General features: G+C 35.5%; 5 protein-coding genes, 1 long non-coding RNA gene and 1 pseudogene across 7 annotated transcripts; 2 read left to right on the top strand and 5 right to left on the bottom strand.

Annotated features, from left to right (window-relative positions):
• Positions 1-6,251: 6,251 nt before the first annotated feature.
• LOC109799901 (AP2-like ethylene-responsive transcription factor AIL6) lies at positions 6,252-11,877 on the top strand. Its single transcript, XM_020360550.3, has 10 exons — positions 6,252-6,797; positions 6,899-7,086; positions 7,173-7,734; positions 8,084-8,166; positions 9,507-9,515; positions 9,630-9,718; positions 10,258-10,331; positions 10,412-10,462; positions 10,538-10,614; positions 11,017-11,877. The coding sequence occupies exons 2-10, from the start codon at positions 6,945-6,947 to the stop codon at positions 11,472-11,474; spliced, it is 1,545 nt and encodes a 514-aa protein (XP_020216139.1). The 5' UTR covers positions 6,252-6,797; positions 6,899-6,944; the 3' UTR covers positions 11,475-11,877.
• Positions 11,878-16,454: 4,577 nt separating this feature from the next.
• On the bottom strand, positions 16,455-21,547 carry LOC109800819 (receptor-like cytosolic serine/threonine-protein kinase RBK1). Its single transcript, XM_083066652.1, has 8 exons — positions 21,308-21,547; positions 20,597-21,076; positions 18,358-18,615; positions 18,118-18,269; positions 17,938-18,017; positions 17,707-17,845; positions 17,038-17,187; positions 16,455-16,935 (listed from the first exon to the last, which is right to left on the bottom strand). The coding sequence occupies exons 2-8, from the start codon at positions 21,030-21,032 to the stop codon at positions 16,777-16,779; spliced, it is 1,374 nt and encodes a 457-aa protein (XP_082922778.1). The 5' UTR covers positions 21,033-21,076; positions 21,308-21,547; the 3' UTR covers positions 16,455-16,776.
• Positions 21,548-29,106: 7,559 nt separating this feature from the next.
• LOC109800590 (7-deoxyloganetic acid glucosyltransferase) lies at positions 29,107-31,026 on the bottom strand. The gene is made up of 2 exons (XM_020361370.3): positions 30,367-31,026; positions 29,107-30,277 (listed from the first exon to the last, which is right to left on the bottom strand). Exons 1-2 carry the CDS (start codon positions 30,869-30,871, stop codon positions 29,346-29,348), a joined length of 1,437 nt encoding a protein of 478 aa, XP_020216959.1. The 5' UTR covers positions 30,872-31,026; the 3' UTR covers positions 29,107-29,345.
• Positions 31,027-31,275: 249 nt separating this feature from the next.
• Positions 31,276-32,211, top strand: LOC145953052 (uncharacterized). The gene is made up of 2 exons (XR_014430591.1): positions 31,276-31,377; positions 31,550-32,211. It is a non-coding gene; the product is annotated as an uncharacterized LOC145953052 (long non-coding RNA).
• A 23,272-nt stretch (positions 32,212-55,483) lies between these two features.
• Positions 55,484-58,099, bottom strand: LOC109800805 (7-deoxyloganetic acid glucosyltransferase-like; annotated as a pseudogene). The gene is made up of 2 exons (XR_014430763.1): positions 56,573-58,099; positions 55,484-56,450 (listed from the first exon to the last, which is right to left on the bottom strand). The product of XR_014430763.1 is annotated as a 7-deoxyloganetic acid glucosyltransferase-like (transcript).
• An 807-nt stretch (positions 58,100-58,906) lies between these two features.
• Positions 58,907-60,867, bottom strand: LOC109800808 (7-deoxyloganetic acid glucosyltransferase-like). Its single transcript, XM_020361686.3, is given in 3 exon segments — positions 58,907-60,001; positions 60,004-60,081; positions 60,207-60,867. Coding segments are annotated over 3 exon segments (1,365 nt in total). The 5' UTR covers positions 60,712-60,867; the 3' UTR covers positions 58,907-59,219.
• Positions 60,868-62,484: 1,617 nt separating this feature from the next.
• LOC109794780 (putative mannitol dehydrogenase) lies at positions 62,485-64,371 on the bottom strand. Its single transcript, XM_083066644.1, has 5 exons — positions 64,227-64,371; positions 63,898-64,011; positions 63,205-63,718; positions 62,968-63,121; positions 62,485-62,864 (listed from the first exon to the last, which is right to left on the bottom strand). Exons 1-5 carry the CDS (start codon positions 64,325-64,327, stop codon positions 62,659-62,661), a joined length of 1,089 nt encoding a protein of 362 aa, XP_082922770.1. The 5' UTR covers positions 64,328-64,371; the 3' UTR covers positions 62,485-62,658.
• Between the last annotated feature and the right edge of the window lie 5,404 nt (positions 64,372-69,775).

Here is a 69,775-nt window from a genome sequence, read left to right on the forward strand (position 1 = left end):
CTCCCTTACCATAGGAGGTCGAGTACGAACCACAGCATCCGGATGCGAGGTCGAATACGAACCTCGCCAAAAACTTCGTTGTATTCGAAAACGAGGTCGGTATGAACCTCGATGTCCCCGCTTAAAAGTCGAGTTCGAACCTTAGCTAAATCATTTTGCTCAAATCTAAGATCAAACCCGAACCCCACCAAAGCCTAAGGTCGGATACGAACCTCGGCATTTTCAAGGTCAAACCCGAACCTTAATAAAATCGGACAAATCCAAACCACAATAAAATCAATCAGTTGCTCAAAATCGAAGTGTAAGGGCGAATACAAGCCTCGACACTCCCAATAAAGGTCGAGTCCAAACCACTAACCTGAGGACGACTTTGAACCCTGGCAAAACACACCCCACTTTTAATACCGGGGTCGAATTCAAACCCCGGCACGACCGACTTAAGGTCGAATTCTGACCTTACCTCCAGTCTAGGGTCATTTATGAACTTTCACAACAATTACTTAGCCAAAATTCGGGGTCAAATATGAATCTTAACACATTCATTTACGGCCGGGTTCGAACTCCCACAAAAAGTCCTACTAAACAAAAACTAAGGCCGACCTCAAATCTCGACTTCACCAACTCAAGGTAGAAGTATCACCATATACAAAAGCATATAACAGACACCAAACATGTGCCTCAAACAGCGCGAACAACCAAAATTGAACGCAAATACGGACAAGATAGAGCAAAATATATATATATATACAAACAAAGTTCTCAAAATTCAGTACATCAACTCAAGCCAAAGAAAAATAAATCTAGCTATTACGAAGGCGGCCTAGGCTGAAGCACCCCCGCTAGAACTGTCGTCGGCATCGTCCTCATTGACTAGCCTCCCAAAGCGGACGACTTTCTCCACATGCATGGAGGAAAAGTCGAATCCGGGAGCAAGAAGCCGAGCCTGACGAGCAGCCTTTTGGAAGCCCCTCTTGTGCTCAACCACAACGGAGCGTTCGACCTCCGCGAGCCTCTTGTTCGTAGCCGCCTTCCCCGCCCCCAGCTCCGCGAGCTCCGCCTTCAAGGTGGCAACTTCGTCCTCACGGCCACCAAGAATGACCTCGCTACGGAGGCGCTCCTCAGCCGCCGCCACCAACTCTCCCTTAAGGGAGGTCACAACGTCCTCCAAAGCCCGCACTTGGCCACGAGAAGAGGTCACCTCATCCTCCAAGGAGTGAGCGCGGCCTCGAGAGAAGGCGACGAGCTCCTGCAGCTCCCCCACCTGAGAGGCATAAGCCTCATTGGATCGCAACACAATCTCAAGAGACTTCTGCACCCGTGCAAGGTCGCCACGCGCAGAGCGAAGCTCAGCCTCGTGCCGCTTCGCCTCATCAAGGGCTGCGCTAAGAGCTTTATTCTCTTCCCTCAGGATCTTGTTTGCCTCCTTCCAGGGTTGAAGCCGGCCCCTCAACTTGGCCAGGCCCTCTTGCTGCTTGACCAAATCCTCCTACTGTTGGCCTCACTTGGGATTCCAATGGCCCAATATGCCCATAACCCTCTGCAGAAGGACCTGGGCCGCATCAAAACTCTTTTCGGGACCGGCCCCGTCTATCAACGAACCCTGAGGATAGAACTTCTCCTCGGTCACCCCCGCGCTCCACAACGAATCCATGTCGGCGGAGGCGCTCACGTGGTCCAGCCGCACTTTGGAAAGACCCTTCCCGAAACGGTGAGTCAGATATCGGCTCCGGGAAGCCTCCTGCGAAGGGCCAAGAGGCGACGCCGAAGCGGCAGCCGCAGACGAAAGAACCTCATGACCAGGGCCTCCTCCACGGGCCTCAGCAGCGACAGAAGTCGGCGTCCCCTGCTCGGCATCCAGAAAGTCCACAATGGGGACCCCCGACCTTGCCTGCGAAAATCAACCCCATGTCAAAAATAAACCAGGTGACATACGGGGAACCACAAAATCAAGCAAACAAACGCTACCTACCTCAGCAACTTGGTCTCCCACCTCGGCAGTGGTCACCCCGACCTGCGAAAGGATACACTCCGCCACAATAAACCAAACAAAGACAGCGCAAAAGACGCGCATAAAGAGAAAGGACACTCACCTCAGCGGCCTGCACAATAGGCTCAGCAGTCTGAGCCACCTCCTCAGAGGCCACCTGGGACGGTGGACTCTCAGTGAGATCCACCGCATCAGCATCAGCGGCCTTGGAGGTCACCTCCTCGGCACCTGGAAGGACCGAGGTTCCCCCGGCCTCTTTCCCCCCCTTTTTCTCTTCCGACTAGCCTTCAGGGGGGTAACATCCTCCTCCAAAGGCTCAGGAACCTCGAGCTCAGCAACGTTGTAGCAGTGCTTAAGCTCGCGCCACAAGTTTTTCCCCATAATGCCTGCAAACAAAAACGGAAACACATCAACAAAAGGAAATTACACGAACCCTAGCAAACCACCAAAACACGAAATACTCACTCTCTAAGCCCCTCTCCCTGTAGGGCGAATTCGCAAGCGACATAACGAGCTTGCAATCCAGCGGGCAAGGGAGCGCGACAAGGTTTTCGATGGCGGCTGCCTCTGAAGCGTCACCTCCAGGTTACCCAAACCATGAAACCTAGACGGTTTGGAACACCAGTAAAAAGGAAACTTCGGCAAGCCGCCGAAGTGGAACACCTCATCCCCCAAGGGGTCAATACCCACAAGGGCAACCCGGAAGAACTCCTGTTTGAAGTTTTTATATAAGTGGGAGTAGAGAGTAAACAAACCCCCATCCCTACTCCCATTCAAAGACAAAATACCATAAAGCGGAGCACCTAGCTTCAGTTGATAAAAATGAAGAAAGACGCGAAGAGACACCTCTATCCCCAGCACTGTACACAGGACTTGAAAAGCCCTCAAAAAAACCCCAGCTATTGGGGTGCAACTGGCAAGGAGCTGAGTTGATGAAGTTCAAAAAATTGCACTCAAATCGGGTGAAAGGAAGGCAGACACCTAAATCCCTAAAAAAGCTTAGGTACATATAGAAATGGGGAGGGTCAGTAGACTTCCCCATGTACACGCCCTCATCGGCTTGACAAGGCTCAAGCCGAACATATGGGAGATAGAAGGGTCACAAACCCTACACGACCTAGAGATCCTGTTAACATCAAGAAAGGTCCAAAAGATGCTTTGGACCCCCGCCATCTCACACTTGACCCATTCATAACCAGGAATGCCTGGCTCCGGGCCCCGGGGCGGATCCCTCTTTTCGGCGGTAGCCTTCCCGACAGCCACCGCCTTAGCACGCGTCTTACCCCGAGAAGGCGCAGAAGAAGCGACACTACTCCCCCCCAACCATGAAAAACAAAAGAAAGACTCGAAGAAAAACTGGGAAGAAGAGAAAAGAAGACAGTAAAAAGAAAGTACCTGGTACTCCTCTTCAGAAAATAACCCTAACAACGAAGGGGTTACCGGAAACGGTGACTGAAACAGAGACGGAGAACGGACGGAAGCGAGAGCAACGGCGTGCACAAGAAGCCATAATAATGGAAAAGAGAAAAGTGGAAAAGGCCAAGAGGCGCGAGTGAAAGAAAAGAAAAAACTCTCCCCCAGAATTTCAAAACGGTCACGACACGTGTCACCCAAGGGACACGCCTGACCACGCATTAAATGAGACCCATTATGACAGAGAAAGCCATCATTGCATAACCGTCACGACCACTAACGCGCTGACCTCGTGTTCCGAAATACGAAACGACTTTTGCACGCGTGGCATCTCGACAGGCGTACATACGCGAATGGTCACTTCCCCCTGACGAGCTCAGTCTTAACTCCTCGACCTACGGTCTTCGGAGCTCGGGGGGCTAGTGTACTGACCGTACCGCGAAGCCGAGCTCCAAGCTCGGCATCACAGTGCAAGATGATCCCGGGCACGCGTCGTGCGACGTGAGCTCGACATTCAGGTGAATCGCAACTGATTCCCGAGGATCTCGCCCATACGAGATCCATTATGTAATCACTAATTACCGAGGATCTCGCCCCAGACGAGATCCGCTATCATATCTTATCTCAGGCCCAGAGCCCAAAGCAAACCTAATTCACTCCAAGGTACGTGCATTACTTATTCGAGACTATTACTCATACAAACCCTAACTTTGGCATCGAAGTCTCTTTTGCAGGTACCTCCCCCATCTTGGAGCACCAATACATCAAGCAAAGGAGGCTAACCGATCTTACTGGACGGATCACCCTTACGGTCAAATTCCGGTAAGAACAAAAACATTATATATTATTTTAATTATAACATAACTTATATATTTTTACTAAAGTTTTAATTATATAAAATTTAAAACTATATTGTATATTGCACAAGATCAAAATTTAGCAAGTAATTGACTAAATTTGTTTAATAATAAAAAGGCTATAGATAATCTTTTAGAGTGTGCTTTACAAAATTAATTTATAAGTTAGTTAAAGTTTGTATATAAATTATAAATTAGGAATTAAAAAATTAGAAACTTATATATTTATTGATTAAATTAAACTATTTGATAAATTTAATTGATGATTTAATAAATATAAAATAATCAATAAAAACATATGTATTTATTTAAAAAAGAATTCAAATATAAAATGATAAAAAAAAGAAGAAAAAAACTAGTAGCTTAAGAGGTAAACTTTTTATAATCTTGTTGATCTGACTTATGAAAATATGTAAGTAACCAGTAACATAAATTTGTGTATCATTTTTTTTTCTTTTCAAATAAACTTATAAACCAATTAAAATATCTTTTAAAAAATTAAAATGTCTTAGAAATGCACTATCGTGAAGGTGATGTTTGATTGCGAGAATAAAAATTAATGATAAAAAAATGATATTATATAATTTTTTAATTTAAATAAAAATAGAAAGAAAACTGTAATTGATATATGTAAACTTAATAATTTATTCTTATGGGGGAGATTTTCCTAATAACATTTTTAATCAATTGAAAAATCAAGGACTAATAAGTGAGTCAAAGCAAAATACAAATAATTGAATAGCTTATGTTAATGAATTGATTCTAGTATTCATCAAAAGTGCTTGTAGCTTAATAATTATAAGTACTAATTTGCGTGTAACTGCATGTTGAATTCAAAATATATATAAAAAAATGCAATCAATTATCTAAATTCTATAGTATACTACATTGTGTGTGTAACTACTTAATTAAAAACAGAGAAAAAAGTGTAGTTAAATGTAATTGATTAACTAAAATTTCAAATTATTACATTGATGTAAATTATTTTTCACATGTGTTACGAGAGAAGGGACAACTTTGTTAACTTTCAAATTTCTTGTGTATTTCCAGACTTATAAGCGAGGAAATAAAACTGGTGTGAGACCTACTCATGAGAAGAAAAAAAAAAAAACTTCAAGACAAACACGTTGGTGCGCCCATATCTCCTTAGGGTATGTTTAAATGTAATATAAATATTTATCTGTTTCCGACATTTTGTAAATTCAGAATTTAGATGTGTATTTGAGACCATGAAAGTCCTTTCTTCATAGTAAGACCACAAAAGTTCTTATTGTTTTTAGAGCACATAAGCGTGAGGCATTTGCTCTCTATAAGACTTTGTTGTGGATTAAAATCTAAAGTCACGATTATCATCATATAATTTTAGGTATCAAAAGACCTCTCAAAAGAATGTATTTAATTTTGGAGTTATTATTGATAAATGTAAACTCCTCTTGCATAGTTTGATAAACCATAAGGTTAGATTTTTTGTTAGACAAACGAACTCAATTGTTCATAGTATGACTAAAGCATTCAAATCCAATACTAGTCTAAACAACCATAATCATATATCCTTATAGTATGAACTTACTAATTATCTTTTTTTCATTTTCACACTTGAGTCCCACCAAACGATCAAATTTATTTTTTATTGCCTGTGTCTATGCTTGGATAATTTTTCGCAACCAAACAGTGTGTATAAGATAAGTATTTGACAAGGTATGCTGTAGATACCGGTGTGAGCAAAATTATAATAAAATTATGGGGTGAAGAAGATTGAATAATGATACATGTTTTAAAGTAGTAATGCAATCTGAAAAGAAATCTGCGGTTCTCCGTTACAAGGACTTTGGAAGTCCAACGTAAAAAAAAAGAGAGAGATTGGTTGGTAGGAAATAGGAATGAGAAAGTGGGGAAACAAGAGTTAGGGATTTGAATTGTGTGACTGGAGCGGAGGCATTTCCGGAACAGCTGCATGTAAGACAAGTGTGCGCAATGCCAATTGCCAAACTCCAATTTAATTTCCCTTGCTTTAAAAAGAAAAGAAACCCCCAGGGGCAGTTGCGTAAATTCCCCAACCATCTCCCAAACGAACCCTATCAAACAAATCCTTCAATTTTCCGCCAGCCCCAGCCCCAGCCCCAGCCCGGATCTTTCGCGGACGTGTTTCAGACAATTTTTCTTCCGCGCAGAGCCAAAAGTCACTTCTCTCCATTTTTTAATTTTCATTTTTATTTTTTAGCCTTCCAACTTGTGTTTTCTCTCTCCCTCTGCCCTTTACGCTGAAACTCTTGCTATTATATAAATCCACTCACCACACTCCCTTTCTCTCTCTCTCTCTCTCTCACACCTCACACCTCACACCACTTCGCTCAAAACTAGCATCCCAGCCTTGCATGCATTCTGCTTCCCCTATTCCCATTTCCCTCACCAACCAAACCAAACCTAAATCGCTTCATATTCTGTTTCCTTTAATTCCACAGTAATAACCATAACCACACTCGCATGGAGAACAAGTAGCAGGTACCTGTTCAAAGAGTAACGCCCTTCCAGAGTCACAGGTTATTATTATTATTATCACAGTTTGGGCTTTAAATACGCACACCAAAGCCTTTTTGTTTGTTTTTGCTTACTAAACTATTGCTCATTTCTGCTCCTTCAGAAACGTTCATTACATCACTTCCATTTTGCACCACTCGTACAGAACAATGGCACGTGCGACTAACTGGCTTTCGTTCTCGCTTTCCCCCATGGAAATGCTCCGAACCTCCGAGCCTCAGTTCGCTCAATACGACGCCGCTTCCGCCACTTCCTCTCATCACTACTACCTCGACAACTTGTACAACAACGGTAACTAAATAACTAAATAAATGAAAATACAACTAGTTCCACTACTTACTAGTTGCACACTGAAACGGTTCGTTTGGTTGGTGCAGCTGCAGGGTGGGGAAACGGGAACCTCAAGTCCCAGGTGCTGATGGAGCAGAATCTGAACCAGAGCGAGGTCAGCTTCGTGGACTCGTCGACGCACTCGCGGGGCGTGAGCCACGCGCCGCCGCCCAAGCTCGAGGACTTTCTCGGCAGCGACTCCTCCGCCGTGATGCGCTACTCCGACAGCCAGACCGAGACGCAGGACTCCTCGTTGACTCACATGTACGACCACCACGGTTCCGCCGCGTACTTCGGCGACCACCAGGATCTCAAGGCCATTGCTGGATTCCAGGCGTTCTCCACCAACTCTGGTTCCGAGGTTGATGACTCGGCCTCCATCGGGAAAGCGCAACCCAGCGAGTTCGGGACTCACTCTATTGAATCCTCGGTGAACGAGTTCAACGCGTTTTCCGCCGCCTCCGGCGGCTGCGGCGGTGCTTCCGGAACTCTGTCGCTCGCTGTGGCGCAGAGCACCGAGAAGGCCGTCGTGGCGGCGGATTCCGATAGCTCGAAGAAGGTCGTGGAAACCTTCGGCCAGCGGACTTCTATTTACAGAGGCGTCACTAGGTATACTAATTTTTCAATTCTCTGTTATTATTTTGCTTAATAAATCAAACACTGTTCTTTTTTTAATTTTATTTAGTATGTGTGTATGTATGGTGCTTGTGCTAAAGAAATGAGAGGTTTCTCTTTTTCTAACCCAAAGGATCTTTTGGCACGTTGGAAGTTGAAAAAAGCTCCTAGCTAACTCCTGTGGTTCCCTTGTCTATTTGTGAAAATATATGGAGATAGTGATTTTAGTTATTTAGATTGTGAGAGCGAGGTCGAGGTCAGAAATTTGGCCTCTACTCACATCTATTTCATGTTAGATTTATTTTATTTTATTTATAAAAAATTTGGTGATGGGTCTCTGCAGGCACCGATGGACAGGTAGATATGAAGCGCATCTATGGGACAACAGTTGCAGAAGGGAGGGTCAAGCCAGGAAAGGGCGTCAAGGTCTTTTTCTCTCTTTATTTTTTTGTTTTTGTTTTGAAGTAAATGAAAATGAAATAATGGGGAAAAAATAAGGAGGAATAGAGGGTATGATCCTACTACACTGAAAAGTGGCTTGCATGCATTGAAGGTGCATTTAATGGATGGAGTGTGGTAGGACACCTGGGTTTCTTTGTAAACAGTATTTTTTATGATTGACTGATGGGGGTATATGCATATACTATGCTGGTAGTACTTGTTACTTCACTGTTCTGCGTTTTTATTTCTATTGATTTGATCCGATGTGCCGCCATTTTGCCTCTTGTGAGTCGGGTGTCTTTGCTTTCTTGTCTGCTCAGACATGTTAATCTCTCATTTCTGTTTTCTCTCTGCATTCTCTATCTGATCCGTACTCCTTTGTTGACGCCTCCATGTCTAGTATCTTGTCTATCCGTCCTTCTTCTTTCTCATTAGTCATAAATCATAACTGATAGTGTTGTGTTAGGGCTTTATCTTTTGCTTTTTCTTTCCCACTTGCCAGGAAAAGCTGTGTTTGACCACATCACCCATCACTCCCATGTTGAAATTTGTACTTGCTTACAATGAGGAGGTGGAGCGTCCACTGTTGCCTGAAAGGTTCATGACAGTGGGTCTGCCCCCTCTCTCTCAGAATAATGTCCTCTTGGGTCTGAAACAAACTCACGGGATTTCTTAGATCTTATGTTGCAAGGACAAATAAACTTGTAGATATTTTTTAACGAGTCACTTTATTGTAATAAAGAAGGGAAAGAAGCGGCAAAAAAGCGATCTGTCTAAATCGTTCGAATGAGAAATAGGCAATTCGGCATTTCTTTTTTCGGTCTGTTTTAAATGCCGGGATATGTCTTTGACTATGAGCTACCTAGTGGGGTTATTGAAATTTTTATCAACAGAAATAGAAAAATTGAAAACTTAACTACTTTGCGCAGATACTATCAATTTTTATCTTTAAATTAATGTTGTTTATAGTTTGAACTTTTTGGTATACCTAAAATTCGACGAGTCCTTGTACAAGAAAAAGAGAATGGGGTCGATGTATGCAATCCAATGTACAGTTGTTTTCTATCCTATGTAGCAGCCATAAAGGGCGTGAGAGAAAAAAATAAAGGAAAAAAAAGGTTTCTTGTGCGCATGCACCATGGCAATTGGCAAGCATATGATCACTTTTCTTTCGGCCATTTGCATTTTTGGGTTAGAAAAGTAATTTTTGGCAGATAATTTTGACTATTCCGTTTGCTGATGTTTGATATTTTGGCTTTTCCTTTGCATGGAACTGGACTTTGGTGCATTTCTGGCTGTCATTTAACTTTTTGACTCCTCTACAGTTTATTTGGGTAAGCAGTATTTTTCATTTAGATTTGTTTCAAGAATGCTTATCAACCTTTCTTAACGTTTTTCTGTTGTCTGGGAGATGGTTTTGTGACATAGTAAATTGTCGTGGTTATCAGGTGGATATGATAAGGAAGACAAGGCCGCGAGAGCTTATGATTTGGCAGCTCTAAAGTACTGGGGTCCCACCGCTACCACCAACTTTCCTGTAATGCAGTCACTTCTTTCTTGTATTCAGTTTTGATAGATCTTAGTTGCATGAAATCCTACGCATATACCAGGACTAAAATCTTGAAGTAGGTCCAAAGAAGGAGAGATTCTACGAAAGGAATAATGTCTAGTATTTATATTTAAATACACGAGTATATACAGAAAATTTGCTTAAATGGAACGTGGTTAATGGATGGTGTGGAGGAAATATGCTTTACTTGGTACGCGAAAAGTAGAGGCTAAGGTGCCAAGAATGGGAATATAGGATTTTCAGACGAACGTGGCAAGAATGAAAAGAGGGAGGAGGCGGTGGGGGGATATATAGCTATTGTATATATAGCTAGCTTCTGTTTTTTTCTTTTTCTTTTATTATTTTTAGGTTAACGTATATGTAACTTCTGAAGTAGTTAATATGTCAAATAGCATCGTGGAATCGTGAGTGTATTGTAAATATATACAATAAGAACTGAGATTCTACATGCATGGATCAGTATTGGAACTAACATCACTCACCTTATTTCTATCCTCTTTTTCCAGGTTTCCAATTATTCAAAGGAAGTGGAGGAGATGAAACATGTAACAAAGCAAGAATTTATTGCATCATTGAGAAGGTTTGCTTGAGTTGACCTATTAAAATTTTAGCCCTGTACATGTATGCGGCTACTGAAAATTTGGATTTCCATTCTTGCAGGAAAAGTAGTGGTTTTTCCAGGGGAGCTTCCATATACAGAGGTGTTACAAGGTTTGTAATCTTTAATTATTAAACGTATTGGTGCGCTTGCTCCTATGTTATATACTTATAAGTTGTATGCTCCAGGCATCATCAACAGGGTAGGTGGCAAGCAAGAATTGGCCGCGTAGCTGGAAACAAAGATCTGTACTTAGGAACATTCGGTATATATTTTTTTTTTCTTCTATAGTTTATGGTATAAAAAATGATTTGATTGTTTTAAACTTCTAATGAATTATTGTTAGTGGTCAAGTTTCACAGCATCCCTTTTCCGGGTCAAAAGTACTGAAAGATAATCAGAATAGATAAGATCATAGCACATAAAATAACAGTAAAGGTTAGGAGTAGGACTGACAATCAATAAGAAGCCCAAATGATAATTTGTCCTCATGGAAGACCAGTCCAATCTTTAGACCTTATCTCCAATCTTTGAACTTTATTGTAGTTTAGCTGGCGTGACTGGGAACAGTTATTTTACATTGTTAAATATTTATTTATTATTTATATGAGTTGGAAATAGTATGTTCGATGAATAATCATGGCTAACTCAGCTCACATGTTTACAGCGACTGAAGAGGAAGCAGCAGAGGCGTACGATATTGCAGCAATAAAGTTCAGAGGTGCAAACGCAGTAACCAATTTTGAGATGAATAGATACGATGTGGAAGCTATAATGAAGAGTTCTCTTCCAGTTGGTGGGGCAGCAAAACGCTTGAAGCTTTCCCTTGAATCAGAGCAGAAAGTTGCTGTGAACAGCAATCAACAGAATCCACAATGTGTAAACGTGAGTGGCAACATCAATTTCTCGTCCATTCATCAGCCACTTGCCTCTATCCCTTGTGGAATTCCATTCGACTCTACAACAGCATATTATCATCACAACCTTTTCCAACATTTTCATCCCAACAACGCTGGCACAGCAGCTTCTGCGGTTACTTCTGCCAATGCAACTGCAACCGGACTCACTGCACTGCCACCACCATCTGCAGCTGAGTTCTTTATTTGGCCTCACCAGTCTTATTGATCTAATAAACTAGTCATCTTTTGCTAATTTTCTGGTTATGCTAACAAATCAAAAGCTATAGGCTCTGGCACAGTTAAGCTGACCCGCTTCCGATCCTCTATAATTAACCCTTTAGGCTGCTAAGAAAGAAAAATGAGGTTTTTTGTGTTCGCTAGTCTTAGTTACAATAGGAAGCTGGATATGTAACTAACTACTCAAGAAATGAGAAATATTTCGTGCATAATAATTTTGCACCAGAATTTCTTAAATGCTTCTTAGCTTGCAGCTGTAGTATGCTTTTGTTTAATTACCTATTTGGCTTCATGTTTTAAATTATAGTTTATAGCATGTTTGTGAAACATGAAAGTGGATGGAAGGTAGATGGTGTTCCCTGATCCGAGATTAAAGGGATGATTCATTAATAACATTATGCGGAAGCTTTTTCGAAATATAATTCATCTGAAAACTCAGTAATCGCGGGGGGCTGGTTTTACTCGGTCTTAAGCAAGGTCCCAATTCTAGTATTGTGACTTCTGAATAAAGAGGACGAGCTTGAAGTTGTGGCCCAATATGGTATTGCATGTTGAGACAAATCTTCCTGCTCCACTTCTTTCGAAATAAATCAACAACAAAAAAAAAACGGAGAAAAAAAGTGGATCGAATTTGAAAATCGGGTTACACAATGCTTTTTCTTGTCTTCGTTGACAGGTGAAAACGATTGCACTTACGGTGGTTTTCCTCGTCTATATTAAACTAAAGTATTATTTTACCACACTTAATTTAGATATGTAATAAAATAAGATTAAAATTTTATTTAAATTTAAAAATAATTTAAGTAATGTTTGAATGACTTATTTTTTCTTATTTATTTTTGTTCTATTTCATTCACAAAATATATTTGTGAGGCATGCAACTCATTTTTATGAAATAAGGATTTAAGATATTTTTAAAGATAAATATCACTTAAAAGTGGTAGAGTAGTAAAGGATAAGTAATTTTTATTTTTATTTCTTAAGTTTTTGGTTGTTCATAAAACTCTCAATACTCTCGGTTATGTTTCCATCGTAATAAAGAGCAATATTATCACTAAGTTTTTTCTCATTTGAAGTAAAGGAGTTTTGCAAATCAAATATAGTATAAATACCCATATTTGATTGACATGTTCTTGTTTAAAATATTTTAGAATTGTTACTCATTTTACTAAACTCAAAATTCAATAAATTAGGGTTTACAATCTTAAACATGTAGTCAAAATAGACGAAGAAATTAAAGATGACTGAAACAAAAAAAAATCTAACTATAAGAAACACTACGAAACTCAACAATATTTCATTTTAACTAAAGCACCCATGACTAATATATTTAAACATGATAGTATTGTTGCCGATTAAAAATACCAAAATCTTTGTTATGAGAATAAGTGCCAACCTAACATTTAACATTTAAGTGTTGATTGTTTAAGAAAATAATAGTTAATAACTAAATATAACATGATGATTAACTTGTATAATGGAATTAAAATTTTGAGACTCAAATACGACAAAAAATCTTTCATAAACTTATTGGTTACCACCTCTACTATATTTTAGAGATCAAATTGAATCTTTATTGATTATCGTATCTTAATTTTATTATTATCTTGCATTAACAATTTTTTTTAAGAGATCCTAAATTATTTATTACTTCAAACATTACTATTTGTTTTATACTTCAATGGTTGAAAATATTTTATTTTAAAATACATTAAATATAAAGTAGAAGTCATTTGTTATACACGTTTTCTTTTAATACATTTTATTAAATGTTATTTGAGTATAACCTAGAAATCTTCCTCTTGTGTTCGAGTACAATGGTGTTACTAGGCTGACTCTAGTATATTAGAAGTCAATGAGCATATTACTTAAAGTTTATGCCCTTTATGAATATCATTTAAACCACTTTATCATTAGATTGACTCCAATAAATTAGAAGTCTTACCTTTTTATTATTAAGAATATAAATTTAACAAGGTTAGTAAATAATCGTCGGATTCTTTTAAGAGGTTGTCCATGATTCTATTTTTCCACCATGTGGATAAAAAATACTTTATTAGGAGAGACAAAAACCTATTTTAGTAATTTTCACTTTAAATGAAATTGTCCATGAAAAATTCATATGTAAACTATCAATCAGGAATACTCTTGGTATAAAATATGTGAGTGGGGATATTGAGGTTATTATATTTTTTAATGGATTATTTTATTTTTTAATTTATGAAGAGTCTAAAGTTTAGTTCCGAAAATAAAAATATTTAATTGTTAGTTTTTTCATATTTTATAAAGTTATTTTATTTATAATTTTTATTGTAAAAATAATTAATAACATTCTTTTTTATTAAATATTATGTTTTTCTTTATATATTTTTTATTATGAAAATAATTGTATTTTCCTTTTTCTTATACAAAATAATTGTGAATAATTTTCTTTTCTTTTTAATAGAATTTTCCTTTCATAATTTATTTTTACAATTTCAAATATTATAAATGACTTCATTTTCATCAAAATTATTTTATTACATTTCTTCTTACATGGATTTGATTAAAAAAATGATTTGGTAATTGAAATTTATTTATCAATTTTTATTAATTAAATAAATTTATTAACAACTGTAAAAGAGGTTAATGTCTTAAACTTTGACATCCTACACTAATACTCTCTCATTTTTTGTTATCACCATTTTTTTTTCAATATCCTTTTGTGTTTCTCATTTCATATTAATCAGATGACACAATATTTTTCTTTTCCTATTGTTTAATACTAAAGCTAATTTATTGTTCAAAGGTTAACTATTGTTGTCACAAAAGATAATTTAGTGAGTAACATAATTTATTTCAATTTTGTAATTTTTTATTGCATAATTAATAGGATTTTTTATTATTAAAATTAGGATCAAATTATTATATATTGATGAGTTCTTAGTAACACATGAAACTAATGATTGAACTTATAATCTAAAGTCTTTAAAATTATATATTATGATTTGTTTTAGATATTTTTTTCTTTTATACATTCTTAGATTATTTTTAAAATATGCATAATTATAAATATTTCATATAAAATTTATGCCTATATATTTATTAAAAAATATTTTTATTTTGGTCCTTACTGTGATTTTGATTCCACAATAAGGCGTACACCCAAAGATAGGGAATGTTAATTTAATTAATCCCTATATATCAAACACAATTCATTTTTTTGACAAAATATTTATAGAAGTTTTTCTTTGAAAAGGGAGTTTGTAGAAATTTTGTTTAATTTCTTATTAAATTCAGTTTTTTTTATTTATCTCAATTTATCTAATATAAATTAAATCCTAACAATTTTAATCCCGCTTCTCCTTCCCTGCCTTATACTCATATAATTAAATACCTTTCATATTTTATATATTATATATTTTATTTTTATTTAACTGACCCACTGATGCAACATCTTTTTTTAAATAGATTACAGATTTTCAATTAAACTTTTGCGCCTGATCGATTTGAACCGATTTTTAAAATATATATCTTAATAAACAGCATCAATAAAAATATTTTAATAAATTTAATTTAATAATCTGTTAACTTATTTTAAAGAAAAATAAAGTAAAAGCCTAATGACATCACCTTTTAAAAATATGTTAGAAAAAATTACACCTTTATAAATGCTTTAACATGTTTAATGGATATCTTCTAAAATAGGCAATTTACTTCAAAGAGTACATTAACAAATCTCAATTGTTGAAGAGTAAATTAACGGTTAACAATTTGACATTATTAATACATGTATAACAAATTATTGATGTGTTAAAATTTCAACATTTGATTTATTTTTTCATCTATCATTAAAATTTTTTATTTTACTATAAAAAAAATGAGTTACTCACTTTTTAAGGCCAAATAATATTGAAAATTGAGGAATAATAACACATACAATTGAGGTACACAATTCTAGCATTCCTTTTGGGTAATAGATACACCAATTTTTTTGAAGTTGCCAACGATATGCGGTGTATTTGACATGAAGAATTTTGAAAGTATGTTTTTAGTCCAAAAACTTTCGAGGTTTTGAGAACAGTCTTAGTTCTCCAAGCCCACGTCAGAAGCCCACTAGATTAATAATCTCAATAGCTCAAAGGCCCACTAGAATACGTCTCTCAATCTTATTTCCTTTACAATGAGAAAAAAAAAAAAAAAAAAGGCATTCCCTCCGAATATGATTATTAAAAATTATGTATAATTATTAAAGATAAAATGGAAAAGATAAAAATGAACACTAAAATAAGAATTTTTATTATTATCAATATAGGTATAGATTAAGAACATTTCTCCACCACGGTTGAAAATTAATCTCTTTCAATTTTGAAATTTAGAGATAGCCGAAGTGAATACAACCTCTCATAATAAACACTTTTCATTCACTCGGTCACGAATCAAACCCCACAAATCTGAGCCTTCGTAAAAAAAAGTTAACCTAATTCTCTTCATAAGATTTTCATGTGTAGAATATGGTGCTTGTTCAGAATTATAGGCAAGTAAGACGGCCCATTTGCCAAGTGTTTAAATTTAAAATGACATTTTACATCCTGAATAATAAATTTAAAAGATATAATTAATAAATTTAAAAGATATGATTGATTGTCGATGTCCAAAAAGAGTTAGGTACATAGTTCTATCATAATTTAATCTGATATGATTTTGAGCAACCTACACATTCTTTACTATCGATTAAATCTCACTTGAAGCTACAAAATCATGAGTAACCTCTTTATATGAGTAAAACCTATAAAATTATATATTTTTTTTAATAAATTGAAGTAATAATAAGAAGTGTTTTTTTTTTAAAAAAAAATGTACTAGAGAATGCTGTTTGCATTTTCCTATAATTTTATGCTGTTAAGGTTTCTATGCGTACAGCAGTAATAAATTGTCGATTTTTTTTGTTTTTTTGCAACCATTTTTCATAACTTGACAGCATAGGGAATTGGAAACAAGGCGCATATTTACGTGTCGATGAAACATGTCTAAATGGCACAGCAGAGTCAAAAATTACTCTGCTGCATCATTTCTACAGTACATAGTTGCATGAGAAACTATTGTTCTCAGGCATTAACCCAAAGCCAAAAGGCCCAAAAAACTATGATTTGTTTCTTGAGTAAAACTCCCTAAAAGTTCATGCTAAATAACAAGCACACTTGGCTTGAGACTTTGGATTTGGCCACACACTGCTACAAATATCATTCCATCCACAAAACAAATATACATTACATAGGGGAAACAAGAAATCCCACTAATGATGAAGAACATCACTCCATGATTAGTTGCCTATGACGATTGAGGTCTGTCAAGTAATTTGAACAAGTATAATCCTCTAGGTCACATGCCTCTAACATGAGAGATTTTTGTGCAACTAAACTTTTCTTTGATTCAACAATTGCCTCTTCACCCTTTAGTATCTGCACAGCCTATAGTCAACAAAGATACATGTTAACTTCCTAGGAAACAAAAAGTTATAACAATGTTTCGATCAAACTAAGCTGAAAAGGAAAATATGATAATCTTCTAACCTGATTCATAAATGGCCGCTTGGAGGATGCGTGATGGACACACATGGAAGCTATCACCATGGCACGCTTCATTTCAATAGGATCATAGTCATCTCCTAACCTGGGGTCTGCTATACCCTTCACATTGTTTGCGTCCAGCAGTGGCTTGGCCTGACAAATAGTACATCATGGTAATCTTTATCCTTATCAAATTAATTGTTTCAAAGCATAAACAAAATTTCACCAGCTATTATATATTTATATGAGTAAACTATCAATTTGATCCCCTTTTCTGTAAGCCCCTATCATATAAGTCACTGACATTAAATTAAAAACATAACAAATGAATCTCTCACGGTTCATTTCGTTAGTTATTTTAGTCTTTGTCGTACTCTACATATGATAGTAAATTATATAAGTTAAGGACTATTATGACAATAAGTTATACAAGTTAGGAACAATAATGAAAGTGGGAGATTTATTTGCTAATTTTTTTTTTAATGTCAGAAGCTACTATAACAATGTTCTACAAAGTCAAAGACCAAAATGGTAATTTAGTCTTATTTTATATATATACATCTTGAATTCTTGATTGCCAAATCCTCAAGTGTTCAATTAAGGACTCACTAATCTGTGTTATCACAGAAGGCTATTACACTCCATGAGGTATAAGGGGTTATGAAGACATACCCAGATGACAAGACTTTCCCTACTAGCATCATCCACAGCACGGCGACCTGTTATGAGCTCCAGCAGCAAAACTCCAAAGGCAAATACATCAGTTTTCTCATCCACAATTCCATGCATGAAGTACTCTGGAGCCAAATATCTGCAGCCAACCATTTCGTGCATGCAGTGTTTTAACTTTAAGAAAATGGTAACAATGGGAAATATGTGAGTCAATGAAGCTACAATACTAACCCAAATGTGCCTTCTATTGGGAAGACAACGTGGTTGGCCCACTTACTTGGGAGCCACTTTGCAAGTCCAAAATCTGAAATCTGAAGTTCATTGCACCACAATTATTTTCCTTGCCTAGCATGGTAGAAAGAGTATAATATGAAATATCAAAGTTTATATCATAAGCTCTTAGCATAGTACCTCAGCTTCATAATCTTTGTTAAGCAGTATGTTGGAAGCCTTGATATCCCTATGAATGATTCGTCTTGGGCACTCTTTATGGAGATAATGCAGTCCCTCTGCCACTCCAATAGCTACCTTGTATCTTATCTTCCACTCCAAGCCTTTGGCACCTGACATGTTGAACATCTTTGTTAGCCATGCACAATAGAATAAGCAATTAAGAGGAGAAGGAAGTCATGAATAGAGAAGCAACCGCACCAAAAAGCAAAGAAGAAAGACTGCCATGTGGAGCATATTGTAGAACAAAGTAGAGGCCACGATCAATTCCAAAGCCGACAAGACGTGTAGCATTTTGGTGGCTTATGTGTGCAATAATACCAAGCTCTGTCAAGAAATCACCTGCTCTATCTGCAGCATCCTTTTCATTCTTCATTATCCTCTTTACAGCTATAACTTGACCATCGGGTAATTGGCCTTTGTACACTTCAGCATGACCACCTTTCCCAATCATGTTCTCTGTAGAGCCACAAATAACAAAATTAAAAAAAATGAAAAGTCAAAGTATGTGGATAACTGTTATTGACCTTATTAGTAATGTGTAGCATCTGAATTCTGGCTCAAAGACTCTTGATGTGAAAGACCAAAAGGAAATATTCAATTTACTTTAATAGGACCAAAGGGGTAATCTCAAAGGCTCACCAACATCCCATGGACTTTAGACTTTGACCCAGAAGCATAATTTGGCAACTATCTGCTATTAAGTTGGATAGTATTGGACTTGGTAAATTGCATAGGACAACGTCAAGTTGAAATTAACTCTAATGTGGTAACCTTATTTGACTGGCTTCTTACTGAAACTACTTGTCAATGGGTTTCATTAAAGTTATTTGAATCATTGACTAATGGTAGAGTCTTTAGAATTAATTTTTTTTTTTTATCAATTTAGTATTGGTGGAATGCTGCTTTCACAACTGTTGCTACATCTGCATTTTACATTATAAAATTTGTATGAACATTTCAAACTCGATAACTTTCTTAAATTAATTATGAATTGTATCAAGTGGCTTTTTTTTTCTGTAAGAAATGATTTCCAATATTCTTAGTCAAATAAATATCATTAGATTAAATGAATATTTATCTATAGGAGATAGAAAAAAGCACACAACACAATGCATCATAAATCTTGATTACTACACTTACCAAGTAACCCCAACACCAGTTACTGTACTATAAAAGAATGTCCCCACCAGTTTCAAACATGTGACATATACCAACCATAATTGACACCATTAATAAACATCTTTGGGAAGATGTTATATGTCTACTAAACCCAAGCCGTGCCCTTGACAAATTTAAAATAACCAATTTATTAGCTTGGCTCATGCATGTGCTATCTATGAAAAAAAGTGAGAAGTGTCTTTATTGTAGATTATAGACACACTGATTTATCTTTTCAAGGGACACACTTTCCAATCCCAATGGCTGAAGGGTGGGACACTGCCCGATGTGGCTGACAAGTGAAAACCAAAGCACCAACCAATAGCACGCCTGTGTATTTTCAAGAAAAATGTCCTTAAAGTAACTTTGTCTTTTGTGCAAAATACATAAGTTACACATAAATAATACTAGCCCTCTTAAATTTCAATGATTAAAATTAAAATCATAATACTCTTTAGATTAAAACAAAATAAATCTAGTTTTTCTGCTATATTTTAAATACAAGCAAACCTTATTCATACTGTATTTTCATGGTGTCAGGCTTTAGTAATGTGAGGCCCCCATAAATTATCTGTCCTTGTCTGTGGACATGCAGAAACAGGAACCCTATGTCATGGTCAAAAAGGTCGTCTACTCTACAGTTTCCAAGGGAAAGTTTGGCTCTAACCAACTCCCAAGTTAATAGCGGCAATTACCGCCAAGTCATTATCAACCATCAACCATAATATACAGCAATGAACCATGTTATATAAAATAATTGAAACCTAAACACAGTTCTCCTCAATAATATCTATTAAAAGCACATTTTTCAATAGTAAACATCTTACACAGTTTAAGACCAACCATTTTGTACCATCCCACGAGAGATGTCTCAAGTAGAAGAATACAAGTCTTGCAATTAAGTAAATTCATATTCATTCATTTGACAAATAAAACAAATATAAATTCTCTCTACATTTATTTTCCCATTAAGAAAATAAAACTATTCTGTGCCATTTAAAAAAGGTTAATGCGAAAACGATACATCATCTAAAAACATATAGAGTCTACGCTAGTACTGTAATAAAATGAACGTAACGTGATTAATTATTAATTACTATAAAAGAGACACCAAAAGAGGAAATTAATCAGATTCACGTTTCCTTTCTCCCGCTAATGGTGACCGATTAATTAATACCAAACAAGTTGCAAACCAAAATCTAGATTAAAAAAAAAAAAAGACTGAAATTCTTCACCAAATAATAAATAAAAAAACAAAAACAGAGGAATTAGTTCATACCAGTGCAAAAATCACCAGTAGCAGTTGCAAGTTCTTCGTAATCGAAGTTCCTCCAAGAGGGTTTGGTGGGAATAGCCCCAATATCAATACCCTCTTCAGCACTTCGAATACGAGCGAGTTTTTTGTTGAAGCCCTTTCGAGAGATGTCATTGGTCACAGCGAGCAGAGGAAAGGCCGATAACTTTCGCACATTCTTGAACTTGAAAACGTCGATCATAGACTTCCACTGCTGCATGCTTTCCCAGGGAATCGCTTTTCCGATCACCGACTGCGATTTATCCGGCGAACCGAAACCGAAACCGAAACCGAAGCTGCCGCTGCCGCTGCCGCTATTGTCGGACTCTGTTCCCGAAACAGGGGTTTCCAGAATCGTCCTCGGCGATGCATCGTCGTCGCTGCTGGGAATCTCTTTAGCGTGATCAAAAGTTGATGCCATTTCTGGATTTTCCTTCTCTTCTATTTTTCCCTCTTCCCCACACACTGCACAAACAACAGAAACAGGGGAAACAGGGGAAGTTGCAGAGGAATCAGGGGAGAGACAAAAACATTACTACAAGCTTTCATTTTTCCCCCCTGTCTAAACAGATAAAATAAACATTGGAAAAAAAATAAAATCCAACATGTTTTTCTTTTCTGGGTGACTTAATTTCTTAATTATGGGTTGTGTGCATCTGAGAGAAACAGGGGTGGTTATTTAAAATGAAATGTTACCTTAAATTTGCATTCCTTTTGAGGATGGTGCGTATGGTGGGAGTGTTTGTTCGAAAGCCAAACAACTCGTGCCCACACCTAAACTCTAAAGGAAGGAGTCCTTCTTTTCATTCGGTGAGGGCATGAGAGATAGAAAGGGAAGGAAGGCAGAATGGAAGCAGAGGAATAACAGAGAATAAAGGTTTCAAAATTGGTATGTGTTTGAGCGGTGCTTAGAGGAGACAGGAGCATGCAAAATACAGCTTTGTTTTTGCTATATTTATACAACCACTCTTCTGCTTTTTTTCATTTCTTTTCTTTTCAATTATGTTATTTTTAACTTCTTAATCCTTATTATTGTTAATATAACTTGTAAGGACACAATTAATTATTCTCTCTAAATACACTTTTTTTTTTTATTACATGTTTAGTAGCCCCTGCATGTTGGTTGAATGTCAATCAATTACTCAATTTGGTCAATAAAATTATTATTATTTTTCTTTACTTTTGTGTGTTGATGGATTAGGAAGCCAAAGATGACGCTATTGCGATTAAAGGAATTTTAAACACGAAGTATTTAAAAAAAAAAAAAAAAAAAGAGCATATTTTTAAGTATTTTATGTGCATAAATAATTTTTAAATATTCTGTAATTTATTTACTACAAAATTAGTTTAAAAACCAACGTTTTATACAAACAAGATAATCATATGACTAATATTCTCTCTCTAATGAATATTGTCCTAGATTATTTTAGAGATACCAAGATGATTTAATTAATAAAAGATAATAGTAATTTTATAATTAAATTTGTTTATTAAACATGATGTCACCCAATAACTATCTTTTAAAGAATATCATGAGAGTATAAATGAAAAATGATCATTAATATAATAATATTAAATTGAAAAGTGAATATGATTCTTATTTTTTTACTTAATTTATTTCTTAAATGTGACATTTATTATGAAATAAATAAGAAAGAAAATAAAAAATGATTTTATTGAGAAACTAAGTGTTGGTCGTGACTTTTGCCGTAACTAACGCACAAACAAAAGCACCTGCGAAATGGGAACTTGCGTGGCCATATAAGGGTCAAATTTTTAACAAATTTTGATGTTTTGTGACATCTCAAATTTTTAGAAAAAACATTATATTAACATGTACGAGAATGTTTTCATTCAGTAAAACATTTAAACATGTAAGAAAAATATTAAATAATTGAAGAAATTTAAAATGAAAATAGCAACTTTTGAAGAGAGCGAAAAGATGACGAATGAATATTTTAATCGGAGAGGATGATATCTATATTCTATAGAGAGATTAACCATCGCTAATAATATTTATATATGTTTTCACGAGTAGGCATGTTTTCCAAAGAAACATTACCATCTTTCGACGAATAAACATATTTTTACACCGTTTACTAGACATTGATATATAATTACTAAAAGAAGAATGTTAAAAGTAACTTCAATATATTAGACAAAAATTAAAAATAATTTTAATAAAATAAATTGATATATTTTTTATCACATTTTAATATAATTATATTATTTTTTATTTTTTATTTTATTAATTTGAATAAGCACATTTAAGATATTTATTGTTTTACATATTTAAGATACAAAAATATGAATGGTAGGCACGCCAGGTTCAAACGTTCAACTAGAATCTTTTGTCACCTCATCTATATAATTATCCTCGTATATAGGCATGAATATTATTAAATAGATATCTGTAAAAATTCAAAAAAAAAAAAATATATATATATATATATATAATTATTTATAAATGTACTATTTATTTCGATCTAGTTAGTTGAATATAAATTTGTTCATATTAATCGTCTAATATGTCAATGTCATATGATGTAATTTTAAAAATTTATACCAAATCTTATACATTTAGTATCTTTTTGTATTATGCAAATTTAATTAATTTAATTGTTGAATCATATGATATATATTATGTTCAATATCATATATATTAAATTTTACATAATTTAAAATTTTTAAAATATTTTATCTAAAAATATATATTTACACAAATTTAAATGTCATATCATACGTTAAGTAAAATAATTTGATGAAATAATAAATAATTTTAAATAATATAAAATTTAATATATAAGATTTTAAATATAATATTTCATGATTTAATTATGAGATAAGTTAAATTTATATTAAAAAATATATTAAAAATATAAGATTTGGTATAAATTTTTAAATTTATATCTCCTGTCAACAAATCCTAACTTATATATATATATATATATATATATATATATATATTCAAACTTTTCAACATTACTTTCATAAAATTATCTTATTCAATTGATTAGAATATTTAATTACTATGTTTCATATATAAAACCTAGCTAGAAAAAAAAATGTATGATAAGATGGTTAATATAATAAAAAAATGATAAAGAAAGTTGGTAGAAAAATGGTGAATAACATAACTCAAACAAGAGGTTAACCAACTTCACAAAAGTCCACGCACATGGGTATGAAAATGATACTGTATTATTAATTACCTGTGATTAATGTTGCAAGCAGAGGACAAGTTTTTTATTTTAGGTTTGATGATATAGTTTTTATAGTGTACAATTGCTATTATATCACGTGGATTCTAAACGAACCCATTGCAATTCTTTTGATAATAACTTGCATAACCAACCCACATAGGTATCATCCCTTAAGATCTCGTTATCCTCTCACTATCTTTTAGTTGGTGCCCCACTTTGAATTTTGATTAACGAAAACTGTCAAAACTATGCAGTGTATGTGCATATATACTAATCTCGTTCGAGGGAAGAATCGGATATTTAGTTGGTTCAGTTTGAAGTTGCACTTTTGTTTAACCCTTTATAAAATTAAGGGTCCCCACAAATCTTTATGCTTCTTATCAACTCATGCACTTTAAGACGTCAATGGAATTCAGTTAAGCCCACTTCCCTAACTGAAGTGACATGGGGCACTTGGTGAAGTTGTTGGTGCTGGACTTCTTAAATTGGAGATGTATAATATTCAACATTTATATTACAAAACTAAACAATATTTTTTTTAAAATTTTTCTCTAATGTTCTTCGTTACAACATTAGTCTTATTTTATGTTTTTATTTTATTTGCATAATTAAATTGTTGTATTTATTTATTGAATGGGTATAATCTATAATTCCTGTTTAGATTAAAGGCTTTAATTTGTGAATTATAAATATAAGAAAAAACACATGAACGGGTTTAGTTCACCAACTTAACAAAGATATCTAATATGTTAATACTTTGTGTTTGAGGGATAAATATTGAACGTGACATAACAAGGAAAGTTAGTAAAACTCTCCCCTAATCTATTTCAATGCTGGTTTTAGGATTGAACTTGGCTTTTTGACCAAAGTAGGGCTGTATGGAAACTTATTTACGTAAATGAGGCTCTTTAGAAACTATTTACGCCTTTGGGGCTGTTTACAACGGTGTCGCTATAGCCCATAGCGACACCATTGCCACGTGGCTTTTTTTTTTTTGTGTGGGGTGGGCTCGAATGAGCCATACCAGTGTCGCTATGGGCTGAGGCAACACAAATAAAAATGGTGTAGCCCATAGCGATACCATTTAAGAAAAAAAACAAAAAAAAAGTAAAAAAATTTAAATCTAAATTTAAAATAATTAACTGAGTTTACTTATTATATATTTATAAAAATAAAAAATATTTATTTAAAAACATAATTTTTAAAAATATATATAATTATTTTTGCAAGTGGCGTTATGGCCTATAGCGACACTGTGTCGCTATAGGCCACAACGACACTATTTATTTATTTATTTTTAATTATGAACTTAATTTATTTTACAATTTATTTATTTTATATTAGCAGTTAAATAATAATTTGTAATTGTAAAGTTAATTTTTCTGTAATTAGTTTTGTGTATATATATTTTTTTCCTTTATTATTTTATGACGAAATTAAATAATGTATTTTTTTTAAGTGGCGCTATGGTCTATAGCGACACACAACGACACTATTTAATTTTTTTTTTAAATTATTAATTTAATTTATTTTACAATTTGTTTATTTTATATTAGCAGTTAAATAATAATTTGTAATTGTTTAATGAATGTTTTTTTACGTATACGAATCAGAAATACTACATGTTTTAGAAATACTACAAATCAGAAATGTTTTTTAATTATTTAAAATGATTGTGTATGAATTTCAAATGAAAAGGAGAAAGCTGGTTGTGGAATGCATTTGGTAATATATGTCTGAATAAATGAAAAGCATGGTGTATATGACTCCAACAATTAAGCGTAAAATGGTGGCACCTCAAGAGTCGCTATGGCCTATAGGGCCGAAAATTCGCTATAGGCCACAGCGACGTGTTTTTTTTTTTTTTCTTTTCTTTTCAAATTTTATATTATTAATTTATTTAAAATATTAATTTTATATTTTTATTATTATAAAAATTTATTTAATTTTAATAAATTATTTATTTTACTTTATTTTTATTTTTATTTATATTATTAACTTTTTTTAAGTTTTTTTTTTAATTTCTGTTTTATTCCATTTTATTTTTAAATATTTTTTTTTAAAAAATATTTTTTCCTTTTAATAAAAAAAATATAGAAAAGATAAATATATAAATATAAATTTATATAAAATTCATAAAATAAATTAAAAAATGGAAAAAAATAAATTAAGTAAATAATTAAAAGTGGCGCTATGGCCTATAGCGATACTGTGTCGTTATAGGCCATAGCGCCACTTTCACAAATTCGTATTTTTTTTAAAAAAAACTATTTACTTATTTTTTGATATTTTTTTAATATTAAAAATGAGGCGCCGTAAGCTATACCGACTTCATTGAAACCGTTTTGTGTTGCTATGGGCTATAGCGACATTATCTATATGACTTTCATGACTTTTCTGGAGTTTAAAAATTCTACGTGGCATGCCATAGCGACACCGTTGTAAACAGCCCCAAAGACGTAAATACTTTCAAAAGAGCCCCATAAATAAGTTGGTCAACTACCTCACTTTGGTAAAAAAGCCGACTGAACTTTCCTTTGTTTTTTGGCGCGGGATTTGTGGGTGCGATTCAACCAGACAAAGACAACATTGTCGTGAAGTTTATAAAGTTTAAAACAAACATGTCACTGGCTACGAGCAAGAAACGAGAAAAAGATCTTTGGACGGTTTTGTTTTTTTTTAATAATATTCTTAATTTTAGACACTTTTTTTGACGAACAAAACTAACTTACGGGGATGCCAATCTATGTTATTATCAAGAAAAATAAAGTCGAGCAATTTTCATGTGCCCAGTTTATATTAAAAAATGAATTGTTGAATTTTATTTTATTTTTGTCAAAATGGGTTCATCTGATTGGTTTAACCTATTTTATCACTCTTAATTTTAGTGATGATAATAATAAAAATAATAATTATAATATATCTTATTTAAATGTTTATATATTCTTAAGATATAAAATATGTTTATTTTTATTTAGTATCTGTTTAAAGTAGTAAAAAATTTATCAAAAGGTATATGATATATGATATACGATATATCATCACTCCAACAAAAATAGGTAATATATATTAGCTTAAATTATATTTTTGTCTCTCTATAATATTAAATTTATAATTTTAAATATTTTATTTTTAAATTCATAATTTCAATCTCTCAAATTCACAATTTTTGTTTTCTATTTGAATCTTCACTTGTTAATCATTAAAATTAAAATATTAATCATAAATTATATTAAGTAGATAGAAAAAAATTAATATTTAATAATATTTAAACTAAGTTTTATTTTCATTTCATAAAAGTGGTAAAATGAGATAAAATTATAGGAAAATATGAGAAATAAAAAAATTTAATTATAAGGAAATTAAACTTACAAATTTTATAAAATAAAAAAAATAAAATTATATATTTAAAAAAAATAGAGAAACCAAAAGTATGAGATTAATATTATAATTTGAGAAAGATGTAATACAACCTCAATATTAAAATTAATAAAATATCAAAGTTTAAGCTAATTAAGAAGATTGATCAAGTAGTTTAAGATTGGCAGTGTCTAATGTAAAAAAATATAAGAAACACATGGAGGCCCGTTCACCTGCCTATTTCCAATGATGCTGTTCGCCAACAGTTCAGCAGAGGTAACAAACTCAACCACTGCCCTCTGGCCTCTGGTCTCTGGGGTTATATTTTAAATTTTTTTCAATATATATAAAGATAAAATAGAGAAAAAAAAATACTTTCATTAAGTGATGATATAACAGTTACATTGGTCACTACATGCCATATCATTATTTATATAGTATGACAAATGAGTCATATTTTGAAATTGTGTTTTTTTTTATTTTCGTATTTTCACAAAATTCATTTTTTAGTCACTCAACATTTTCTTTTTCAAGTTTAACATGATGTAACTTGGAGTGGGAGGAGGAGAGGGAGGGGATCGGGGACAACGTTATTTATGTATAAAAATAGAACTAATGTAGAAAAAACATTTTTTTTTTTTTACATTAAGAAGATCTATGTTGGTCTACCTAAAATATTCATTTTAGCCAACGTTAATCATCATTCAACATTAACAAATATTTTTTATAGAACTATTGTACACTAACAAATCGTTGTCTTAGTAAAACTGATTTTACTTCTTTAAAGTATAGTCTTATTGTATACCAACTACTATACTATTAATACTTTTATATAGAATTTAGTTTTTATCGATTAAACAATTGAATGATAACAATATATTAAATTAATTATTTGTGTCAAATTTTATAAAAAAAAATAATTAAACCTTTACAATTATATAATTAAAAGTTTTTATTTTATATATTTTAAAAATATATATTATGTTAATATTAATGTACATGACTCATGACTAAAATATTAAATACTTATGTATTAATATAAATTTTTTTACATGTGATAAGAATTTTTAATTTAAAGATAGATTTTAAGAAAATTATTAAATAATGCGGCATAAATCAATCGTTCCTTCTAGAAAATTATTAAAAACATTCCGGATACCAATGAATATTGACTTTCTTTGTATCTCTCTATATATACATATTAATTACAGAATTCATACATGATTTCAATTAAATTTAGTGTATGAAATCTAGACCTATCAAATGGGCTCAGTCCACCCTCCAAAGTCTTAGCCCACAAGGGCCTTGGACAAAAGGTCCATAAAGCCCTTTGGGCTAGATTTAGCCTGTGATCCAATTTTTATTTTTTATTTTGTATAAAATTAATAAATAATTATTAAAAAAATTATCATAGTTCATTATATAAACTATCTTACTCATTAATTAGTTTATTTTATGGATTAACTTCCAATTTTTTATTTTTTAAAAGAATCTTTAAATTAAGATAAATTTATTTTAAAATAAAAATAATATTTTAACTAACATTAATATTTTAACCAAAATTAAGACAAACACATTTTCTATAAAATCAAGATAAAAACATCAACTAACATAGAATAATCATTAATTAATTAATAATTAAAAAAAAATGTGCAAGAACTAAAATTATGTAATTAACTCACTTAACTTACACAAAATTATCATAATTAACTAACATAGCTTATTCGGGTATTAATGCAAACTTTTCTCTTACCAAGGAAAGAATTAACTCCAAGTAAGTTTCCCCATCTCTTTTTACAATAAAAAGATAACTAAATACAAAAGGAAAGTGTAAAAAAATAATCGTATGAATAAGCGTGTTGTATTTTCATAAAATCATTTCTGTAATAATCATTATATATACTAGTTAATAAAAATATTAAAGACAACATATGCATTGCTACATTCAAAACTGTGCATACTGAAAGATTTTTATAGAGAAATGAATTATTGCTTAAAAATTAATAATCAATAATCGTACAGTTAAAATAAAAAAATATTGGTTCTGACATATGGATTTTCTTATATCCGTATGGAAAATGTTGTTGAAACTTGAAACGAATATGATTACATAAAGGAACTGACACGTGAGGTAACTCCTACTCCCAGGTAGAATTGAGCATTTGCTAGTATCAAATAATATCTTGACCAAGTGACTTTATGTAGTGCATCAAGTGGTCCAAATGGGAGTAAGAAGAACCAGCGGGACTCACACTCTGGTTAGCCAACAAAGCCAATGCCTCAGCGGAGTTAAGAAACTCCTCTCTCCGATGACCCATGAGATCATTCACCATCCTCTCTACAATGTCTCTATCACATGCAACATCCTTCATGTCCAACCCAACCTTACAAACCTCACTCACAAACCTACTGTTAACATGCTGGTCTCCAAAGGCAGGCCAACAAATCATAGGCACACCAGCTGCCAAACTCTCCAAAGTTGAGTTCCACCCACTGTGGGTCAAGAACCCACCAACGGCCTTATGGGCCAGAACCTCCTCTTGCGGGGCCCACCCCACAATGAACCCCCTCTCTTTAGTCCCCTCCTCCAGCTCAGCCGGTACCCGGTCACCCCCATCCATGTCATGACGCACCACCCAAAGGAACCGCTTCTTGCTCTTCACCAAACCGTACCAAATCTCCAAGAGCTTCTCCCTTGTCACGGTGGCGATGCTACCGAAGCTCACGTATATCACCGATTTCAACGGCTGCGAGTCGAGCCACGTCACGCAGCTCCTATCCACTTCCCAGACACAGTTCGTGGACGGCGTGGTTTCGGGGTTGGAGTCTTGCCTGGAGTTCAACTGCGCGTGGAGAGGACCGATGGTGAAGACTCTGGGAAAATGAAGGCGTATCTGCGACAACACGGAACCTTCTAGATCCTCGAACGTGTTCAGTATGAGCGCGCGGGCTCGAAGCGTTTCACGCGTCTCGAAGGCCATGGAATTCATAGGAAATACTATGTCGGATTCGGTTCCCCGACAGAAACTCGGAAGGTCCCGACAACGGAACACGTTTTCCATTCCTGGGATACAGGTTATGACGCGATCCATGTCTTCATCACCTTTCACCAGTTTGGATATTCAACCACAATTTTTTAAAAAGCAAAAAATCAGTTTTTAATGTTACAAATTTACAATTGAGTTTGAGTACCTCTGATTGGAAGTTGGTTGGATTGAAAGAGCTTTGGAACGCAGAAGTAGGTCCAGAAGCAGGAAGCACTGATGGTGCGGAAATGAATGATTGGTATTGAAACCTCGTTGGCTACATCTACGGTGAGGGCTCCAAAGACTCCATCGCCAATGAAGCAAGTGAGTGTGGGTTTTGCGGAGAGAACAATGTGTTTGATGTGAGGCTTTGCGTGCAAATTAATGGAATGAAAGAGGTCAACTAGGGATTCACCGGAACGTGGGTGGTTATGTGGGAGGCCATCGGGGAAGGTCTTGAATTGGAGGGTGGGGTGGGTTTGTAAGAGAGCTTGGATATCTCCGAAACGGTGAAGGCGGTGGTGGATGCAGTCAGTGGTTATGAAGGTGATGTGGAAACGATGGAGAGAGAGAAGCTGTGCGAGCTTGAGCATGGTACTCACATGGCCCTGCACTGGACAGGGAAAGATTACCACATGGGTATGGGTATCGGTTGTTTCTTCCGCCTTCATCTTCCTCCTTACTCTTGTTGCCTTTTCTTCTTTCTGCTTTGGTCGTGCATATATAAATATTAAATAATGCAGTGATGACGGTATATTTGGTTAAGAAAGAAAGACCAAGGTAACAGAATGATTAAAAGATTGGGATGAGGATGACTTTCAAAACTGCTGACTAAGAAAGGGTTCAAATAACCTCTTCTCTCTCCTTCTATTTCATGTCCTATGAATCAAAATTTGACACGAATGTCAATTAAAATGACACGAGTTTTGAGTCAAATTCTCCAATTACTCTGAACAGGTTAACGTTGTTACCTTGTTATCCTTCCTTTCCGATTAAGGTTTAATTTATTGCTGTCTTACGTTGTCCTTTATGCTAATCAATTACGTCCATCCATTGCTGCATTTTAGTTCTATACTTACAATTCAGACCACGTCATGATGATGAATTGTTGCTTCTCCATCCCTTACAATTCACATGGGTTCGCAAGTCTGGAAAAAATCTATGATTTGTACCTCGGGTAATTAATATCATGATACTATGTTTTCAGTTTATTTGTTATAATCAGTAGTTAAAATCTACTCCTTTGTCTTCTTATACAGCTGAATATTTTATTTGAAAGAAAATTTAAGTTGTGTTTAACACAGCATATATGTATAATTACTATTGTTCTTACCGGAAATCTGTTGTAGAGCTGATTCGCCGGGTAAGATCGGCGAGTTTCCTTCACTGGTACGCTGGTGCTCCAAGATGAGGGTGATAAATGTTCTTACCGGAAATCTGCTGTAGAGCTGATCCGCCGGGTAAGATCGGCGAGCCTCCTTCACTGGTATGCTGGTACTCCAAGATGGGGGTGATACCTGCAAAAGAGACTCTGATGCTAAAGTTAGTGTTTGTGGGAGTATGAGTCTCGTATAAATAATGCACATACCTTTGTGTGAATTAGGGTTGTCTTGGGCCTTGGGCATGAGATAAGACATGATATGATAAGATATCATATGATATGATATGATATGATATGATGAGATATGATATGATATAATTGGAGGGCGGTTTTGATCTAGGACGAGATCCCCAGGTTCGGGAATGATCTGCCCAAATACCGGGCCCCAAATACCGGGTTGACGTCGCTCAGCGTGTGCCCGGGGTGGCTTTGTATCGCTAATCCGGGCTCGGAGCCCGGGTGCGGAGTACGGTCAGTACACTAGCTCCCCGAGCTCTGAAGGTCGTAGGTCGAGGAGTTAAGACCGAGCTCGTCAAGGAGGACGACGTGGAGGATAGCTCCTGCAAGAATGCCTCTACGTAGGCCAATTTTGTTATAACCTAGTTTAATTTTCCCTTTGCTTTGATTTTCTGTTTTGAATTCAAGCGTTGAACTCTGGGAACTTTGTTTGTATATGCATATTTTTCTTCTGCCTTTATGTGTTTGCGTTTGGTTTTTGCTTTGCACACATTTTGAGACACACGTTCGATGTCTGTTGTACACTCTCATTTTTGGTGAAAGCTCACGCTGAGATCCGAATTCGGCCTTAATTTTAAGTAGTTTCTCGTGAAGGTTCGAACTCGATTTCAATCGAACCAGGATTCGAATTCGATCTTAGATCTAAGTAATTTTTGTGAAGGTTCAAACTTGACCGTAATAAGCCGAGGTTCGAACCTGACCTTAGATTTTCGTGAAGGTTCAAGCTTGATCTTAAGTAGTACTGCCGAGGTTCAGATTTGACCTCGATCATTCCGAGGTTCGGGCTCGACCTCAAGTTCGCGTGTTTAAGGTTCGTATTCAACCTTAAACAAATACGTTAAGGTTCGTATTTGACCTCGAATAAACGTGTTAAGGTTCGTAGTCGACCTCGAATAATCGTGTTAAGGTTCGTGTTTGACCTTAATCGTACTATAGTTCGGATTCGACCTCAATCATACCGAGGTTCAAATTTGATCTCGGATTTCAACCTTAATCATGCTGAGGTTCGAAATCGACCTCAGATTAGCATACTAAGGTTCGTACTCGCCCTCGAATAAACATGTCGAGGTTCGTACTCGACCTTAAATAGACGTGTTAAGGTTCGTATTCGACCTCAAATGAATGTGTTAAGGTTCGTATTCGACCTTAAATGGGCGTGTTAGGGTTCGTACTCGACCTTAAATTTTGAGTAAAATGATTTAATTAAGGTTCGAACTCGACCTTAGGCGAGGGCATCGAGGTTCGTATTCGACCTCGGATGATGAGAGTATTGAGGTTCGTATTCGACCTCAAACCAAAGTTGGATGAACTTTTAACGAGGTTCGAATTCGACCTCGGATGAGAGTATTGAGGTTCGTATTCGACCTCAAACTAAAGTTGGATGAACTTTTAACGAGGTTCGGATTCGACCTCGGATGAGAGTATTGAGGTTCGTATCCGACCTCAACTTCGAGTGAAACGATTGAACTAAGGTTCGAATTCGACCTTGGGTGAGAGTATCGAGGTTCGTATTCGACCTCAAACTGAAGTTGGATGAACTTTTAACGAGGTTCGGATTCGACCTCGGATGAGAGTATTGAGGTTTGTATCCGACCTCAACTTCGAGTGAAACGATTGAACTAAGGTTCGAATTCGACCTTAGGTGAGAGTATCGAGGTTCGTATTCGACCTCAAACTGAAGTTGGATGAACTTTTAACGAGGTTTGGATTCGACCTCGGGTGAGATACTGAGGTGGAGCCTCAAGTTGCTGAGCAGGTCGCTCCAGCTATTGATGTGAGTGGTGTGGCCTGTGGCTTTTTCTATTTGATGTCTGGTTTCTCTGTTTGGTCTTTGTCTGAACTTTAACGAGGTTCGGATTCGACCTCGGATTAGAGTATTGAGGTTCGTATTCGACCTCAAACTAATGTTAGATGAATTTTAACGAGGTTCGGATTCGACCTCGGATGAGAGTATTGAGGTTCATATTCGACCTCAAACTAAAGATGGCTGAACTCTAAACGAGGTTCGGATTCGACCTCGGATGAGAGTATTGAGGTTCGTATCCGACCTCAACTTCGAGTGAAACGATTGAACTAAGGTTCGAATTCGACCTTAGGTGAGAGTATCGAGGTTCGTATTCGACCTCAACTTTAAGTGAAACGATTGAACTAAGGTTCGAATTCGACCTTGGGTGAGAGTATCGAGGTTCGTATTCGACCTCAAACTGAGTGAAACGATTGAACTAAGGTTCGAATTCGACCTTAGGTGAAAGTATCGAGGTTCGTATCCGACCTCAAATTCGAATGGAACGTTTGAACTAAGGTTTGAACTTGAACCTTGGTTAAGAAAATATAGTCTCAAGGTTCTGACTTGACCTTGGCATATCTAGGTTCGAACTCGACCTTGATTAAGAAAGTATAGTCTCAAGGTTCGGACTCGACCTTGGCGTAACACGGTTCGTGTTTGACCTTGGTTAAGAAAATATAGTCTCAAGGTTCGGACTCGACCTTGGCGTAATAAGGTTCGAACTCGACCTTGGAATTTTAACGAGGTTCATTCCCGACCTCGGGTAAGAATATTTAAGGTTCGTGCTCGACCTTATAATTTCAACGAGGTTCGGACTCGACCTCGGATAAGAGTATTTAAGGTTCGTGCTCGACCTTACAATTTCAACGAGGTTCAGACTTGACCTCGGATTATGGGTTAGACGGTTTGGCGAAGTGATGAGCGAAACGGTTTGATTAAGGTTGGAAGTCGATCTTGTGGGGATGTCGAAGTTCGCATTCGACCTCGAATTTGTGATAAACTGGCTAATGAAGGTTTGAATTCGACCTTTAAGTGAGAATGTTGAGGTTCGTAGCCAACCTCAAATTGAGATGGACGAAGGTTCAGACTTAACCTTAGGTGAGAATATTGAGGTTATGAAGGTTCGAATTCGACCTTTGAGTAAGAGTACCGGGGTTCGTGCTCGACCTCGGGTTTACGTGAATGATTTGATTAAGATTCGTATTCGACCTTTAAGGAAAGTACCAGGGTTCGTGCTCGACCTCATGAATGATTTGATTAAGATTCGTATTCGACCTTTAACGAGAGTACCGGGGTTCGTACCCGACCTCGGGGTTTATGTGAATGATTTGATTAAGGTTCGTATTCGACCTTTAAGGACAGTACCGGGGTTCGTGCTCGACCTCGGGTTTACGTGTTTAAGGTTCGTACTCGACCTCAGAATTTTAACGAGGTTCGTTCTCGACCTCGGGTAAGAATGTTTAAGGTTCGTACTCGACCTCAGAATTTTACAAGGTTCGTTCTCGACCTCGGATATGAATGTTTAAGGTTCGTACTCGACCTCAGAATTTTAACAAGGTTCGTTCTCGACCTCGGATAGGAATGTTTAAGGTTCGTACTCGACCTCAGAATTTTAAATGTTTAAATGTTTGTGGCCTGACCTTGGTCTTGCTTTCCTTGTGGTTTTCTGCGATCCTGGTCACGGAAGGCGGAGTGTTCTCCCATCTGGATGTATCCAACAGCACGGGCGCGTAGCTCGTCCATGTCGCGAGGAGCTTCGCGAGTGCCATGAGCATGGCGTGTAGGGCGACCTCGGGATTCAAATTTTGAATTTTCACCGAGATGCTGACAAAGCGTTGCATGAACGTCCGTAGTGGTTCGTCATCGCTCTGTTTGAGGCTAGCCAGAGCAGCTGACGTTATGTGATGAGGCCGACTGGTCGCATACTGCGCTTTGAACCGTCTGACCAGGGTGCCGAAGCTGTCAAACTCGGCGGGTAGCTGGGTATACTAGTTGAGTGCAGCCCCCTTGAGCGAGGTTGGGAAAACCCTGCACAGTATAGCATCCTCATTAGTATAGAGGCTTACCTGGGTGGTGTATAGATTGATATGCTCGTCCGAGTCGGTTGTGTCGTCGTAGCGGTCGAGGTGGAAAGGCTTCCGCCCAAAGGGGAGAGGTGTCTCCATGATACCGTCCACGAAAGGATGGCGGCGGAAGGTCGTCTGATTCCCGTGCCGTGGGCAGGGGCGTTGCTGACGTCGTGCGTCGACCTGTTCGTCGGCGCATGAGACTGATGTGTGGGAGGCTTGGGAGTCGGTGCCCTAGTCGGTGTTGGCGGTTGTGAAACCGAGTGCCCTTCGTCCTTATTCAGGTTACTCTGCGGAGGGGGTTGATCTGAGGGACGCCGAGGGAGTTGGGTGTGAATGCGCTCGTTCTCGGCGCGTAGTGCCGCTAGGTCGGCTTCATTAGCGGTGCGCGTTGCTGCTAGATCAGTTTCGTGCTTGGCTCGCATGCTTTGTAGGACGGCGGCGTGTTGTTTCCGCATCTATTCGACCTGGTCGATCAGCCTCCTCAATGTTGCTGCATCACTATCCATGGTAGTTGAGCGATCTAGGTCGTCTGTTGCGCGTCTGTTATGGCTTCTAGTGAAAACCATAAGAATGGCCGATAAGAGCTGGTCTTGATCGACCCCACGGTGGGCGCCAAATGTTCTTACCGGAAATCTGCTGTAGAGCTGATCCGCCGGGTAAGATCGGCGAGCCTCCTTCACTGGTACGTTGGTGCTCCAAGATGGGGGTGATAAATGTTCTTACCGGAAATCTGCTGTAGAGCTGATCCGTCGGGTAAGATCGGCGAGCCTCCTTCACTGGTACGCTGGTGCTCCAAGATGGGGGTGATAAATGTTCTTACCGGAAATCTGCTGTAGAGCTGATCCGTCGGGTAAGATCGGCGAGCCTCCTTCACTGGTACGCTGGTGCTCCAAGATGGGGGTGATACCTGCAAAAGAGACTCTGATGCTAAAGTTAGTGTTTGTGGGAGTATGAGTCTCGTATAAATAATGCACATACCTTTGTGTGAATTAGGGTTGTCTTGGGCCTTGGGCATGAGATAAGACATGATATGATAAGATATGATATGATATGATATGATATGATATGATATGATATGATGAGATATGATATGATATAATTGGAGGGCGGTTCTGATCTGGGACGAGATCCCCGGGTTCGGGAATGATCTGCCCAAATACCGGGCCCCAAATATCGGGTTGACGTCGCTCAGCGTGTGCCCGGGGTGGCTTTGTATCGCTAATCCGGGCTCGGAGCCCGGGTGCGAAGTACAATCAGTACAACTATTATATTCATTTATAATATAAAAATTGAGCTATTTAATATTACATTACTACATCGTTATATTATGATATGTATATAAATTTGTTTAACTGCTAATTTTTAAACAATTTTTTTTACATTTTTCTTTTATAAATTGATCTACTCAATTTACTTTTTATTATCAATTTTAACTTAAATTAACATTTCAATCATTCACTCTTATGTTGTATAATTCTTATTTTATACTGTAATTTTAAGAGAAAATTTAAAGTGAGCTTCTTTCTTCCTTGTTTTACTCTTAATTTTTTTTTTTTTCTTAACCATGATTTGAAATTTGATAATTTATTTTACAAAAGAAGGAGAATCATAGAACTGTCGATGTATCAAATTTTGGCACACAGAGAAATTTTAAAGTGATAGTTTTTCTTATCTTTTTTTTTCTCTTCTCATACATGATTTGAGATTTGATAACTCATTTTGCAAGAGAAGAAAAATGACATGAGAACTATTGATGTCATCAAATTTTGGGACACATAAGAAATCCAAAGTAATATTCTTTCATTTTCTTTTTGCTTTTGATTTTTTTCCTCATACATGATTTGAGATTTGATAATTCATTTTGTAAGAGAATAAGAATCATTGAGATCATTAAATTCTGGGACACATGAAGCTGCATATGTTAAAGGACAAAAAAAATCTATTTATTTTCCATGCAACAAGTATCGAATAAACTAGATTAGTAATCTTCATTTTCTTCTAAAATCAGTTATATTAAAATGTAAAATAAAAATACTTACCTAAACCCTTCTTTATCGTATCTCAACAAATTTAGAGTGGCAAACAAATTTGAATGTCTACATGATATATATACCCACTACAAAAAAAATGTAAACTACTAACGGATAATTTCTGACGGATACACATCTGTTAGAAAATTTATATGTCTGATGGATTTTATCGACAGAAGAAAAAATTTCACTACTAGAAAAATGTCATTTTCCAGCGAATTTTTCTACAAAAAAATATTCGTAGAAATTTTTTGCGAATTTTCTTGCAATAATAATTTTGCAAAAATTTTTTACAAATTTATTTACGAAAAATAATTTACAGATATTTCTTACAATTTTTTTATGAAAAATAATTTATAATAAATTTTTGCAAATTTTACTACAATTTTAATAATCATAGAAATTTTTTTCCATGGTAAAAATTTGCAAAAAATATTGTAAGAATTTTATTTTGTTTATTGCAGATTTTATTGCAAAAATAAATTCGCAAGTAATGTTTACTAAATGGTAGAAAAATTTTGCAGGTAACTTTTCCTGAAATTTTTTTTACAAATTTTAATCCGCAGGAAAAATAAAAAAAATATTTAAATTTATAAGTTTAATATTTAAAAAAAACTTCAAGTCCTACATCGATTGAAAATAAAACAATTAAAGAGTATATTAGTTAGGGCAACACTTACCTTATAAGTAGATTTGTATGGTTGAGTGTTAGGCTTATAATCTACAATCTTAAAATTTAAAAGATTATGTATCACATGTTGGAGGCATGGAAACAAATGTTTCGGATAAATTCATTGTGAGCATTTGAAAGTGGAAGAATTATTGATAGAATTTATAGTAATTTCTTTAAATTTTTTTCATAAAAAATATTCCTGCTGATTTTTTTGCAAAAAAATTTGCAGGAAACTTTCCTGGGAATTTTCCTACGAATTTTTTTTTCAGGAAAAAATTTGCAGGAAACTTTCCTGTGAATTTTTTTTGCAAGAAAATTTCCTGCGAATTTTAAAATTTGCAAAAATATATTATCCACGAAAGTATTACGGCCTACAGATAAAATATTGCAGAAAAATTTGTAGGAACAACGTGACCTGCGAATTTTTCATAAACATTAGCAGGAAAATTAGTATGTAATAAGATAAATTCTAGTAGTATTTGTAGGAAAAGTTATATTATCAATGGATAAATTCTTATGGATACAAATCTGTTGGAAAATTTATATTTTCGACAGATTTTACTGACGGATAATTTTCAACGGATATAAATCTGTCAAAAAATTTATATTTTTGATGGATACAAATTTGTCAAAAAATTTATACTTTTAAAATATATATCTATCAGTAATTTCTGACAGATACAAATCTTTCAAAAAAATTATATTTTCGATGGAAAAAATTCATAGAAAAAGTTATATTACCGATAGAATATTTTTGAAGAGTTTATATTTGTCGAAAATGTAAGAATTTCTAACGTAATATTTTTACAGATGCTTAAGTCAAAATCTTCTGACAAAATGTTACTAACGGATAATGGTTTGTCAAAAATTTGATCTGTCAAAAATGTTTAATATTCTATCAAAAATTGTATTCATTGAAAATGTTTAAAATTCCGTTCAATAACTATAAAGATGATTAAAATTGACAATCATATATTAAAAAAAGATCAATAAAATTTTAAATATATATATATATATATATATATATATATAGAGAGAGAGAGAGAGAGAGAGAGAGGACGAATCATATGACTCACAAAGTAATTCTTGGTAAAGTTACTCCGCTCAATAACTCATGGTGTTTGTTAAATTTTATCGATCCAACTATTAAATTAAAAGTTATTAAATTTTACTAATAATTAATATAGAGAAAAATTAATTAACTTTGAAATAATTTATTTGCTAACAATATAGTTGAAAAATTAATTATTTTAAATTATTTAACGAGAATCTTATTGACAATTTACTATATGATCTTTATATTTTTATATAACTAATATATGATTTTAAATGATATAAAAATATTATGATATAATTAGATAAGATTTTAAATTAGTATTTTATTAAATGGTTAACAATTATAAAATAAAACAAGGATAAATATATTTTTTGAATTTTATATCTTAGATTTAAGATAAATAAATATATTAAGTTAATTAATAATTTATTTAAAATGTTAAAATTTAATTTATAAATAAGTAATATTTATTTCATAAATTATATTATCATTATAAATTATAAAAATAATATTTTAAAATATATAAAGTATTATTTAAACTTTTAAATTTATAATAAATAATTTAAATTGTATCAAAATATTAATTTTAAATAGAAATAAGTAGATTGTTAATTATAAAAGTAAGTATATATACAAATAAATATTATTAAATATAATATAATTATTATTATGAGTTAATATAATTATTATATATTTTATTACATTTTTATAACAGTCCGGACACACTGAAATGAGAGGGATTCAGAGATAGTACAAGTATGAGATTGTATAGTTGAGAATGACTTAAAATAATTAATTTGTACTACCTATACTAACAAGATGCATCTATTTTTCGGTAGTTTATCTCATTAGAACATCACAGTTAAACGTGCTTGACTTAGAGTAATTTAAGGATGAGTGAACTTCTGGAAAGTTTTCCAGAAAGTCTGCAAGTTAGAACAAAACATGCCAAAAAGTGAAGTGTTGTAAAGTGGAGCCCTTGAGAGATAAAACATGAGGGGTGTTACATTAATAAATTTATTAAAATTAAATAGAAATTTTTTGACGGATTTATCCATCAGAATCAGATAAAGATTTTCAAACAATACCGATAGATATATCCGTCGGTAATTTTTTACGAATATTTACCATAGATTTATCAATCAAAAATTTCTGACGGATTAAATTATTTTTGACGGATTTTTTTTTTTGACGCCCCTTTTTCTGACAGATTTACATCCGCCAGAAATTCTTTTTTCGACGGATATTCCTTTTATCAACAAATTATGTCCATAAAAAATTTACATTTTTCTTATAGTGACCTATTTCCTTTAGGTTAAGTTTCTGAATTAATTTTTATCTTAACACATCACATGAAAAGGATGAATAAAATAGATATTTCTTTAATGTTAATTTATTTGTTGTACCGGAAGGTCCCTATCGGTCACGTTGACCAACACGTGTCGTTCTGTCAGACACCTACGCCATGATGTCGGAAACATCGGTCCAGCCAACGTCCGGGACGAATGTTACTAACGTCTCGGCATAAGACCGAGCCGGAGAGTCCCCCGTAGGGCAGGATAGCTAGACAACTGTTGATCAACCCGATTAATAATAGTGCCCCATCCTTTACCTATCGGATCGGCGAAATACCGTACCGATAGGTGAAGAGCGGTTATTAATCATGATTAGCAGGTAAGCGCATGGTTAAGTTAGTAAGTAAGTAATTAACATCGTATTACCTAATTTAGTAAACACCTGAAAAAGCCCACAATGCTCAGGCCCACGTCAGGCACTATAAATAGGTCACACATAACGAGGTATGTCACTGTTCATTTTTACCCTAGATATTCGTGCATATACTGACTTGAGCGTTGGAGTACCCTTTGCAGGTACCTCCCCCATCCCTTGGAGATATCGTTGGAGCTCTTATTCGGTCCCCTTTCACCCAGAAGAAAAGGAGTGTGCCCTTAGACAGGTACATTTTGGCGCCCACCATGGGGTCGAACCGAGAGCTATTCCGAGATTATTATTGAAAGAATGGTGAAGACGAGAAAGAATAACGTTGAAGAACACCAGTCCGAGGACGAGCATCAGTCAGGAGCCGAGACGACAGAAGAGACAAACTTGAACAGTATGATGCGACAGATGAAAGAGGAGATGGCCGCTATGAAGCAACAGCGGGAGAGAGATGCGGCCGAAATGGCTGCGCTACGGGCGGAAAATGCCACCCTCAAAAACCAATACCGCGATCCTACATGGAAGCCCTCCGAGACAACCCACACTCAAGGGTCGTTCCATTCGCATGGCCAGCACACCTCGGTCCCTTATACTTCTGTTGCCCCTGCCGCCCACGCCTCGGCCAGCCGACCAATACAGCCCATGCCGGCAGGATCACACCGACATCCCTTTACACCCAATATCATGCAGTCCGCCCTCCTTGACAACTGGAAGTCCTTGTCTCTCGACAAGTACGACGGAACCACCGATCCAGATGAACATGTTGACGTGTTCTTGACTCAGGTCACATTAAGCACCACTGATGACGCCGCCCTGTGCCGAATTTTCCCGACGTCGCTAAAAGGACGAGCGTTGAGCTGGTTTACTCGGCTCCCGGCCAATTCGATCGACTCATTCGGCACCTTAGCCTCTCAGTTTACCATCCAGTTCGCTACAAGCCGACCACACCAGTTAACTTCTCTATCACTAGTCACCATCCGCCAGGAGAAAAAGGAGTCTCTCCGGGCGTTCATGAGCCGATTCAACAAGGCGGCATTAGAGATCAGGGACCTCAACCTAGCCGTCGCCTTACACCATCTAACCACCGCGTTGAAGCCGGGTCCCTTTGCCAACAGTATTTGTAAAAAGCCACCGGCAAACATGGATGACCTTCGGCGCAGGGCCGACAAGTATATGCAGATGGAAGAACTAGCCGAGTTTCGCAACCAGGCCAGAGCAGAAGTGGTGAGCAAGACAGAAAAGCCAATAGAAAACAATTTTCGCGGTCGTCCAAAGGAACTCGTACCCCGCGAGAGGCCACCCCGTGGTCCGAAGTATACACAGTACACACCACTAAACACCAGCCGGTCAGCAGTACTAGAACAAGCATTGGCTTCAGAAGTGCTGACTATCCCGAAGAGAGCATCGACCCCTCCCCGAGCCGACACAACCAAATCCTGCAGATTTCACCGTAATCGTGGGCATTCAACTGACGAATGTTCAGCCTTGAAAGACAAAATTGAAGATTTGATCAAGCAAGGACAGTTGCAAGGTTTTGTGAACCGTCCCGACCGGCCCCGACACGGTGAACAATCACAGAGACGTGACCATTCCGAACACCGCAGAGCAGAAATGCGCTCGTATAGAGAGCGCAGTCGGTCGCGGGATAGGCATGAAGAACAGCAAGCAACACAGCCACGACGAGTTATTAACACCATTGCCGGCGGTTTTGCTGGCGGGGGCTCATCTTCGTCGGCACAACGAAGACACCTGCGAGCTGTCCGACATGTGCATGCCGTGGAAACAAATCGTTGCTATCTGCCAACCATTACCTTCACCGAGGCCGACTTCAAGGGAATCGACCCAGATCAGGACGATCCGATGGTAATCAGCGTTGAAATTCACAATTGCATCGTCCGTAAGACATTGGTTGACTAAGGAAGTTCAGCGGACATACTATATTGGAATACGTTCAAGCAGTTGGGAATTCCAGAGTCCGAACTGGTCCCTTACGATGAACCTTTGGTGGGATTCTCTGGTGAACGAGTCAAAACAAAAGGATATATTAAGTTATCAACACGATTTGGGTTCGAAGGGGCGGAATACCGAGACATCTCGGTTAAATACGTGGTTGTTCATGCAAGCACCTCCTATAACATTCTGCTCGGTCGGCCATCCCTGAATCGGCTCGGAGCAATTGTGTCTACTCCTCATTTAGCTATGAAGTTTCCGGCACAGTCAGGACGGGTTATCACGGTACACGCCGATCAAAAAACTGCACGCGAATGCTACTTTGCCAGCTTGCGGCTACCGAAAGCGCAAGACGAAACGATCAAAGAGCCACAGAAAGTCCACTCGGTAACCCAACAGTCCTCAATAGACCTCGACCCCCGAATCGGGCATGACGAAAGGGTCGAGCCTATTGAAGAAAGGCAACCACTCCAAGTTGGAACCCTTGATACCCAACTGACTTATTTGGGAACTGTTCTGTCAGAACAGGAGAAAGCAGCCATCGGACAGGTAATACTTGATAACCGAGATCTATTTGCATGACACCCCTCCGATATGCCGGGTATCGATCCAGAGTTTTTGTGCCATAAGCTCTCAATTAGTAGGGAGGCAAGGCCGATCGCCCAGCGGCGTCGGAAGACTGGAGAGGAGAAGAAGGCGGCAATCGATGCTGAGGTAGCCAAATTGTTAGAAGCACAGTTTATACGGGAGATCCACTACACGACGTGGTTGGCTAATGTGGTCATGGTCCGAAAGCCGAACGGGAAATGGCGTATGTGTACCGATTACACAAACTTGAATAAAGCTTGCCCGAAAGACGCCTACCCGTTGCCCAATATTGATCGTCTCGTAGATGGGGCGTCTGGCCACCGTTTCCTATCCTTCTTAGACGCGTATTCGGGGTATAACCAAATTCGCATGCACCCTCACGATGAAGACAAAACAACATTCATCACCGAGACAGCCAACTATTGCTACCGTGTAATGCCGTTCGGTCTGAAGAACGCCGGAGCCACATACCAGCGTCTGATGAATAAAATTTTCCAGAGTCAGATTGGTCAGTGCCTCGAAGTGTATGTTGATGACATGGTCGTCAAATCTGATGAAGTTTCTGCCCATGTACGCCACCTGACCGAGGTATTCCAAGCGCTCAGGCAACACCAAATGAGGCTGAACCCCGAAAAATGTGTGTTCGGTGTATCAGGTGGAAAATTCTTGGGATTCATGTTGTCTAGCCGGGGCATCGAGGCAAACCCAGACAAATGCCAAGCCATACTGGAGATGAAGAGTCCCACCACTCTCAAAGATGTACAAAAGTTGGCAGGGCGGCTAACTTCGCTTTCACGGTTCCTTCCCCGGCTTGCCGAGATATCTCAACCTATCCTCGCCCTGCTGAAGAAAGCAAAGCAATTTACATGGACTCATGAATGTGAAGAAGCGTTCCAACAGTTTAAGCATCGCCTAAGTTCACCTCCCATACTGTCCAAACCTACTGCCGGCTCCGACATGGTCATTTACCTTGCCGTGTCGGGACATTCAGTCAGTGCCGTTTTAATACAGGAACAGAGGGATCAAAGGCCGATATATTTCACCAGTCGAACACTGCAAGAAGCCGAGAAGCGTTACCAGTTAATTGAAAAGGTAGCTCTAGCGCTCGTCTACACGGCTCGCAGGCTCAGGCAATACTTCCAGAGTCATAGGGTGGTTGTCCGAACCGACTGCCCGATTGCGAAAGTTCTTCGTAAACCGGAAATCGCTGGCAGGATGATGGCCTGGTCGGTCGAACTCTCAGAGTTTGACATATCGTTCGAGCCGAGAGGACCCATCAAATCACAGCATTTGGCCGACTTCGTCAATGAGCTTACCCCAACAGGTAGTTTTCACGACGAGCCGTGGACAATGCATGTCTACGGCTCATCCAGTGCGCAGGGAAGCGGAGCGGGAATAATTCTAGCCAGCCCTTCGGGCATCACGGTCGAACAGTCACTCCGGTTCGGTTTTCGGGCATCTAATAACCAAGCCGAGTACGAAGCACTCCTGGCCGGTATGAGACTAGCAGCCGAGATGGGTGTGACAAGGGTCGTATGCTGTACCGATTCAAAGATCGTGGCCGAACAGGTCAACGACAATTTTCAAATTAAGGATGCTAATTTGTTGCAGTATTACCACCTCTTCCAGAAGCTCAAAGAGGAGTTCACTGACGTGCAAATCCGACACGTGCCCAGGAGCACCAATGAACGAGCCGATCAGTTGGCTCGGCTTGCTAGTAGTCGAAAACCAGGACAGCTGAGAACAACCATTCACCTGGAAATCCCTGCCCCAAGTGTGACGATCGAGTGCATGGCGGCCGATATTGACACACCGAACTGGATGACTCCTATTCGGAACTACATCCTCCAACAAGAGTTGCCCACCGATCCGAAGGAGGCAAAAAAGCTTCGCACTCAGGCCGCTCGGTACTCCATAGTGGCTAACGACCTCTACAGGCGAGGATTCTCCACTCCGTTGCTCAAGTGCATTGATAACTCGCACGCGGATTATGTGATGCGGGAAGTTCATGAAGGTATCTGTGGGTCCCATTCCGGAGGCCGTACCCTAGCTGCAAAAGTGTCACGAGCCGGTTATTATTGGCCAACTCTGAAAGGGGATTGCGCTGAGTTCGTCAAACGTTGCATACAATGTCAGCGACATGGAAACCTCATCCATGCCTCCGCCACCGAGCTGCACAGCATCAGCTCTCCATGGCCGTTTGCCTTATGGGGCATTGACGTACTTGGCCCGTTCCCCGTGGCAAAGGGACAGGTTAAGTTCCTCCTCGTGGCAGTAGATTACTTCACAAAGTGGATTGAGGCCGAGCCGCTCGCCTGCATCTCCGCCGCTAACGTCCAAAAATTTGTATGGAAGAACATCATCACCCGTTTTGGCATCCCATATGCCATCATCTCCGATAACGGCTTACAATTTACAGACAAAAAGTTCAACTCATTCCTCGAAAACCTTGGCATTCGACACAGATTTACATCGGTGGAGCACCCTCAGTCAAACGGCCAAGCCGAAGCAGCCAACAAGGTTATCCTGACTGAATTAAAAAGAAGACTCGGCTCGGCAAAAGGAGTGTGGGCCGATGAATTGCCAGAGGTTCTCTGGGCGTACCGGTGTACACCACAATCCACTAATAGAGAAACACCCTTCCGCCTCACATACGGCACTGATGCGATGATTCCGGTTGAGGTTGGAGAACCATCTTTCCGGCGACAAAGCTTTCAGGAGGAATCTAACGACGACGCACTCCGAGCCGAACTCGATGTCCTCGAGGAAGTGCGGGACAAGGCACAGGTGGTGGCCGAGGCATGCAAACAGCGAATGACTCGGCGCTTTAATTCCAATCTAAAGCCAAGAACTTTTCACGAGGGCGACCTTGTGTGGCGTGCAACGGGGGCAGCCAGGCGAAACTCTTCTGAAGGAAAGCTCTCTGCCAATTGGGATGGACCATTCTGGATACGACATGCACTCCACAATGGGGCCTACAAGCTAGAAGAGCTGTCCGGCAAGGTTATTCCAAGAACATGGAATTCTACCCACCTAAAGACATACTACAGTTAAATTCGAATTTGTAATACTCGAACTATGTAATTGTATCGCGGTGCACTCTTTTCCTTGACTGATCTTTTTCCCTCTTGTAAAAATGTGAAAAGAGGTTTTTGATTAGCAAGGTTTTTAACGAGGCACCTTCTTATCAATGAAAATACATCTCCCTCTTAATTATCTCCACTTATTTCTTCAAGTCTTCCCTCCCGAGAAGTCTCTCGGCCAAGGATGTGGCTTAAATCTAATTACAAGTCTTCCCTCCCGAGAAGTCTCTCGGCCAAGGTTGTGGCTTAAATAAATAATTACAAGTCTTCCCTCCCGAGAAGTCTCTCGGCCAAGGACGTGGCTTAAATAAATAATTACAAGTCTTCCCTCCCGAGAAGTCTCTCGGCCAAGGATGTGGCTTAAATCTAATTACAAGTCTTCCCTCCCGAGAAGTCTCTCGGCCAAGGATGTGGCTTAAATCTAATTACAAGTCTTCCCTCCCGAGAAGTCTCTCGGCCAAGGACGTGGCTTAAATAATTATAAGTCTTCCCTCCCGAGAAGTCTCTCGGCCAAGGACGTGGCTTACATAAATAATTGTCTTCCCTCCCGAGAAGTCTCTCGGCCAAGGACGTGACTTAAATAAATAATTATAAGTCTTCCCTCCCGAGAAGTCTCTCGGCCAAGGACGTGGCTTAAATAAATAATTACGTCTTCCTTCGCGAGAAGTCTTTCGGTTACGAATTTAACAGAATTACCCAAAAATTGCGAGAATTTAAATTTCATTCAAAAGGCCCTAATAGGCCTAGAAGTACATGCAAGGGGGGGGGCGCTATCGGCCCAGCATTACAAAGAAAATTTCAAGACACGACCTCAGGCTCTCCCTGGTTCGCATCATCCTTGGCAGCGGGCTCCTCGTAAGCCGTCTCCTCCTCATTCGGCCTGGCGGGCCGCTCTGGGGCCTCAGCATCGGCCTCTTGATCCGGCGGAATCGAGCTTAAGTCCACCAACTTCCCCTGAAAGAAGTCCTTCGTCATATCCAGTTGAAAGTCAGGGGGGAAGTCACCAAAGTAGCTAGCTTGTCGAGCAGCTTGGGCAAAGCCAGCCTCATGCTGGGACATGAGCTTGTCGCGAGCCTTCTCCCTGAAGGAACCAAAAGATATTTTCTCGGCCTCCAGTTCCTTTTGAAGCAGGGTAGCCTTCTCAGTTTCATTTTTCAAAGACGTCTCCAAGCGCTGGACCTTTAAGGTGAGATCGTCAACCGCACGCCCTCGGCGGTCAACCTCGGCCTGGAACTTGCCGTTAGACGTCTGAGCATCGGTCAACGCCGTCAGCGTCTCTCGCAGCGACTTCTCCTGCTCAGCTAGTTGACGGCGAAGTCCATCAGCCTCCCCATTCGGTTCCATGACGATGCTTTGAGCCAAAGCCACAGCCCGAACTTGGAACTCACAGAAGAAGTTCCACTTCTGCGCCGAACTCATCCGGCCCAGAACTGCCTGCCCAGCCTCAGAAGTCAAGTCTTGGCTTAGGAAATCCTGCGCGTTCACATTACTGGCCAAGAAGTTTGGTCCAACCAAGCTCTCCGGGGCATTGGGATTGGCTAGCCGCTACTGCTTGGCTTGGCGGCTCTCCTCCACAGCCCTCCCATCAGGCTTTCTTTTTTCGGGCTGCCGAGAGGAACCCTTGCCCCCTTTTTGGGATTGGTGGGTTGCCCCGCTCCGCCCTGTCGTGGAGCCGGTTGATTCCCACCTGCACGCGTCTCGGTCGGAGTCTTGTTTCCTGTGACCCCTGCCACTCGGCTCCCGATCAGATTGCGGATATTCAAGTCATGGTCAAAGTTCGCCATAATACCTGCACATCATTAGTCAAAATCAATGGTAACGCAGGAATTTAAACAAACAAGAGTTACTATACCGATTAGTTCCTCGGTGACGTTGGCCGATTCGAATAATCGGACCAGGGGACGACACGGTAATGGCCGTGGCAATTTCTCCAAAATATCCAAGCTCTTCCTTTCCTCCGGCGACATTCGGGATTTCGATACCGTATCGTACTTTCTCAGCCTTCGGGTCCAATACAGGGGAAAGACCGAGTTCCCCTCATCGTCAAAAAAGTATTTACTCCCCGTCTCGGGTCGAATCATCACCTTTATAAAACCCACTTTAAATTTTTTGTAAGAAGTGGTGAATGGCTGAAGCAAGCAATCACTGTGTCGAATCAATGACAACCACTTCGCCTTCTTCGTCGGCCGAGAGGAGTAGTAATATAAAAATAAATGTGGAGTAGGTTGGAGGCCAAGAGCTAAGCACAACCGTCTAAACCCTTGCATTGCTGCCCAGGTGTTAGGATGGACCTGAGACGGCGCCACGTTCAGAAGACGAAGTATACCCGAAAAATAATTATCAAAGGGGAGGGATATCTTCAAATCCCGAAACATATAGTCATACACATAAAAGAACGGGTATTTGGATGACCCCTGGTCTAGATAAACAAAATCCGGATTAGGAACCCCATCACCTCGGCATGGCTGGAAAAAGATAGCAGACGGCTCCTCGTCTTCGGGAAAATTTAAAAATTTCATTGCCGATACGAAGTTAACAAGTGATTTCTTGGTCGTATACCGGGAGTACACACTACCAACTTCCCCGTGTACCCATGAAAATCCAGGCGTCGATACGGGAGGAAAGCTTCTTGATGAACCCCCACCCCCACTTGGACGGTCATCAGAACCTATAGCCGAGGCGGAGCCACTTCCACTAACGCTCTGGGCCCGCTCAGATCCAGAAAAGGACTCGGTGCGATCTCCATTAGAGGCCGAAGCTGAGGCATCGTCCCGGACCGGAGATATTCTCCGCCTTGATTCCCCTTCGTCACCGGAGGAGTCGACATGAACAATATTTAAATATGCCATTACGTACCTGAATGCTAAACTTCAGATCTTCCTTCGACGAACACTCGAACGCTGATTTACTAATTCGGATTCGGAGATAATGAGTGTGCACGTATGTGGAGCCCCCTCTTCATGCCTATTTATAGACCCCGCAGGTTGCACATTCAAACGTCGCAGCCTTAGGAAACCGTTGGATCCATTTAATCCAACGATCCTCAATACGCAACCCCTCGTATGCTCCACCTAAGCCCAACTGACACAACCTTTGGCGTTCCACACTTAATGCGAACCCTAGCACGCGTTATTCCACGCACAATGATGGCAACCCTTGACATCCCATCAGCAGTTGTAACCCCTCACGCGTAATTAATGTCTGTCAGTTATGCACCAGAGAAATTAATGCTTGTCAGCTACGCATCAGAGAGGCACTTTAATCATAACCCCTCACATTCCTGAATCTTTCATCGTATCCCAATCGGAACAATTAACCCTTTGCGTCGCTACCCTCCTCAAGGCTGGGGGGCTTGTGTACCGGAAGGTCCCTATCGGTCACGTTGACCAACACGTGCCGTTCTGTCAGACACCTACGCCATGATGTCGGAAACATCGGTCCAGCCAACGTCCGGGACGAATGTTACTAACGTCTCGGCATAAGACCGAGCCGGAGAGTCCCCCGTAGGGCAGGATAGCTAGACAACTGTTGATCAACCCGATTAATAATAGTGCCCCATCCTTTACCTATCGGATCGGCGAAATACCGTACCGATAGGTGAAGAGCGGTTATTAATCATGATTAGCAGGTAAGCGCATGGTTAAGTTAGTAAGTAAGTAATTAACATCGTATTACCTAATTTAGTAAACACCTGAAAAAGCCCACAATGCTCAGGCCCACGTCAGGCACTATAAATAGGTCACACATAACGAGGTATGTCACTGTTCATTTTTACCCTAGATATTCGTGCATATACTGACTTGAGCGTTGGAGTACCCTTTGCAGGTACCTCCCCCATCCCTTGGAGATATCGTTGGAGCTCTTATTCGGTCCCCTTTCACCCAGAAGAAAAGGAGTGTGCCCTTAGACAGGTACATTTGTATTAATTCTTAATTCTTAATATGATAATGATATTTTTATATATAAGTTATTTACTCAATTCTTTTAACATCAATATCTAACATCGAAGTTATATATTACTTAAGATTTTTCAAGTTATATAATTTCCTTAAATATGATTAATATATTCATTATGAAATTTCTTTCTTATTTTTATTGAGAATTTTTTGTCCTGTTTTAAACAATCAATTTTGTGTTATTTACAAATTCTGATGTTTAAGAAATTATTATATCAAAAAAAATTTATTACCAAACAATGGAGTAGTGGAGTAGGTATATATAGCTGAAATCTATAAATAAAAACCGTTGTTGGAAGAATAATATCATGGTTTCTAATTAATACCAATTGAAATAAATTTTTAATTATAAAATTAATGATTAATATTAAACTTTTAATTAAATATAATTTATAATCACATGTTACTGGTTATTAATTATAATAATTAATTAAATATATTTTATAACTATTACTTGCTAATTATCTATGGGCTTTAAAATTTTATTATGACAATTGTCTAAAGAAATAACTATTTAGCATATATTTTATTGATTTAATATAAGTCGTGTGTTTGGATAAAATATGAAAGTAAATTATTTATATCTGAAATGGGATATGTTAAAAAACTGAGAACATATAATTTGAAATATCATAAGTTTATATTTTAAATTTATAATTTTATAATATACCTAAAGTTAAAAGACTAATATTTAATCCATATCTAATAAAAAAATACATATTCTATCAATAAACTTCAGTTTAAACTAATTCTTTAAATCATGTAATTTAATACTATGAAATTTTATCATTTTAGACATGAGAAATATTTGTTTTTAATAGTATATTATTACTAGATTTTTTTAATCATGTATTTTAATAGCATTTTTAATAAATATAAAATTCGTCCAATATATTTTTCATACATGTCAAATAATTTTATAAAACAAAATAAACATTTTACAAATTTAGTGTCATTTAATTTTTTCTTTTAAATTTTAAATGTTAATTAAAGTCATCATTATATTTTAAAAGTAAGATACATATAAGTACTAATTCAATACATATTTAAATCCTTTGTTACCTTATCATATGTATTTGCATATTTAAAACATCATTTTTGTTTTAACGATTAATATATTGACATGGAATAGAACATTGTAGAATATTGATCTTTATCAAGGTCCACACTCTAATAATTAAATTATGAATAGGATTATTGAAGTTCATAGTTATATGAGAGCATCATTTCTCAATCTCATTTTTCACCTACCTATATTTATGTGTGCATCAATTGTTTGTGGGCACTCTTTTTTCTGATTCAGCATATAATACGAGAAATCTACAATCACTTTGAAAAAGCTTCTACAAATCTCAAATTCACCTACCTATATTATGTGTGCATCAATTGTTTGTAGACATTCTTTTTTCTAATTCAACATATAATACCATAGATCTGCAATCACTTTGAAAAAGCTCCTATAAAATTCAACTTCACCTACCTATATATTTATGTGTGCATCAATTGTTTGTGGGCACTCTTTTCTGATTCAACATATAATACCAGAGATATGCAATCACTTTTAAAAAACTCCTACAAAGCTCAACTTCACCTACCTATATTTATGTGTGTATCAATTGTTTGTGGGCACTCTTTTTTCTAATTCAACATATAATACCATAGATCTGCAATCACTTTGAAAAGGCTCCTATAAAACTCAACTTCACCTACCTATATTTATGTGTGCATCAATTGTTTGTGGGCACTCTTTTCTGATTCAACATATAATACCAAAGATATGCAATCACTTTGAAAAAGCTCCTACAAAGCTCAACTTCACCTACCTATATTTATGTGTGCATCAATTGTTTGTGGACACTCTTTTTTCTAATTCAACATATAATACGAGAGATCTATAATCACTTTGAAAAAGTTCCTTGTTGAGATTTCCGTTGACATTAGTTTTTGTCTTTGTTATAAATCATTTTTATTCTATCAACGGACTCAAACACGACAAGTATACCGGCCGTTCAAGTAGTAAATTTAAATCGTATCCACAAGAACTAGTAGGTAAAATAAGCATTTAATGACTATTTGTGACTAAAAAATAATTCCAATTTTTCATTGGTTGTCAGGCAATTCAAATAAAGGTTATGACTATTGGAATGTTAAAACCTATAAAACTATTTGTGTGTGTGTGGAAGGGATAGAAATGGTATTGTGATCTTGTAAGATTGTGGGGTCAGATATCACCAAACTTCACACTGATGAATCTTTGTTCTCTTGTTACATTCATTGCTTAGTTAACTCATAAGTTTACTCAAACCTAATCCCTTAGAACAAGAGTCTAGGTGCAGGTAATGAATATCAATTCCTTGAGTATCCAATACATACACCTGCATTACGGGTTAGGGTTTAAGTTTACTAATGGGCCAAGCTCCATTCCTAGATACATTTCCCACTAGGCATTTGTTTCAGAGCTAGTTTCAAAAGGTTATTTTCCAATACCTAATGGACTCTATATCAAGCAAAGGAGAATCAATCCAAAGTAAGCATTAAGAATAGAAACATAACACAACAATGAATGAAGCAACATATATAAAAATATATATATATATATATATATATATATATATATATATCATTGATAACGTGAAGATTACATAAGAGTTAAGTTCGTTACATCTAGCCCCACAAAACAATGGGTAAAACCGCTCAAAACAATGAGGGTGAAACAAAAATAGAGATGGAAGAACCGAAGGAAAGACCCACACACGAATGGTCCCAAGCCCGGGAATCCCTTCCACAGCTCCTAGAAGTCGCCCAATGTGTGAATGAGGGGAAAAATCCTCGAAGACTTGATTAAATACGATTTGGGTGAGTTAGGTTAGGGTTACCACGCCCAGATATGCTTTGCGCCTGGCACAGGGCCTTCAAGAGAGTTTAGATGCTCTCTGTCTCAAGACATGCCCGACGCAATTACTCTCAAGCCCAGCGCAATGTCTTTCAGAGAGTTTGGTTGCTCTCTGTCTCGAGGCAGGCCCGGCGCAATGTTGAGTTATAGAGTGGCGCTCTCTGTCTTGACCAAGCCCGGCGCGGGTAGTCTTACACCCGATGCAGGTACTCTTCTCCTGCTCATTAGCTCCTTAAATTTCCAATCCTATAGGTCTTCAACCTCAACTCTCTAACTCAATACCTGCACAAAAAATGAGGTGTATCAAGATATTGTTAGATGAATTTTGGGTTAGCTATATCTGCACAAAAATTGAATCAAAAAGAGAATAATTATATTGCAAGGGTGCATGAGGTGAGTGAAATTGTTCAATAATTCTTATCTAAATATATATACAAATGAGACTTAACACTCCTATGAAGCTCAACTTCACCTGCCTATATTTATGTGTGCATCAATTGTTTGTGGGCACTCTTTTTTCTAATTCAACATATAATATCAGAGATCTGCAATCACTTTGAAAAGGCTCCTACAAAGCTCAACTTCACCTACCTATATTTATGTGTGCATCAATTGTTTGTGGACACCTTTTTTTTTATGAATCAGCATATAATACCATATATTTGCAATCACTTTGTAAAAGCTCTTACAAACTCAACTCCTATAAGAGTTGAGTCTACATAATGTAGATATTATTCTTATTGATGAAGTAGCAAAGTATCCTAACGAAACTAGTTCTAGTCAATTACTATTTTTTTTTCTTTTATTATTATGAACGAAAAGAATATAGCAAATGGAGTATGCCTCCTTGAATAGCAAATTTCACATTTTTCTTTCTCCCACATTCCGTAATTTTGCTTTTACAAAAGCAGGACCTAACTCCATTGCATGTCCTAAATCAACTTAAGCCCTATTTCTGAAAGGTACACCGAAGCATGAAACTATATAACAAATTAAATAGTATGAAATATCTTTTAGGATCTAACATTACAACAAAACTTATTATTACCAATAATTATTTAACGATAATAAATTAATTGTCTCTATTTTATTATTATCTAATGAAAATATTAATGACTAATATATAATGATCACTAAAAATGTATTTATAACACATTAAAATTTATTATTAATGACAATTATTTATTAAGAAAAACTTAAGTTTCATATCGACTAGATATAAAATAATTAAAAAGTATATAAGTAAATGATAACTCTCACCTTACAAGTTTGTTTTGTAAGGTTGAGTTAGACCTATAACTTACTATATATTATAAGTTGATATCAGATTACTCACCATTACCAAACTTAATAGTGTTAAACTTGATGGGATGTATTGGGAAAAATCAAATCTCACATCGATTATAGATAAAATAATTAATTAAGAGATAAGATAATTAAAAAAATAAGGAAATTAAAGAATATATAAGTAACTCTCATCTTACAAGTTTCACATCGACCAGAGATAATGTAATTAAATGGTATTTGTACTCATCTTATAAGTCTCACATTGACTAAAAATAAGTTAATTAGAAAGTATTATGAATCATTTTTTAACTTTTAGTGAGAATAACAAAAAATATTAAATATCAGTAAAACATGTTACAAAAACTTATACACTTTTCTCGACCATTATAAGAGTCTTTACCGGTATATAAAATAATTGACGATAAATATTTTAGAAACACCATATATAATAACTAATGTAAAAATTCTGATAAAAAATTTTACTATAATTTTTATAATTTTTATTATCATTAAAAGTCGTATTAAATGTTAATAAATATGTGATGCCAGACATGTTTGCAAAAGGAAAACGAGATCAATATGCAATTGCATGTGCATTTGCTAGTATTATTTATTTTCCTAACTAGCTGATTTGATGTATTGAACCAAACCGTGGAGACTGGAGTACGAGGAACCACCTGGGCTGACACTCTTGTGAGCCAACACAGCCATTGCTTGAGCTGATCTGAGAAACTCCTCCTTCCTATGATCCATAAGATCATTAACCATGTTCTGTCTATCACACACATCTTTCATATCTAACCCAAGTTTCCAAACCTCACTCACAAACCTGCTGTTAACCTGCTGATCCGCAAAGTATGGCCAGCAAATCATGGGCACACCAGCCACCAAACTTTCCAAGGTTGAGTTCCACCCACTGTGAGTCAAAAACCCACCAATGGCCTTATGAGCCAGCACCTCCTCTTGTGGGGCCCACTCCACAATGAAGCCCCTCTCCTTAGTCCCTTCCTCCACCTCAGCCGGTATCCGGTCATCATTGCCTTTTCCTGCCACCAAGTCATGCCGCATCACCCACAAGAACCGCTTCTTGCTGCTCACCAAACCGTGCCAAAACTCCATTAACTCCTCCCTTTTCACAATTGTGGAACTGCCGAAGCTGACATATATGACCGACCCCTGAGGCTGAGCGTCGAGCCATGCCATGCAGCTCCTATCCACTTGGAAAAAACTGTTCTTAAACTTAGGAACACCGTTTGCTATGGCTGCTGCTTTTGTCACGTTCAAATGGTGGTGGAGAGGACCGATGGTGTAGAGTTTGGGGAAGTGAAGACGTATCTGGGAGAGGATAGGGCCATCTAGCTCCTCAAATGTGTTGAGTATGAGTGCGTCAGCTTCGAGTGATTGCTTGGTCTGCATCGCAACCCAATCCATAGACATGTTCCCCTGTGAGCTTGGTCTGCAGAAACTTGGGAGATCTCTACACCGAAGCAAGTTTTCCATGCCTGGCATATTTCTTATGATGCGGTCCATGTCCTCATCTCCTTCAACCAGATATATTCACATTATTCTTATCAGCAACAGAAGTTGATATATGTTAACTAAATTGAATGCACGCATTTAAAGATATATAGAAATGAAAGAATGTGATGTGAGTCTATTATACCTATAATGGGAAGTTCTTTGCACTCAAAGAGCTTTGGGATCCAGAAATAAGGCCAGAAGCAACACGCACTGCTGGTTCGAAAATGAATGATTGGTATCCGTATCCCTAACTCAGAAGCCAAATCAATGGCAAGGCTTCCGAAGATTCTATCCTGTATAATGCAACTTACTTTAGGTGTTCCAGGATTCTCGGACACCAGCAGAATCTGTCTCAAGAGTGGCTTAGCGTGAAGAGTCGTGGAAAGCATGATGTCCCCCATACTATTGTCTCCGGATCCAGGGTGCTCGCCCTCCTTATAACAATCAGAAATGGTCTTGAAGTGGAGTGTAGGGTAGCATTCTGAGAGAGCTTCAATGTCACCGAAGCGAGTGAGACGGTTGTGGATGCACTCGGTGTTGAGGAAGGTGACGTACGTGGAGATGGTGAAGGGCAAGAAGCTCAGCGAGCTTCAGCATGGACCCTACATGGCCCTGCAGTGGACAAGGGAAGACCAGAACATGTGCTACTATGGCTTCTTCCATGGATCTTTTCATTCTCAACAATGTCATTGTGTAGTACCTCTTATTAATATTGCCTTTGATGAGATACATGACACCGAATGCCAGACAAAAATACACAGTACACAGGATGACTCATGCCAGCCACATGATTCAAATTTTAATAAACAACACCAGATTATCAAGCCATCTTTTTTTAAATGAAAAAGATTTGCTAATCTGTAAAAAAAAAATAAACAAATTAAAAGTCAGAAGTGATAAATATATAAGAATATAACGCCATAATTTTTTTTTTTATTCAAGTGCTTTAATATTTAATTTTTTAATTAAATATTAGAGATTTAATTATTGTCTTAATCATGACTTCACAGCTGAAAGTATTACTTTATAAAAGAAAAATTAGATGAGAAAAAAAATTAGGTGATAAGAAACGTGTATCGAATAGAATATACGATCTACCAAATTATATATATTTTTAATAAATTTTGACTAATAACCACAAACATGTTAAAAGAGCGTCTCTCAGTATATATATATATATATATATTTACATTTCTGAAGTACGTAAATATTAGTAGGCTTTTTAAATAAAGTTGGGAACTTGGGTTTCCCTAATTCCTGGGACGTGTCTCTATTTTCATCCTGCAGTTCCATTGACGTTCTCGTGCACTAGCGTGTTGTATCGTGTAACTCACGGATTAGGGTGAAATAAGTTTGACTGAAATTAAGTTTTCAACACCTTGGTACCCTTATATGTTTAAAAACAAAAGTGAGACTTAAAAAAGAAGAAAAATGAGTATAAGATATTTTTCTTAAGTTACTTAGTCTAATGCGGTGTAGGTTAATGGTTGTGTTCTCTCGATAATCGACCAGATTTTTCTATCCATATTTATAGCACAGCAATATATGGTACTGTAAAAAGTAAGTTGTAAAAGAATAAGATTAAATATATTTTTAATCTTTTAAATTTATAAAAATTTATTTTTATTTTTTAAATTTAATTTTTTCTTTTTTAATATACGTAGGTTTTAGAAATTGTTTTAATGTTTAAGTCATTAATAATATATTTAAAAATGAAAAATTAAGATAGTTATGTAATATAACTAGATTTAATATGATTTTTTTTTATTTAAAACACTAATAAATAATTTTTATATAATAATATTTAATAAATTTCTTAATTTAATTTGAATATAAAAATTAAAATAAATTTATCTTAAATTTAAGGTACTAAAAATATATATTTAAGTTAAAAAAAATAATAAAATTAAAATTAAATTTTTAGCAATATATAACTATATATAGAACAATAAAAGAAAGGGGAATTGCATAGGTTTAACTTGAAATTGTTTTCGAAATAACACTTGCACCTTTTTAAAAAAAAAAATTTCATTCCCTTTAAAATATCATCAAAGATTAACCCTTTAAAATTTCTTTGCATCTATATGAGTCAAAGGGTAATTATAGAGACTAACCACGTCAACAATTAATTAATAGTTTGACAATATGTTTAAAATTTTGGAAGTTCAATGATATATAATTTTAAAAATTGACAGCAAAATTCACAAAAATATGAAGGATATATAACAAAAAATGTAATTAAGTTTTTTTTTTAGTCAAACATTCTCATTTATACCTCAATAAATTTTACCATTACCTTTAATAGAATATAAAGTGGCTAACAGTACAAACAAAAATATTTATATGCATTAATAATTAAATAATGTCAGAAAGTAAAAAATGACCCCTGAATCATCAGGGATACCTTACTAGTTTTATGATATCAAACCAATGTCACCATATCGCAATCATGAATGATGCGTCAATTGAGCTTGAGTGTAGAAAGCTAATGTGATTCATAAAATAGGAAGAAATGATGGCACATGAAATATTAAATTGGACATTACCACAAATAAAATGATTGTTCATGAAAAGTGGACGAGACCTTCCAAACGCTAGCAGCTTAAGCATGCAAAAACTTGTTTTATGTTTGTATGGCATGTACTTGAGCCCAATTTCTGCTAAGGTAGACCGAAGCATCACAAAGTATAACAAATTAATTACACAGTATATATAGAAATATCATTTAGGATTCTAAATTGGGTGTGAGCCATGGTTGGAATAAGAATACTAGATGAAGTCTACGAGTGTTAATTGTTTTCCTGGCTAGCAGTAGAAGATTTGATGTATTGTATCAACTCGTCTAGGCTGTTATAAGAGGAACCACCTGGACTGACACTCTTGTTGGCCAACATAGCCATTTCTTGAGCTGACCTCAGAAACTCATCCTTCCTACGAACCATAAGATCATTAACCATGTTCTCCACAATTTGTCTATCACACACATCTTTCATGTCCAACCCAAGTTTCCAAACTTCACCCACAAACCTGCTGTTGATCTGTTGATCCGCAAAGTAAGGCCAGCAAATCATGGGAACCCCAGCCACCACACTGTCCAGGGTCGAGTTCCAGCCACTGTGGGTCATGAACCCACCAACAGCCTTATGGGCAAGCACTTCCTCTTGCGGGGCCCAACCTACAATGAAGCCCCTCTCTTTAGTCCCCTCCTCCACCTCAGCCGGTATCCGGTCACCGTTGGGTTTTCCAGGCACAATGTCAGGCCTCATGACCCACAGGAACTGCTTCTTGCTATTCACCAAACCATGCCAAATCTCCATTAACTCCTCCCTTTTCACAATGGTGGAACTTCCGAAGCTAACATATATCACCGATCTCTCAGGTTGAGCGTCGAGCCACGCCATGCAGCTCTCATCCACTTGGAACAAACTGTTTCTAAACTTGGGATTGGGAATATTGGCTTCTGCTTTTCTAACATTCAAGTGGTGATGGAGAGGACCAACGGTGTAGTATTTGGGAAAGTGAAGACGTATCTGAGAGAGGACAGGGCCTTCTAGATCCTCCAATGTGTTGAGAAACTTGGTAGATCCCTACACCGAAGCAAGTTTTCCATGCCTGGCATATCTTTTATGATGCGGTCCATATCTTCATCTCCTACAACGTAACAGTTATATTTAATATAGATGTACGAGGGAGATGAATTTGAGAGTCTATGACACTATTTGGACACAAAAACGTTTTCTCTGCTAAAGATAAAGAATATTTTTTGTCTGATATACCTCTGATGGGAAGTTGTTTGGTGTGGAGGAGGTTTGGAACACAGAAATAAGCCCAGAAGCAGCAAGCACTGATGGTTCGAAAATGAATGAGTGGTATGCGTAACTGAGCAGCAAATTCAGTGGCGAGGCTTCCGAATATGCCATCCTGTATGATGCAAGTGACTTTGGGTATTCCATGACTTTGGGACACGAGAATATCTCTCAAGAAGGGCTTAGCGTGGTGAGCTATGGAAGCAATGACGTCCCCTACACGGTCTCCGGAACCAGGGTGGTCTCCGACGTCGTAACAGTCGGAAATGGTGTGGAAATGGAGGGTAGGGTAGCATGCTGAGAGAGCTTGAACGTCGCCGAAACGAAGGAGGCGGTCGTGGATGTAGTCTGTGGTGAGGAAGGTGACGTGGAGATGGTGAAGGGCAAGAAGCTCCGCGAGCTTCAGCATGGACCCCACATGCCCCGGCAATGGACAAGGGAAGATAAGGACATGAGGTGCTTCTGCCGATGCCATTCATCTTCTTGTCAACAGTGTCCCTCCTGTGCCTCTTATCAACATTGTTGATGCATGTTGCCGAATGCCGACAAAAAAAAAAGAAGAAAAAGAAGAGACGTCTCATTATTCTCCTCTTATGTTCAACACCACTTGCTCTTGTTTCGCTGCTTTGGCAGTGGGACACTTTTGCGTTTCATCATTCAACCGCTATAAATTGCCCTCTTTATAAATAAAACTTCTTTTTTTTTTAAAAAAAAAATTAATGAAACTTCTTATCTCTTTTTGTAATAAAAAATAAAGAAATATAATATGAAACTGTCAAAAGTAAGTATATTAGTAACATTAATTTTTAATATAAGCAATGGTCTTGAATTATTACCAAGACATTTTTGTGATATTTGTCATTCTATAATTAGAAAAATAGGATGAAATAATTTAATGTTCTATTATCAATTTATTTTATATTTCAAATAATTTATGAATCAAATTTTACTCAAAGACATTTATAAAAATGTAATTTACTAAAAATTAATCTACAATAAATAAATAATTCAGATTAAATTATACTTTTATCTTTTATCATATTTTTAAGATTTATTTTGATTTTTTATTTTTTAAAATATTCATTTTGATCTGTATTTATTAATTTGGGTCAATTTGTTCTTTTCAAAATAATAATTTTTTTCAATTTTGATATATAATTTTCAATTCTTTTTAAATTAATTCAAGACTTAAAATTTGTCTAATTAAATTTATTTATGTAAAAATTATTAAACACAACTAAAATTCAAACAAAAAAATGTCATAAACATGGTAAAATTTGTATAAAAACTTAATTTTATATTATTTTTTAATTATTCATGAGATATATTTTCATTATATTTTGTGGATTCAAGTATTAATTGAATTTCTTTGTTTTTGACATTTAATGTTACAAATTTTATGTCTTTAAACTTTGTCACTTTTTAACAAGTTTTGAAACAATTATTTAATTCAAAGACTACCTAGATAATAATGACAATGATTAAGGGTTAATTTTCAATTTAGTTATGGTTAAGAGTTAATTTTAAATGTTGGAATACTTGAATTTCAAATGTTAGATTTGTTTAAACTTAAAAATAAATATTTTTAAATAAGTTTTTTTAAAAAAACAATTATTTAAGAAGTAAATAAGAGTTATTTCTTAGGAAAAACATAAGCCACTTATTTAAAAAAATGAGACAAACACATAAGAAAAATATTGGTTTTATTAAAAATAAACACTTTTATAAGGAAAAAAAAGTTTAATCAAATAGAATCTATGTTTAGTTACCTTACTTTTATTTTTCCTACATTACTTTTTATTATTGTTATTTTATTTTATTATTATAACTATTATCTTAATATTATCTTATAATATTATGATTTTATTAGCAACATAAGTGTAACAGTATATCGCACTATAATATTCTAATAATAATATTAATGTTATCTTGTGATATTATTATTTTATAATATTAATTATTTCAAATATTGGACTATATTTAACTATTTTAGTTTCATATTTACTATGTTACTTTTTTTTATTTTCATTTAAGTATTATTTACACTTTTTTAATAATATATTTTTATATAAAATTTGAGATAAAATAATTTATTTTTTATGTTTTTAAAAAATGATATCGAAAAACAGTTTTCTTCTTCAAAATAAAATCAAATTAAAGTAATTTATTATTAATTGATTTGATTTTAATTATAATTTTTTAATAAATTTTATTCAAACTAAACCAATTAAAACTGATCGGTTGTAACTGTAACTCAAAACTAAACTAAATTGATCATAAACATCACTTGTGATACAAACTTTTCTCACAGAAATACTATATATAACAAAAATTGAAATAGGTAACTACTTGAAAAATCCTAGGCTGAAAGCTATCACACTTTCTACTTATTATCTTCCACAGAAATGTGAATCGCGAAAATTTAAGAAGTGGATTTTAGTGTGTTTCCAATATCAATCACAAATCTATACTTAACATCTGCTTTGAGAAGGCGCTCCATTGCTGTGTTGACATAATCAATAGGAATGACTTCAATGTCAGGTTTCACATTGTGCTCTGCAGCAAAGTCAATCATCTCTTGAGTCTCCTTCATCCCTCCAATGTTACTCCCAGCAACTATCTTTCTCCCTAGCAACATTGAAATCAAAAAACTTGTTCACATAAAATTCTTGATTTTAAATTGCATCCTCATGTACATTCTATATGGAAATATATAATTTCATATGCTTACCCATAATTAAAGGAATTACTGAAAGTTCCATAGGCTTCTCTGGTACACCAACCATTATAAGCTTTCCATGAGAGTTGAGTAAATCAATGAGAGGTAAGAGCGGATGAGCGGCAGAAACTGTGTCAATTATACCATCCAAAGTGCCCATTGCAGCCTATCAAATTATCATTAGTTAATTCAGATAAATGTGTGTATACATTTCCACAATTCAAATGCATGGCCGGCATGTAAATGTACCCGCATCTGATCTTGGTCACGGCTTATGAGAAAAGAGTCGGCTCCAAGATGTTGTATTGCTTCCTCCTTTTTGTTTGGTGATGTACTTATTACTGTGACCTTAGCCCCAAAAGCTTTGGCAAACTTGACAGCGACATGGCCTAGTCCACCAAGACCAACCACACCCACGTGTAGACCAGGTTTGTCTAGTGCAAAATATCTGAGAGGGCTATACACAGTGATGCCAGCACAAAGGAGAGGTGCAGCAGCATCAAGTGGTAACCCTTCAGGAATGCGAACCACAAAGTGTTCATCCGCAACCATTGAGTCAGAGTAGCCTCCATGTGTGATGCTGCCATCTCTATATTTAGCACCGTATGTGAGCGTATATTGTGGACAATAATTCTCAAGATTTTCAGCACAGTTTTGGCAGTTGCGGCATGAATCAACCATACATCCCACACCTACCTTGTCTCCAACTTTGAACTTTTCTACTTTGCTTCCCACCTCTGTCACAACGCCAACTATCTCATGCCTGCACCAATATTTCTTACACTAATTAGAATCAAACTGAATTTGCTCCTCGATAAATAAACAAGATCAGTAGCCTTGTGAACCATCTATATGACTGGTTCGTTTAGCTCCACATGGAGAATATTGTATATATCCAAATATATTCTAAGCATTATATTAAAGTCTAATGAAGATACATACCCTGGGACTAGGGGATAGGTAGAAAAGCCCCATTCGTTCTTAACCATGTGGAGATCAGAGTGACATATCCCACAATACAACACCTTGAATGCCACATCTTTTTCACCAGTTTCCCTGGAAAAAAAAAATATTACGAAGCAGAACTGAATTAAGTAACCGGGAAGCAACTTTGCTTTCAACATTTTCTTTTTTAATCATTATTATCGTGGTATTTGTAGTATATTAATTGTTGTTAGTTATAAAGGTATGCACAAATATTACATATGGATTTGGTGTGAATGAAAAAAAGGAAAAAATGAAAGATGTATTGAGTGAAGAAATGAAGGTACCTTCGGGAGAAATTGAAAGGGGAGAGAAGGCCAGAAGGATCCCTAGCTGCCCATCCGAATGCTTTGTTGGGATGCTCAATTTCATGTTGTTGTGTTGCCATTTCAATCGCTGAATGAAGGAGTGAGGAAGCAGTTGCCTGAGAGAAGTATTTATAAGTGTGATGGAATGGAGAGTGACATGTGATTCACGTTTCAGATGACGATTGCCTTTGCATGTGATGTGCGGGACCCATGACTTCGAATCAAAAATCACTTAATCGTTGAAAAGTCTTCGCCTCTTTTTCCAAGCCACCAACCTCTCTTTCTACTGTACAATATGGGCGTATACCAAATTCAATTCCCTCCTTCCTCAGTCTCACTAACACAAACAAAATTAGAAGCACACAAAAAATATTCACAACAGAATAAATACAGTGTAAGGAAATGAAAGTTCAATTACCAAGGTTAAAATGATCATTGCACATAAAATATAATTTTAAAATATTAACTTCTTTCTATTTCACATTTAATTTCATTCTATCAATCAATCGTAAATTTTATTTTATTTCATTATATTTTTTATTTATTTTTGAACATGTTAATTTTCATCTATTCTCCCTTTAATCCTCTCCCTACCTAGGGAAAAGTATATATTAGTCATGGTTGTTTACTTGCATAATTTGGTAAGCTTATCCATCACTTATGATTACCATGATATTTTATGGAAAGGTATGTAATAGTCTGTACATATTAAAATATTAAAATGGGAGGGATTCATGGATTTATATTGTGAAATTATATAAAGTTGAAGATGACTTAAAAAAATTAATTTATATTATTTATATTAACAAGAGACATTTATTTTTGAGTAGTTTATCATATAAAAATTTTAGAGTTAAGTGTGTTTGACTTAAGTAATTTAAGGATGTGTGATTTTCTAGGAGATTTTTCAAAAGTGCGCAAGTGAGGTAAAACACATTGAAAAATTTTGCGTTAGTTTGTGGAGTCACTTGTTAATCCTTAAAGTGTCTAGACACGTTAAAAAGGGCTATTACGAAGGATTCTGACTGACAAAGAGTTTTAACCAATAAAAAATTATGTGAATTGTACGTCACCATGTGAAATGTCATGGAGTGGAGTCGTTAAGACGTTATATCCGATGGATGTTTCGATGTACATAAAAATTTTAATTTTATACAAACCATATGTGTTTTTATACAGAAACTCGAGACAATTAATTAAATTAAATAATTTTGAACTTTTTGAACTAAGTGTTTAACAATAATTATTTTATAAAGATTCACTTATATTAATAAATATGTATTAAAATTATTTATTTTTATTTTTTCATTCACCTGATATATTATCCTTATTAGGGGTGTTCATGGATCGATTTTTTTAAAAAACCGATCCAAACCGAACCGAATCGTTTTATAAAAGTGGATCGGTTAACTGATCCATTTTTTATAAAGTGAATCGGTTTGGTTTTTTTAAAATATGGATCGGTTTTTTTGAAATTGGATCGGTTCGGTGCGGTGTAGTTATCCACTTTTTTACTCATATATGGATCGGTTTTTTTAGAAAACCAAACCGAACCGAACCGATCTACTTTATAAAAATGGATTGGATAACTGAACCGGTTTTATAAAGTGGTTCGGTTCGGATTTTTTTTCAAAATAGATCGGATTTTTCAATATGGATCGGATCGGTTATGGATCGGTTCGGATCAATTTGGATTTTTTGCACACCCCTAATCCTTATTGTACTCGTAATGTTTGAAGATATATTAACCATCATATTTTTTTAATTCTCTCATCCATACAATGTATTCATTTTTATTAATTTTCTCATTGACTCGAGAGTTGTAAAGTCCTTTTTTAAGACACAAGGGGTTTAATGCTTTTAAGATTAATTTTGTTTAATGTTAAAATAATGTTTGACTAGCGAATGAAATCACATTTTATGAGTACAAATTAATCATTAATTATCAATTTTATGATATTATGTGTATCATGTTTATGGACAAAAAAAAATAATCATGTTAATACTATGTAGGTTAAAATATTTTTTAAATCTTATATAACTTCACTTACTCTACTTTTTAGTTATTATATTTATCTTTTTCAATCTTAATTTTATAGTCCATATAGTTTAAGATATAGATATTTTTAGTCTATATACTTATAATTCTTTAATCTTTTTAGCCTATATCATTAATATCTTTTTATAATATATTAATTCAACTTCATGTGTCTGATATCAAATTTATTTTTATTAAAATTATCATAAATTAGGTCCTTTAATACTTTGTACCTTTTTTTATTTTTACCAGCGACGCTCATTGTTGGAATATCTTTTTTTACCTATGTAAGATTAAAGACTTCTACTACCTTAATACAAAAGAGATAGCGTTATATATATAAAAAATAATGATAGAGAGTAAAAGGGATTAAAATGGTAATATAAAATTAAAAAAAATATATATATATCTTAAACATTAAAAACTAAAAAGGACTAATAAAGATAAATATATGGGCTAAAAATATTTATTAAAAATTTTAAAGACTAAAGGGTAAGGTAAGTGAAATTCTAAAGACTAAAAATGTATTTTATAACCTATTATATATTAATTTAGCAATTTTGTTTTACTATTAAAAAAGTGTCATTTTCATATAAACTTTCCTACAAAATATTTGTAATTTTTTTTTTGCGATTTTCTTATAATAATCATTTCACAATTATTTTTGTGAGTTTATTTGCAAAAAATAATTTACAGAAATTTCTTACAAAATTTTTTATGAAAAATAATCTACAATAAATTTTAACAAATTTTACTACGATTTTAATAATCATAGAAATTTTTTCCATGGTAAAAATTTACAGAAAATATTGTAAGAATTTATTTTATTTCTTGCAGATTTTCTTGTAAAAATAAATTGGCAAATAATATTTACTAAATGATTAAAAAATTTTCACAAGTAACTTTTCCTGCAGATTTTCTTCCCAATTTCAATATACTAGAAAAATAAAATAAAAAATTTAAATTTATAAGGTTAATAATTAAAAGGTTTTTAATTAAAAAACATTATTTTACTAAATTATTTATAAATATATCAGTATAATTAATTTTAGTTAAATTAAATATATAAAATTTTATAAATATGATAAATTAACGATAATGAGTTTCAATTTAATGTAAATTTATAAAATTTTAAAGTTAAAAGTATTTACTCTATAAAATATTATTTTACTAAATTATTTATAAATATTCCATAAAAATTAATTTTAATTTAAAATATTAATAAATTTAATATTTATTTTAATTAAATATATAAATTAATGATAATGAGTTTTAATTTAATGATAGATTTAAAATAAAATTACTTAATAAAAAATTAATTTTTTTAGAATATTAAATATTTTAAGAATTAAAATAATTTATAATAATATAATTTTGTACTTCAATATAATGAATTAATTTATTTTCTAAAGACATGATTTAATTAATATTTAAAAAAATCTCAAGTTCCATATTGGTTAGAAATAAAACAGTTAAAAAATATATAAGTTAGGGTAACACTCGCCTTACATGTTGATTTTGTCTGGTTGAGTGTTAGATTTATAATCTACAATTTAATAGTTTAAAATGTTATGAATCACATCTTGGAGACATGAAAACAAATTTCTTAATATTTCGGATGAATTCATTATGAACATTTAAAAATTGAAGAATTATTAATAGAATTTGCACAAAAATCATCTCCAAATTTTAAATTTGCAAATCAAAATTTTGTAAGAAATTTTTTTGTGAATTTTAAAATTCACAAAAGTATATTATCCACGAAAGTATTATTTGAAGATAAAATTCTACAAAAAAATTTGTAGAAACGACTTTTCTTGCAAATTTTTATATAAAATATGCATGAAAAATCATATGAAATGAAAGAAATTCTAGTAGTGTTTAATTTTATTATACAAAAATATTTTCTTAGTATTACTATCGTAAATAATTCTTACACATTGATTAAATTAATTGTATCGTTTATAAGAACTTATAAATAACTTATTGAAAATTATATTATATTACAAGTACTTATAATTATATCTACGATAACTTATAAAGATAATTTATGACCGAATGTCCATAAGATAATTTTATCTTATTTTCATAAGTTCTACAAGATAGCTTGGAAGAATAGTTTATATAAAATTTATGGAAAAGACGCAATGAATCTTAACAATCTCAAATCTAAATGAGGATTTTTTATTTATTTTTTATAATGGCTTTAATTTTTATTTTTCATACAAAGATTTTTGTTCTTTATTATTTTATCCAAAAATTTAAACTTCTTATCCTATTTAAGTAATTACCGACCCTATAATTTATTTTAAAAAATATAGAGAAGTACTAAGTATCTCTTTTATTCTAATATAAAAAATACATTTGTTTTTCTTTTTGTTCCTTTTCAAAATTATTTATTGTTTTTTAATCAAATTAATATAAATATTAATTTCTGCCCAAACTAATTAAAATTATTAATTGCTATAGTAATTTATTTTTAATTTTAATATGTTCTTCTTGTCTCTAAAAATACAATTTAATTACATAATTTTATGCGTTGTGAAAGAAATTATATATTTCCTTATGTAATAGTATGTAGTGGTTGAATTTTTATAATGATTTACATTTTTATATACATAAATTTATTTATACAGTGAATATTTTAAGCTTATTAAAAAATATATAAATTTAATGTTAACACCTTAATTTATATTTTAATTATGTGTTGATTATTAAATAATTTAATTTTAAAAATTATTTTGTGATTTGTATGTATTACTTTTTTTTTTTTAATTTATGATACTACATTTTTAATTGAGTGTGAGTTTCACCTTGTGTACTGCTCTAGTTGAAGCTTGAGTATGTATACGGCAGTGTAAACATCTTCTGTCTAGAAGATGTTAGGCAATATTTTTGTATTTAACGTTGCTGCTTAAGGTCTTCTTTTTCATATAATTTATCAAACTTGTATGAGTTGTACTTTTTGCTGAGATCAGCTCAAAGTATTTTGATACATTTGTCACTTTACTTCTTGTTAGTACCAAGAAGTGAATTTAGAGATACTCGAAATATAGGAGTGCTTGAAATCTTATTTGATCGGAAAATGACAAAGAAGTTTTTGAAGAGGAAACATACGAAGCATGAGGATAATCAAAAAGAGAATTAAGAGATATGCGAAAACCGTGAAAGTTGCTGCTCATGAAAAAGGCTCACAGCCTCACAGCCTCGCAACCTCTCAAAGTACAAGAAAAATCAAGAAACTCAAGTATACTTTTCGTAAGTCACTCGAAATTTCAGAGATCCGGACATACACGAGCATACTTCGCAACCTCTTAGAATGAGGAACTTAAATGAGACACAATTAGGAGCGGTTGAAGTAAATCATGGGATAAATGTCAAGACTGCAGAACGGTTTGGGGAAGTTATGAACGGTTCCAGGAGTTATCAAAAGACGTGCCCGAGAATGAGCCATGATGTGGAAGTTTAGAGCGGTTACGCGTTTTAAGAG

The sequence above is a fragment of the Cajanus cajan genome, chromosome 11, assembly GCF_000230855.2.
Source record: "Cajanus cajan strain Asha chromosome 11, NIPB_CcT2T_4, whole genome shotgun sequence".
In the NCBI taxonomy this organism is placed as follows: Eukaryota; Viridiplantae; Streptophyta; class Magnoliopsida; order Fabales; family Fabaceae; genus Cajanus; species Cajanus cajan.

Coding starts and splice junctions, on each gene's coding strand:
- LOC109799901 (XM_020360550.3), top strand. CDS start 6,945: ATGGCACGTGCGACTAACTGGCTTTCGTTCTCGCTTTCCCCCATGGAA. Junction 7,087..7,172: donor CGACAACTTGTACAACAACG/GTAACTAAATAA, acceptor TGGTTGGTGCAG/CTGCAGGGTGGGGAAACGGG. Junction 10,463..10,537: donor ATATACAGAGGTGTTACAAG/GTTTGTAATCTT, acceptor TGTATGCTCCAG/GCATCATCAACAGGGTAGGT.
- LOC109800819 (XM_083066652.1), bottom strand. CDS start 21,032: ATGGCATCAACTTTTGATCACGCTAAAGAGATTCCCAGCAGCGACGAC. Junction 18,018..18,117: donor ACAAAGATTATGAAGCTGAG/GTACTATGCTAA, acceptor AATGAACTTCAG/ATTTCAGATTTTGGACTTGC. Junction 16,936..17,037: donor AGCGGCCATTTATGAATCAG/GTTAGAAGATTA, acceptor TGTTGACTATAG/GCTGTGCAGATACTAAAGGG.
- LOC109800590 (XM_020361370.3), bottom strand. CDS start 30,871: ATGAAGGCGGAAGAAACAACCGATACCCATACCCATGTGGTAATCTTT. Junction 30,278..30,366: donor CAACCAACTTCCAATCAGAG/GTACTCAAACTC, acceptor AACTGGTGAAAG/GTGATGAAGACATGGATCGC.
- LOC109794780 (XM_083066644.1), bottom strand. CDS start 64,327: ATGGCAACACAACAACATGAAATTGAGCATCCCAACAAAGCATTCGGA. Junction 63,719..63,897: donor ACCTATCCCCTAGTCCCAGG/GTATGTATCTTC, acceptor ATATTGGTGCAG/GCATGAGATAGTTGGCGTTG. Junction 63,122..63,204: donor GTGACCAAGATCAGATGCGG/GTACATTTACAT, acceptor ATAATTTGATAG/GCTGCAATGGGCACTTTGGA.